Source organism: Ovis aries, chromosome 17 (genome assembly GCF_016772045.2).
Source record: "Ovis aries strain OAR_USU_Benz2616 breed Rambouillet chromosome 17, ARS-UI_Ramb_v3.0, whole genome shotgun sequence".
NCBI classification, from domain to species: domain Eukaryota; kingdom Metazoa; phylum Chordata; class Mammalia; order Artiodactyla; family Bovidae; genus Ovis; species Ovis aries.
In genome coordinates, this window is record NC_056070.1 from 1,319,312 (window position 1) to 1,391,400 (window position 72,089).

Genomic DNA, 72,089 nt, shown 5'->3' on the forward strand with positions numbered 1-72,089 from the left:
GGTCCATGTCCAAAGCTATGGTTGTTCCAGTAGTCATGCGAGGATGTGAGAGTTGGACTATAAAAAAACTGAGCACCAAATAATTGATGCTTTAAAATTTGGTGCTGGAGAAGACTCTTGAAAGTCCCTTGAACTACAAGGAGATCAAACCAGTTAATCCTAAGGGAAATCAATCCTGCATATTCATTGGAAGGACTGATGCTGAAGCTGAAGCTCCAACACTTTGGCCACCTGATATGAAGTGCCAACTTACTGGAAAAGACCCTGATGCTGGGAAAGACTGAGGGCAAGAGAAGAAGGAGTCGACAGAGGGAGAGATGGCTGGATAGCATGCATCTCAATGGGCCTGAGTTTGAGCAAACTTCAGGAGACGGTGAAGGACAGGGAAGCCTGGTGTCCTGCAGTCCATGGGGTCCCAAAGAGTCAGACATGACTTAGCAGCTGAACAACAATATGTTCTAACAGATAATATGTCTCCAGTATTCCTACTGTGCTTCCAAAAGAGTTTCTTAACTGGAGATGGATGGGCTTCATAGAAAAATAACATCTTCTGCAGTTGAAGGTACACTTTACATGTATTTGCAGAAATATATTTTCTTACGAGGACAAATGCCCACCTTTCATCATATTCCTTGAGAAAACAAGTTTAAGTGTTATTGCTCTAAATAATTAGAAAATCCACTACTTAATGAAATAAGTAGTGAAGATAGATACTTCAGGAAGATTTACACTACTTCAGAGTATCCCTTTTCCCATTGAAACAGATGGGGATTTGGGAAAGAGAAAAGAGAAACTAATAGAAGATGTGGAAGGACTTTTAAGATTACAATAGATGATGAGACCACCAAATTTAACCTGTAAGTTCTAGACATTTGGCTTTGTTACTGTGACCAACAAAGTTAAATTTGTGTATTCTTATTTGTTCATTAGAAAGTTAGTTCCATACTTCGTATAGAGGCAGACCTGGGTAAGCAGTAAACACTTAATAAAAGTGCTGTGTGCAACACTCACACTCAAGAATAAGTGAGGTTCTTTACTGCCTGTAAAGAAAGAACTGGAAGGGGGGTGGCTCAGCTGTGGGCTGTAGTTCAGATCAGGGCCATTCCGGTTCTACGATTCTATCGAGTGTACAGGAAGAAGGTCTCAGAGTCATGAGAGCATCAATAGTGTTATGGATGTCAATCTCTAAGACTTCAGTTTCCATATTTGATCATTCCTAATATGAATGAAGATTCAGTCTGAAGATTCACCTTCTAAGGAGACTCTCCTTTCTCATCTCCCTTTTCAAACTTGTCTTTTCTACACTTTACCAAAAAGGAAGAGAGGACACAGTTTTCACTTATTGTTGCCATGGTGCTCTGCCTTGGAATGGGGAAACCTTCATAAAGAAAGAAAGAAACAGAAATATTGCAGTTGATAGTGAGAAAAGGAATGACCAACTATTATGGAGAATTTCTTTAAATTTCATTGTTTCCCAAGTATGTGCTTTCAATACAACTTAAGGAGAAGCTAACTCAATTATACGTTACATCAAATAATTATATTTAATAATTAAGTCATCCTGATATCTTTTTGGCCTGTAACGGAGAAGAAATTTAGAGAATTGAAGAGTTCTACTACAGCATTATTTTCAGCCCTGCTTTTTTTTTTTTTTTTTACTTTACAATACTGTATTGGTTTTGCCATACATTGGCATGAATCCACCACGGGTATACATGAGTTCCCAAACATGAACCCCCCTCCCACCTCCCACCCCATATAATCTCTCTGGATCATCCCCATGCACCAGCCCCAAGCATCCTGTATCCTGCATCAAACATAGACTGGTGATTCGTTTCTTACATGACAGTATACATGTTTCAATACCATTCTCCCAAGTCATCCCACACTCTCCCTCAGAGTCCAAAAGTCTGCTCTATACACCTGTGTCTCTTTTGCTGTCTCGTATACAGGGTCATCATTACCATCTTTCTAAATTCCATATATATGTGTTAGTATACTGTATTGGTGTTTTTCTTTCTGGCTTACTTCACTCTGTATAATCGGCTCCAGTTTCATCCATCTCATTAGAACTGATTCAAATGTATTCTTTTTAATGGCTGAGTAATACTCCATTGTGTATATGTACCACAGCTTTCTTATTCATTCATCTGCTGATGGACATCTAGGTTGTTTCCATATCCTGGCTATTATAAACAGTGCTGCGATGAACTTTGGGGTACATGTGTCTTTTTCTGTTCTGGTTTCCTCGGTGTGTATGCTCAGCAGTGGAATTGCTGGGTCATAAGGCAGTTCTATTTCCAGTTTTTTAAGGAATTTCCACACTGTTCTCCATACTGGCTGTACTAGTTTGCATTCCCACCAACAGTGCAAGAGGGTTCCCTTTTCTCCACACACTCTCCAGTATTTATTGCTTGCAGACTTTTGGATCGCAGCCATTCTGACTGGTGTGAAGTGGTACCTCATTGTGGTCTTGATTTGCATTTCTCTAATAATGAGTGATGTTGAGCATCTTTTCATGTGTTTGTTAGCCATCCGTATGTCTTCTTTGGAGAAATGTCTATTTAGTTCTTTGGCCCTTTTTTTTTTTTTAGTTTTTTATTTTTTAAATTTTAAAATCTTTAATTCTTACATGCTTTCCCAAACATGAACCCCCTCCCACCTCCCTCCCCATAACATCTCTCTGGGTCATCCCCATTCACCAGCCCCAAGCATGCTGTATCCTGCGTCAGACATAGACTGGCGATTTAATTCTTACATGATAGTATACATGTTAGAATGCCATTCTCCCAAATCATCCCACCCTCTCCCACTCCCTCAGAGTCCAAAAGTCCGTTATACACATCTATGTCTTTTTTCCTGTCTTGCATTACAGGGTCGTCATTGCCATCTTCCTAAATTCCATATATATGTGTTAGTATACTGTATTGGTGTTTTTCTTTCTGGCTTACTTCACTCTGTATAATCGGCTCCAGTTTCATCCATCTCATCAGAACTGATTCAAATGAATTCTTTTTTACGGCTGAGTAATACTCCATTGTGTATATGTACCACAGCTTTCTTATCCATTCATCTGCTGATGGACATCTAGGTTGTTTCCATGTCCTGGCTATTATAAACAGTGCTGCGATGAACATTGGGGTACATGTGTCTCTTTCAATTCTGGTTTCCTCGGTGTGTATGCCCAGCAGTGGGATTGCTGGGTCATAAGGCAGTTCTATTTGCAATTTTTTAAGGAATCTCCACACTGTTCTCCATAGTGGCTGTACTAGTTTGCATTCCCACCAACAGTGTAGGAGGGTTCCCTTTTCTCCACACCCTCTGTAGCATTTATTGCTTGCAGATTTTTGGATCGCAGCCATTCTGACTGGTGTGAAGTGGTACCTCTGGCCCATTTTTTGATTGGGTGGTTTATTTTTCTGGAATTGAGCTGCATAAGTTGCTTGTATATTTTTGAGATTAGTTGTTTGTCTGTTGCTTCATTTGCTATTACTTTCTCCCATTCTGAAGGCTGTCTTTTCACCTTGCTTATAGTTTCTTTTGTTGTGCAGAAGCTTTTAATTTTAATTAGATCCCATTTGTTTATTTTTGCTTTTATTTCCAGAATTCTGGGAGGTGGATCATAGAGGATCCTGCTGTGATTTATGTCTGAGAGTGTTTTGCCTATGTTCTCCTCTAGGAGTTTTATAGTTTCTGGTCTTACGTTTAGATCTCTAATCCATTTTGAGTTTATTTTTCTGTGTGATGTTAGAAAGTGATCTAGTTTCACTCTTTTACAAGTGGTTGACCAGTTTTCCCAGCACCACTTGTTAAAGAGATTGTCTTTACTCAATTGTATATTCTTGCCTCCGTTGTCAAAGATAAGGTGTCCATATGTGTGTGGATTTATCTCTGGGCTTTCTATTTTGTTCCAGTGATCTATATGTCTGTCTTTGTGCCAGTACCATACTGTCTTGATGACTGTGGCTTTGTAGTAGAGCCTGAAGTCAGGCAAGTTGATTCCTCCAGTTCCATTCTTCTTTCTCAAGATTGCTTTGGCTATTTGATGTTTTTTGTATTTCCATACAAATCTTGAAATTATTTGTTCTAGTTCTGTGAAAAATATCGCTGGTAGCTTGATAGGGATTGCATTGAATCTGTAGATTACTTTGGGTAGTATACTCATTTTCACTATATTGATTCTTCTGATCCATGAACATGATATATTTCTCCATCTGTTAGTGTCCTCTTTGATTTCTTTCATCAGGGTTTTATAGTTTTCTATATATAGGTCTTTAGTTTCTTTAGGTAGATATATTGCTAAGTATTTTATTCTTTTCATTGCAATGGTGAATGGAATTGTTTCCTTAATTTCTTTTTCTACTTTCTCATTATTAGTGTATAGGAATGCAAGGGATTTCTGTGTGTTGATTTTATATCCTGCAACTTTACTATATTCATTGATTAGCTCTGTAATTTCTGGTGGAGTCTTTAGGGTTTCCTATGTAGAGGATCATGTCATCTGCAAACAGTGAGAGTTTTACTTCTTCTTTTCCAATTTGGATTCCTTTTATTTCTTTTTCTGCTCTGATTGCTGTGGCCAAAACTTCCAGAACTATGTTGAATAGTAACGGTGAAAGTGGGCACCCTTGTCTTGTTCCTGACTTTATGAGAAATGCTTTGAATTTTTCACCATTGAGGATAATGTTTGCTGTGGGTTTGTCATATATAGGTTTTATTATGTTGAGGTATGTTCCTTCTATTCCTGCTTTCTGGAGAGTTTTTTTCATAAATGGATGTTGAATTTAGTCAAAGGCCTTCTCTGCATCTATTGAGATAATCATATGGCTTTTATTTTTCAATTTGTTAATGTGGTGAATCACATTGATTGATTTTTGGATATTGAAGAATCCTTGCATCCCTGGGATAAAGCCCACTTGGTCACGGTGTATGATCTTTTTAATGTGTTGTTGGATTCCTATCTGTTTTTTAAACAAACTTTTTACCCCAGTGTTTCTATTAAATAAAGGAAAAAAAGTAATAAAGTTCAGGCTGGGGTCAGTCCCATTCTAGCTGTAAATAATATTTATCCTTGAACATATAAACTAATCTTAGCAGCCCAATCTATTGTATAAAAAGTTGCATTTCTGAATCATACATGTTTTGCATCAAAAGATGTTGTTTATAAATGATAATTATTTATATGTGTTATTTTGATCAACTGCCAACTACAAATAATAGTAGTGATAATTCAACCCAGAAAAAAAAATCATTTAAAACTTAGAACCTTAAGATAATAGGAAAAAAATAGATCTATAATTTTAATTTTGTATATATTCTAGGACAGAAAAAATGTGATAGAATGAATATAAATAGATTTCAAGCTTAAAACATTATATTTGAATAAAATTCTCTGATGATATCAAATAAAATATGAGTTCAGGAAAAAATGGGATAATGTAAAACCTTTGTGTTTTAAAGAAGAGATTTTCTTGCATTTTTCAAGTGGTTAATAGTTGATGGGTATCAATACTCTTGGTATAAGATTTAATTAAATGAAACAGTATTGTATACAATGTTTATGTTTATAATACATTATTTCTTCCATTCTCTACAGTCAGTGGGTAGTTGGTAAATTGGCAGCAAGTCTCCTAGAGGAGAAAAATACCCTGATTTGTAGCATTTTTTCAAATTCCATAGTGTAAATTCTTCTCACATACAATACAGTTTGATACAATGCAGGCTACAATACACGTGGGTTCAATCCCTGGGTCAAGGAGATTCCCTGTAGAAGGAAATGGCAACCCTCTCCAGTATTCTTGCCTGGAAAATCCCATGGACAGAGGAGCCTGGTGGGCTACAGTCCATAGGGTCGCAAGGACCCAGGTCTCCTGCATTGCAGGCGGATTCTTTACCAGCTGAGCCACAAGGCAAGCCCCAAAATACTGGAGTGGGTAGCCTATCCCTTCTCTAGGGGATCTTCCCCACCCAGAAATCAAATTGGACCCTCCTGTATCATAGGCGGATTCTTTATCAACTGAGCTATAAGGGAAGCTCAAGAGTCAGAAACTCCTTAGAAAATAGCAACAACAACAACAAAAATACCCATAGAACTTTAAAAATAACTAGATTCTAGGGCTCTAACTCACCCTCTAAAGTTAGAATCCCCAGTGATAGAGTCAGCCACCTTTGCTTCAGTAAGCACCATGGGTGACCCTGAGGCAGCCTGTCCAGTACTCTCACTCCACCAGGAAGTACTGGCCAACATTGTTTAGCTGCTAAGTCATGTTCACCTCTTTTGTGACCCCATGGACTCTAGCCCCATCAGGCTCCTCTGTCCATAGAATTTCCCAGGCAAGAATACTGGAGTGGGTTGCCATTTCCTTCTCGGGGGAATCATCCCAATCTAGACCCAGGGATCAAACCTGCGTCTCCTGCATTGGCAGGAGGATTCTTTACAGGGAAGTCTGTGGCTGCCCAATAGGATCAGGATAAGGGGGAAAGGAACTGACATGGAAGTCTTCTCTCAATTTAAATGTACAGCAGTCAGAAAACTTCAATGAAGCGAACTGTATGCTTCTCTTAATAGAGAATTGGGAAAAGTAATGGCCCCTTTATTACTTTCCCCACTGCACACAGCCAGTCACATTCAGTTCAGTTCAGTCGCTCAGTCATGTCCAACTCTTTGCAGTCCAAGGGATTCTCAGGAGTTTTCTCCAACACCTTAGGTAGCTATAAAAATTAAATGAAATCACATACCTGAAAGAGGTGCATAAAAGAACTGTATTTTACGTTATAAAAAGAACAGGGTGTTATTTCAAAATGAGATCAAAGAGGAACAGTAAATGTTCAAGCGTACATGTGTGCTGTGAGTTCCAGGCCTGGCTATCTCTGGGACCATGCTGTGGTCATTAGCTGATTGTCAAGAGCAGAGCTGTTCTAAAGGACTATGAGGTTGAAGGGTTGTTGTTGAATCTGGTTCTATAGTTGGGACCATCTGATTTTCAGTGGGGAGGATGGTTATCTCATCTTCTCTCTTTCCTACTGATTTATTACCAAGCCATTTACCTCTATCAGTTCAGTTCACTTCAGTCGCTCAGTTCAGTGCAGTTCAGTTCAGTTGCTCAGGCATGTCCGACTCTTTGCGACCCCATGAATCGCAGCACGCCAGACCTCCCTGTCCATCACTATCTCCTGGAGTTCACTCAGACTCACGTCCATCGAGTCTGTGATGCCATCCAGACATCTCATTCTGTGTTGTCCCCTTCTCCTCCTGCCCCCAATCCCTCCCAGCATCAGAGTCTTTTCCAATGAGTCAACTCTTCGCATGAGGTGGCCAAAATAATGGAGCTTCAGCTTTAGCATCATTCCTTCCAAAGAAATCCCAGGACTGATCTCCGCCAGAATGGACAGGTTGGATCTCCTTGCAGTCCAAGGGACTCTCAAGAGTCTTCTCCAACACCACACTTCAAAAGCATCACTTCTTTGGCGCTCAGCCTTCTTCACAGTCCAACTCTCACATCCATACGTGACCACAGGAAAACCATAGCCTTGACTAGACGGACCTTAGTCGGCAAAGTAATGTCTCTGTTTTTGAATATACTATCTAGGTTGGTCATAACTTTTTTTCCAAGGAGTAAGCATCTTTTAATTTCATGGCTGCAGTCACCATCTGCAGTGATTTTGGAGCCCCAAAATATAGTCTGACACTGTCTCCCCATCTATTTCCCATGAAGTGATGGGACTGGATGCCATGATCTTCGTTTTCTGAATGTTGAGCTTTAAGCCAACTTTTTCATTCTCCTCTTTCACTTTCATCAAGAGGCTTTTTAGCTCCTATTCACTTTCTGCCATAAGGGTAGTGTCATATGCATATCTGAGGTTATTGATATTTCTCCCAGCATTCTTGATTCCAGCTTGTGTTTCTTCCAGTCCAGTGTTTCTCATGATGTATTCTGCATAGAAGTTAAATAAGCAGGGTGACAATATACAGCCTTGACGTACTCCTTTCCTATTTGGAACCAGTCTGTTTTTCCATGTCCAGTTCTAACTGCTACTTCCTGACCTGCATACAGATTTCTCAAGAGGCAGGTTAGGTGGTCTGGTATTCCCATCTCTTGAAGAATTTTCCACAGTTTATTGTGGTCCACACAGTCAAAGACTTTGGCATAGTCAAGAAAGCAGAGATAAATGTTTTTCTGGAACTCTCTTGCTTTTTCCATGATCCAGCGGATGTTGGCAATTTGATCTCTGGTTCCTCTGCCTTTTCTAAAACCAGCTTGAACATCAAGGAGTTCACGGTTCATGTATTGCTGAAGCCTGGCTTGGAGAATTTTGAGCGTTACTTTACTAGCATGTGAGATGAGTGCAATTGTGTGGTAGTTTGAGCATTCTTTGGCATTGCCTTTCTTTGGGATTGGAATGAAGACTGACCTTTCCCAGTCCTGTGGCCACTCTGAGTTTTCCAAATTTGCTGGCATATTGAGGGCAGCACTTTCACAGCATCATCTTTCAGGATTTGAAACAGCTCAACTGGAATTCCATCACCTCCACTAGCTTTGTTCATAGTGATGCTTTCTAAGGCCCAGTTGATTTCACATTCCAAGATGTCTGGGTCTAGATTAGTGATCACATCATCATGATTATCTGGGTCGTGAAGATCTTTTTTGTACAGTTCTTCAGTGTATTCTTGCCACCTCTTCTTAATATCTTCTGCTTCTGTTAGGTCCATACCATTTCTGTCCTTTATTGAGCCCATCTTTGCATGAAATATTCCCTTGGTATCTCTAATTTTCTTGAAGAGATCTCGTCTTTCCCATTCTCTTCTTTTCCTCTATTTTTTTGCATTTATCACTGAAGAAGGCTTTCTTATCTCTTCTTGCTATTCTTTGAAACTCTGCATTCCTTTCCTCCTTTGCTTTTCACCTCTCTTCTTTTCACAGCTATTTGTAAGGCCTTCCCAGACAGCCATTTTGCTTTTTCGCATTTCTTTTCCATGGGGATGGTCTTGATCCCTGTGTCCTGTACAATGTCATGAACCTCATCCCATAGTTCATCAGGCACTCTATCTATCAGATCTAGACCCTTAAATCTATTTCTCACTTCCACTGTATAATCATAAGGGATTTGATTTAGATCATACCTGAATGGTCTAGCGGTTTTCCCTATTTTCTTCAATTTGAGTCTGAATTTGGTAATAAGGAGTTCATGATCTGAGCCACGGTCAGCTCCTGGTCTTGTTTTTGTTGACTGTATAGAGCTTCTCCATCTTTGGCTGCAAAGAATATAATCAATCTGATTTCGGTGTTGACCATCTGGTGATGTCCATGTGTAGAGTCTTCTCTTGTGTTGTTGGAAGAGGGTGTTTCCTATGACCAGTGCTTTTTCTTGGCAAAACTCTATTAGTCTTTGCCCTGCTTCATTCCCCATCCCAAGGCCAAATTTGCCTGTTACTCCAGGTGTTTCTTGACTTCCTACTTTTGCTTTCCAGTCCCCTATAATATAAAGGACAACTTTTATGGGTGTTAGTTCTAAAAGGTCTTGTAGGTCTTCATAAAACAGTTCAACTTCGGTTTCTTCAGTGTTACTGGTTGGGACATAGACTTGGATAACTGTGATACTGAATGGTTTGCCTTGGAGACGAACAGAGATCATTCTGTCATCTGAGAATGCATCCAAGTACTGCATTTTGGACTCTTTTGTTGACCATGATGGCATTACTTCTGAGGGATTCCTGCCTGCGGCAGTAGATATAATGGTTGCGACCCCATGAATCACAGCATGCCAGGCCTCCCTGTCCATCACCAACTCCCAGAGTTCACTCAAACTCACTTCCATCAAGTTGGTGAATCCATCCAGCCTTCTCATCCTCTGTTGTCCCCTTGTCCTCCTTCCCTCAATCCCTCTCAGCATCAGAGTCTTTTCCAATGAGTCATCTCTTCACATGTGGTGTCCTAAGTACTGGAGTTTCAGCTTTAGCATCAGTCCTTCCAAAGAACACCCAGGACTGATCTCCTTTAGAATGGACTGGTTGGATCTCCGTGCAGTCCAAGGGACTCTCAAGAGTCTTCTCCAACACCACAGTTCAAAAGCATCAATTCTTCAATGCTCAGCTTTCTTTACAGTCCAACACTCACATCCATACATGACCACTGGAAAAACCATAGCCTTGACCAGATGGACCTTTGTTGGCAAAGTAACGTCTCTGCTTTTCAATATGCTGTCTAGTTTGGTCATAACTTTCCTTCCAAGGAGTAAGTGTAAGCAACTGCTTTTTCCAAAACTCGAGTCTTTGAGTCGGGAGTCAGCATTTGTACTAAGATATACATCACATCCTTCCAAGTAAGGTCATAAAGCAGAGTAACACCTTTAAAAGCTCTAACATATTTTTGGGGGTATTCTAAATAGTCTCTCAGATCCTCCGAGATTTTTTTGTATTTCTTGATAAGTAAAAGGCTTATTAACTCTCATAGACTGATTATTTTTCCCGGTGGGTGTTTTATGAAGAGGCAATAGCTTGTGAGGCAACAGTCTTTTTGGCTGTTCTGTGCATATGATCTCAGGGGTAGATTGGATAAACCTGTTTTGTTTGTTTGTTTGTTTTTTAAATCTCTTTGTTTTTTATCTTTCAGTGGGTACTGCGACAACGTAGTATCACATAGGAAGATCAGGTGTGTCTTCTTTAAGCCATGGGTATCAAATCTATCTCAGTTTTCCAGGATACAGTTCAAAGGAGCGCGGCTGAAATTGTTAGCTCCCAGGAGAAAAAAAGTGACCAGCACCATCTTTTTACCAGAGGTGTCCCTCTCTGCTCTAGATGGGGGTGTAGACAGACTTTACAACAAAAGCTTTTCTTTCCTGGTTGGATTTGGTCTGTCCCTTACCGACACAGGCGTCATACTCGTCCCTCTCAGTTCTACCACCAAGACGGGGTAAGGATACACCAGGTGTAGACCTGATGACATCCCAGTCTGATGTCCAGCTCTTCACCATTAAAACCTTGCTTGTCTCTGATGCCACCCGTGGTGCAATCAGAGTAACCTTCCGGAATGTCTCCCAAGCTAAGACCGCTGGGGGAAACATTCGTCATCTGAGTGCCTGTGCATGACCCTGAGTATATTCCTGACCACAGTAAGACTGATACGAACATAAAACTGAGATGTTCCTTCTAACCATCACCACACCAGTATAAGAGTCTCCTCCGGTCCACTAAGAGCCAGCGTTACCAAAGGAAAGAAACCATTGTAGTTCCAATCTGAGTAACCTTTTACCTCAGAGATGCTCTTGGAGCTAGAGCTCTATCTAGCTTCTGAACTTCTGATTCCTAGTGAGGCTAGGTGCTTCCTGACTACCAATCAAAGTTACACAGTAACAGCATAGATCACAAGTCCCTTGAAAGTCTATGATCCAACAGATTAGGTTAGTACTTCTAATTCCCAAGGAGTTATGAAATGGTCAAAGAGACCAAAAAGTTTGACTGAGAAAGGAGAGTTCAGTCCACATTCTTTGCCTATTTCTAGTCGGTCTCCAAAGGAGACATTGGGTGCCTCTTGGCATTGGAAGGTCGGTATAAACTCCTGATAGGTTTCTGCCATAAGCCATAGGAGATCACTGCAGAACCACAGAGCAGGGCTCCTCACTTGCTTTGCGCAGGACATTTCATTCATTCACACAAGCACACTGTAGAGTTAGTAAAGTACAGCAGAACACTTGTTCACTAGGAGAACAAAGAACTAGAGCTCCAAACATCTTTACCTTGTCCTGAAGGATCCTGGGACGAGCCCCCAAGATGAAAGGTTGTTGCTGAATGAAAAGACGCCGGGATTCTTGGACTCCACAGAAGAATTCAATCTGAGGCCAGAGACAAGGCTTGATCACTCAGAGCTTTTGTGTAATAAAGTTTTATTAAAGTACAAAGGAGATAGAGAAAGCTTCTGACATAGGCATCAGAAGTGGGCAGTAAGAGTACCCCCCGCTAGTCTTCAGCTGGATGTTATATAGTCACTAGCAGTCTGTTAATGAAAGAAAGGAATGTCTTAAAACTCAGAATGGCACCAGGCCCCTCATCCATAAGGTGTATTTTAGGATAATCTCGGCACCAGGCAATTCATCCCAGGCTGTAAAATGATTGACTTAAATCTTATGGAAGAGCAGGTTACCATACAAATAGTTTTGTTTACATAGATTAGGGGAACAATATCTGAGTATAACATAATGGCTTGTCAAGTAGGTTCTGAGCCATTAAGGGGAATTGACTTAAAGACAGAGTCTGGGGTAAATGCAAAGTACATTAACATAGCTTAAGACAAACATTTCCATAATAAAAATGTATTGGTTAACTCAAGGTTTGAGAATAGTTAACTTCAGGTGAGACCAGATGTCATTATGGCAACACAGTATTTTAAGAGAAACCTTCTTTTAAATTTGTATAGAGAAGGGGAAAAAATATATATTGCTAGTTTGTTTCCTCCTGCTGCTTAAGAGAGATAAAAATGTCTGACACTTGTAGCCTATTTCCTCCGTTTGGAGACCTCTGGCCTTCCTGCCCGTTACCTTCTCAAGGTCCTTGGGGTTTATTTTCCATGGGTTATGTGCAACTCATTTAAAAGTCTGATCCTGGACTATCCTGGGCTTTACTGGATATCCGTGTTGTTCGCTCACCATTTGGGACCTTAGTTTTGTGCCCTCAGTTATAATCTGTATCAAGTTATAATCTAGTCATGATGATGACTCCATTTCATTTACTATATTGTTGGAAGAGAAACATTAAATTTCAAAGAAAACCCTGCTCTCTCATTCTACCACTTTCTTCACTTATCTCTGATCCCTAGAGTAGGTTTCTAAACATATAGTTCTATTAATTAACCCAAATACAGGATGAAAAACTCTAAATTGTTCCTGAGAGCATGAGAATGGTTCCTCCAAGACTTACGCAGAGTGACCACAGCCTTAGAGAAAGGGAACCTGACAAATGGATGGGGCGTTCCACTCAAATTTCTTTCCTCACTCCCAGGAGGTTCTTGAAATATAAAATGCTCACTCATAATCACCATAGGATGTTATATCATTATTTCAATCAGTTCAGTTCAGTTCAGTCGCTCAGTCATGTCTGACTCTTTGCGACCTCATGAATCACAGCACACCAGGCCTCCCTGTCCATCACCAACTCCCGGAGTTCACTCAGACTCACGTCCATCGAGTCAGTGATGCCATCCAGCCATCTCATCCTCTGTCATCCCCTTTTCCTCCTGCCCCCAATCCCTCCCAGCATCAGAGTCTTTTCCAATGAGTCAACTCTTCTCATGAGGTAGCCTAAGTACTGGAGTTTCAGCTTTAGCATCACTCTTTCCAAAGAAATCCTGGGACTGATGTCCTTTAGAATGGACTGGTTGGATCTCCTTGCAGTCCAAGAGACTCTCAAGAGTCTTCTCCAACACCACACTTCAAAAGCAGCAATTCTTCGGCACTCAGCTTTCTTCACAGTCCAACTCTCATATCCATACATGAACACTGGAAAAACCATAGCCTTGACTAGACGGACCTTAGTCAGCAAAGTAACATCTCTGCTTTTCAGTAAGCTATCTAGGTTGGTCATAACTTTTCTTCCAAGGAGTAAGCATCTTTTAATTTCATGGCTGCAGTCACCATCTGCAGTGATTTTGGAGCCCCCAAAAATAAAGTCTGACACTGTTTCCACTGTTTCCCTATCTATTTCCCATGAAGTGATGGGAGAGTGCACATTAAAACATTTGTGTGAGCAATTACTATTATTTATTTCCTGCTGAGATGTTCCCAGGTGCTTAAGAAGTTGACTTGTTTGCTGTGAGAAAATATAATGTTCATTTTAATGTTTAGTGTCTTTTGTCTTAACTCAGTGTCTCACAGCATAATATAGACATACACAAAAGCACAGCCAATAACATAATACCCATATGTTTGTGGATACAATAAAATATTACAGATTTTATTGAAGATATGATTTCACTTCTCACCCCCTCAGAGGGAGCAACTCTCATGAAGTTGGTTCTTCCTTATGTATGCTTCTATATTTTCACTATATGCATATATTTCTATAAATAATATTATGAAGTGGGAGGGATTGGGGGCAGGAGGAGAAGGGGACAACAGAGGATGAGATGGCTGGATGGCATCACTGACTCAATGGACATGAATCTGAATGAACTCTGTGAGTTGGTGATGGACAGGGAGGCCTGGCATGCTGCGATTCATGGGGTTGCAAAGAGTCGGACATGACTGAGTGACTGAACTGAACTGAATGAATGATTTAAAGCTTTATATGCATGAATTGAGTACACCAATATGAATTTTTTCATGATACTGTTTAAAACATCTGTAAGTAACTGGTTATATGTAGTTTAATGTTATTTTTCTTTTTAGTTTTTTTTTTCTTTTTTTCATATAGGTATGTATATATTTCAATGTATTTATTTTCAATTTTTTCCCAAGTTTTTCACTACTACAAGAGTTTGTAAAATGAATATTTTTGTACACATTTCCTTGTGTACATACATGCAGATTCTTCTAAGTTTCATACCTAGAAATGATATTCCTTGATGCAGTCAACTCTACTGTATCAAAAAGCTCTTTCAATATGTTACTTTGTTACTTTCTAAAAGCCTTACAGTTCCCTTGGCACTCTGACTTTTAATCGATCTAAAATTAATTTTCAGTGTTGTGTGAGGCAAGGACCGTTATTTGTTCAACTCAGAAAATAATTTGTCCTTGAAAAATGTGTTAACTAGTTTGTCTCTTCCCCACTGATTCTACCCTGGGTTTGTAGTATAATGGATTTCCACATTTCTGGATTCTCTGCTCTATCCCATTGGTGGTCCACTTCTGTGCCAGCACCATGTGGTATTGCTTATTCTACTTTTGTATGAATCTTGACAATTGATAGGCAGCTCATTCTTCTTCAAAATCATCTGAGCTATTCTTTGTCTTTTATTCTTCTATATGAATTTTATCACCAATTTTTGAAGTTTTGTGTTTATTGCTACCAGGATTTTTATTAAAATTGTGTTAAATTGTAGAACAATTTTAGGGGAAACAAAACCTTCATGTAAATTTTCTACTTGTGTAGCACTATTTTTATATCCTTCAAAATTATTTTACTACATATTTATAATAAATTTTATATTTATATTATAATATATTTTATGATTTGTGAAGTAGATGTTTGTATGTATTCCTGTGAATCTCAAGGTTATTTTGTTATTGTCATTGTCGTTTCCTCCACCGTCAAAATTTATTTTACTTTTCAGCATCTGATAAACTTTTTCAATCTGATTCTTGTGCCTTAATTTAAACTAGATCAATTTTTTTTTTACTATTCCTGTTTTTGTTTGTTTCTTTTATTTTGGTTCTATCTTTCTGAATTTTCTTTAGACAGAGGCTGAACTTACATTCTTTCTCCATCACCCTTAGTTCTTAGAGTTCTTTGTTTATTTTTCACTATGTTTTAGAAGATTTTCTTGAATTTATCTTCAAGATAATTAATCTAGTCTTGAGAGATGACTATTATAAAATTTAATCAGTGGATGAACTGAATATTTTATTTCTGTAATCATTTATTTATTTTCCAAGAAGCTGTTCTCCTTCTATAACTGATATTTTTATTAGCAGACTATTTTTTCTTTTATAGATTAAGTATTATCTTATAATCCCTGAGGGTACTATTAAGAATATTTAAACATTTTCTCTGTATTCTCTATATATTTTTCCTTCATGGATGGATATTCTGTTTGTTGTTCTTTGCTTTTCCCTTTGATTTTTCTCAGGTATCTGGTATCCCTTATTTGCTGTATTTTTGCATGAAGAATTAGGCTGATTGGGGTAGGTAGAGGGTATGAATTTTCTCAGCTATTTTGAATGTATAACTGGACAAAACATTAGCTCATACAATTATTAAAATAAAAAGGTTCATTCAGTACAGAATCTCATGCACTTCCTTCATGGTTTTAGCTGTTTTGCCTTTTTCCCCTTCTTCAATTGCTGTCAAGACATAGAGTTGGATATTGACTAGACATGTAGAGCTTTGCAACTACCTGAACTTGTATGAAAATTCTACCATGAATTAGCTGTGTGACCCCAAGTTCACTTGATCTCTCTGTTTCTTATTGAAATGGGGAAAGTAGCAGAATCTACCTTGTAAAGTTATGGTGAATATTAAATGATCCAGTACATAGAACAGGGCCTGGCACATAGTAATGTTTTATTAGTGTTAGGAGTTTTTGGTAATTATATCATTATCTCGATGTTAACATAAATTAGACCCTGATAGTCTTTTTATTGAGGTATAATTGACACACAATATATTTGTTTTAGGTATATAATACAATGATTCAGTGTTTGTATACATCATGAAATAATTTCCATAAATAAGCTCAGTTAACATCATCACTGCACATAGTTGCACATTTCTTTTTTCTTGTGATGAGACCCATTATTCCTGAGAAATTAAATGGATTTTTGGAACTAGGGGTTGGAATAGGAGCTTGCTCTGTCCACTTCATGCATCAACCTGGTATTGCAGTACTTCCAGGAATGTTGCACCTCCTTTAGGGGAAAAATACTGTTTTAAAAATAAGACTGAGTATTGACGTTTCTATGGGTAAGCTTGGAGAAGGAAATGGCAACCCACCCAGTATTCTTGCCTGGAGAATCCCATGAATAAAGAAGCCTGGTGGGCTACGGTCCATAGGGTCTCAAAGAGTCGGACACGACTGAGTGACTGAGCGTGTGCGTGTGTGCGCGTGTGCACACACACAGACACACAGACACACACTCCTGAGAAAATTAGCTTCATGTTTTAGAGAGCAGCTCTCAGGGATTCACCTGTATGTAAACAGTGCTGATTTGCTTAGTGGGAGAGGAGGAGGGACAACAGAGAGAAAGCTGTTAGAACACCTTTTCAATTATTTACTTTGAGATATCATTGAAATCTCTAGTAGTTTTTCTGTGTAGATTTTGACCCTTATTTCTTTATATCTGTTATTTTTCTGTTCCACCAATTTGCTCTTAACTTTTCAGAAATTTTTCAAATTTTCCAATTTATTTTACCCTTTCTCATTTCTTAATTGGAGAAGGAGATGGCAACCCATTCCAATACTCTTGCCTGGAAAATTCCATGGACAGAGGAGCCTGGTAGGCTACAGTCCATGCGGTTGCAAAGAGTTGGACATGACTGAGCCATTTCACTTTCACTTTTTCTTTTTCATTTCTTAATGAAGGTGTAGAGTTATCCTTTATGAAATGTTTTTATGTCATCTCAAGAATTACCTTGCAGGAAGGGAGTGAGAAAAGTGTTTGTTCCATAACCTTAACCCAAATGCTGTTCTTCGGATTTTGCAAGAAAAATTGTGTGACCTTGGCTAGAGCATGTTTAATGAATCGATGGAAGGGATGAAGATTTTAAAATGTTCACAGGTGAGTAGTGGATGCAGAAGTCACAGGGCAAGTATAGATGATTGCCTACACAGTGGTAACATTTCAAAATTAGATTATCATTTGCTATTTGACATGTGGCATGCATACCTGTACAATAGATGCAACAGAAATATTACACAATATTTCAGAGGAGTTGATAACATAAAGGGCAGCATGTGCTTCTTAATGCTGGAAGTATAGATCTTGAGCACAGAGTATAGATCTCAAGAGGCCAGAGGCTCTTGTTCCAACAGCTGTACAAGCACAGGTTTGTTAAATCACTTTGAGTCAATTAGTTTAGTTTTTCCAGAGTATTATTTCCTGTCCCCTACCCATCTCATAATTGCTCTGTGAGGATTCGTAAGCAAAGCACTTAAGGCTTTTTAGCTTATATGTGTATGCCTATATACACATATGAGCTAAAAGGCTATACATTGATAGGTCTCTAATTGCTCAGTTACCCTTTGAGAATACATTCTCTAAGTCAAGGTTTCTGAGACATCCATGGCCTACCTACATTAAAATTACTTTATTTCATTATTTAAAAGATTCTTAGTAGCAGCCCAAGCCTGCTGAACCAGAATTTCTTTTTTTAAAAATTGTATTTATTTATTTTTTAAAACTTTTATTTTTACTTTATTTTATTTTACAATACTGTGTTGGTTTTGCCATACATTGACATGAATCTGCCACGAGAGGGTGGGATGAACCAGAATTTTTATGGATAAGCCTGATAATCAGCATTGTTCCAGTCCTTTTATGAGTCTTTCCCAGGCCAAAGTTAGCAACTAAAGATATGGTTAATGTAAAATAAGTTACAGCTATTTTTATGTGCAAAGACAACCGCAGTTTAAAATATTTATAATTTTTAAATCAGCATCATCTTAATTGATACTTTATAATTTTTAAATCAACATCATCTTAATTGATGTTCTTAAGTGATAGTAAACTTTTAAGGAAAAAATTGAATTGGAAGCATGCATTTTGGATGAAAATAAAAAATCTGCAAGACTGTCATACCTTCCTCTCATCATCATTTTGGACTGTATTGCTACTACCTCAAATACAGTTTCTGAGGTAAAATTGGATAGTTATAGGAGTCATACATGAGTCCTCTTTTCCCTTTGGATCCACTCTGCAGGAGGTCGGGTAAGAAGGAAGTGAAGTCTCCAGGTCCTTCCATCTGTCACTGTAGACAAATGATAGGAAAGAGGGAAACTACTCCAGCCAAACAAAACTTGTAAAAGAGGCCCAGCCTTAGAAATCTCTGTGGTGATGGCCAACTGTTCTTATTCATTGTAAGAAGCCTGGAGACTGGGACTCTGCAGACACGCAGAGGAAATCCTGTTTACCGTCCTGGGGTCATTCCCTGGAGCCAGGTCTCTAAGAGCTTTCCACTGCAGTCTACACCCAGAGTCGACTTGGGTACTTGCTTCCCTGAGTGGTGGTCAGAGCCACAGAAGTCCCTCTGCCTGGCTGGCTCCCTCACTGGCTGCCAGGAGGCTCTACATAGTTGGAAGCAGTAAATTGAGTATCCATATCCTTTGCTAAATATTTTCTCTGTCATATTCATTATAATTTTGGTTCTAACACAATTGATTCCATGATAGCAAACAACTGCAAAAAGCTCTCTCTCTCTCTCTCTCTCTCTCTCTCTCTCTCTTTTTTTAACTGAAAAGGAAGTTTCTTTAAAATAATTATATTTAATTTGTTGTTTTTATACCTTTTGAAATCCCTCATAGGAACAGTTTTACTTAATTTTCCTTTCTGTTTCTGTAATCAAGAGGATTAATACCATCTTGAAAGAAAAACCTTAGTCTAGCCTTGTCTCTTTAGCTCTCTGTCAAAATCTTTTCAAATATGCTAATGAGGCCATTGGTATTTTTTAAATCACTATTTAATTCTGAACCAAAGGTAAACTCTACCATATATGAAAGTACTGGAGCTGCTGAAAGTGTCAGTGAGCCAGTGTACAAACAAAAGTTAAGAGTAATTCTTAGCCATCTGGGAGCATCTACATTTAGCCTTTTCCTGAGAACACATCATTGGAACCTCTAAATACTTAAATGTTTATTAAGTGTCAACTCTGATTTTAATATTTAGGACTACTCTTATCTAATCAGAGACTTTATTTCAACATTTTCCCCAGGAATTATTTAGAAGTACTAATGAAGAAAGCAGATATTTTAATTCAAAGTAAAGCAGAGAGTTGAAGAGACTTAATATTTCAAAAGAACTTCCCCAGTGGCTCAGTGGGTAAAGAATCCACCTGCAATGCACGAGACACAGGAGACTCAAAGTGGATCCTTAGCTTAGGAAGATCCACTGGAGGAAGAAATGGGGACCCACTCCAATGTTCTTGCCTGGAAAATCCATGGACAGAGGAGCCTGGTGTTCTACAGTTCAAAGGGTCACAAAGAGTTGGATGACTGAAAGATTAAGCACACACAATAATTCAAAAAGAGTTGGTTATTTCAATGCTGAATACTAGCTTGTAACAATTAGCAAAATTTAATATCTGAATAAATCAATCACATCTTTATTCTCATTTTCAGTAAAGGCAATAGACCTTAATGAGTATAAATAGATTAATTTTTTTTCCCCAGCCTTCACTCCTCTCCAAACATTCATTAATGGTCTAGGTTTTATCTTTTTTCAGATAATGGACAACTAATAGGGGGAAAAGGTACAAAATCAAATTATCAGGATGCTTGCTGAATCATAAAAATTTTTCATCTATTTTTGTTACAAATTGCATTATGTATTTGATAATAATACTATTAGCATTTTAATTCTATATGTTAAAGAATCTGCCTGCCAATGCAGGAGACACAGGAAATGTGGGTTCAATCCCTGGGTTGGAAATATTCCCTGGAGGAGGAAATGGCACTCACTCCAGTATTCTTGCCTGGAAAATTCCACGGGAAGAGGATTCTGGTGGGCTACATTCCATACTGCTGCTGCTAAGTCACTTCAGTCGTGTCTGACTCTATGCAACCCCATAGATGGCAGTCCACCAGACTCCCCCATCCCTGGGTTTCTCCAGGCAAGAATACTGGAGTGGGTTGCCATTTCCTTCTCCAACGCATTAAAGTGAAAAGTGAAAGTGAAGTTGCTCAGTTGTGTCCGACTCCTAGCGACCCCATGGACTGCAGCCTACCAGGCTCCTCCGTCCATGGGATTTTCCAGGCAAGAGTACTGGAATGGGGTGCCATTGCCTTCTCTGGCTACAGTCCATGGGGGTCACACAAAATTGGACACGACTGAGCACACACAAATGAAATGTGAGCTCCTTCAGTGCACAAACCAAATTATATTTCTTCACTCTCTTCATACAGACTTGCTTTTTGCCCAACCTGGGGAGAAGAACTCATGTCCAGAGACCAACTCTAAAGATTCTGCTCTGCCATGACAGTTTTTAAAGGGAAAAAAGGAAGTGGAGGGAAGAATCTCAGTGAATCATTGAGGCAGGAGGTAAGATTCTGCATATTTCTCCATCACTGACTTGTTCTTCAGATATTATCTTGCCTACACGACCTGTCTGCAGGATTGCTAAGAGGGCTGTTTGGAGAGAAAGCTAGTCATTTTTTTAACAGTTTAATTCTGCATTCTTCTTCTCATATGGAAACAGAATGAACAGGTTAGACAATGGTGTGCATTTAGAGAGCATGTCAGGAATTAATTTCAGTTACTTTGTGATCCCATTGTTACAATTAGGTCCTTTTAAATTTAGAGGGGAGCAGAAATGGGGCAAAAGAGCTGCTTTTATAGGTGCTGCAGAAGAGGGTGGATGGAGCCTTTGAGGAACAAGAATTTCAAAGTGAGTTTTCTTCTCAACACAGAGTTCATGGTTAGTTCCTGGAGATTAAAGGAGTCTTACCTTTGAATGACTTGGCATGCTAAATTAGAAAAAGTAGAGGATTAATATTAATAAATCTAAAAATCTACAGAACCCATCTGGGGGTTGGGAGCCAAGATGCTTGAGAGAAACGATGCACAGATAACAGGTGTTTCCTTGAATAACAAAATATTTTTTTATTAGGAAAATTTTTCATGAAAGTCTAGAGTTTTAACTTCTCTTAGACTTCAATAGATTTGTCAACCATCGATAGTAAATTCTTTGGAGCTGGTATGAGGTTACTTTCTTGTTTCAACCTCCGTTCTCCAGTCTAATATGCTAACCTGTAGTGTTTTATTTTCTTTAGATACTTAGGTTTGTAACCCCTCCCCTACTATAGACACTTAAAATTTAAAGTTAACCAGAACAAGTTGGGTATTCTTGGCATTTAACAACATTTGCAAAGAGTTTTTGGTGAATTAAACTTGTTCTTTGTTGCTACATGCACCAGGAACCTCAGGCCTATCTTGAGATCCCAACCAACACCCACCCCCAACAGAAATTCAAATATCACTCAGGAGCATCCGGTAAATAATCACCTTGACAATGAGTCCCAACACTTTGTGAAAATATTGGGGTTCAACTTCTAATCATTTGTAGCTTCAAAGATATGATCCATAGTGTCAATGATATCATGAGGGTTATTGGTGAAGTGTGATGAGGTGGAGATGATGTCTTTTACTGCCCTGATCCACAGCAAGACTGTTGGCTTTATATCCCATATTCAAGTAATTTTTTAAAAATCAGAAAAATCATTTTATGCATTATTTATTGTGGATTTAACATTTTAACATAGTTTTTGAGTGATACTAAAGATTCACAAAATATAGTTATTTATAATTATGTGGAGGCTAGACTTTGAAGACTGATAGGAGCCATAAAGGCCATATACACTCATATCACCATGTAGTACTGTTGTCCCATTTTTCTTTTTATGAATGTGCTTTATGATATATATCTTCACAACCAAGATAATCACGATGGTATGATCACTCATCTAGAGCCAGACATCCCGGAATGTGAAGTCAAGTGGGCCTTAGAAAGCATCACTATGAACAAAGCTAGTGGAGGTGATGGAATTCCAGTTGAGCTCTTTCAAATCCTGAAAGATGATGCTGTCAAAGTGCTGCACTCAATATGTCAGCAAATTTGGAAAACTCAGCAGTAGCCACAGGATTGGAAAAGTCAGTTTTCATTCCAATCTCAAAGAAAGGCAATGCCAAAGCATGCTCAAACTACCACATAATTGCACTCATCTCACACGCTAGTAGAGTAATGCTCAAAATTCTCCAAGCCAGGTTTCAGCAATATGTGAACCGTGAACTTGCAAATGTTCCAGCTAGTTTTAGAAAAGGCAGAGGAACCAGAGATCAAATTGCCAACATCTGCTGGATCACTGAAAAAGCAAGAGAGTTCCAGAAAAACATCTATTTCTGCTTTATTGACTATGCCACAGCCTTTGACTGTGTGGATCACAGTAAACTGTGGAAAATTCTGAAAGACATGGGAATACCAGATGACCTGACCTGCCTCTTGCGAAACCTATTTGCAGGTCAGGAAGCAACAGTTAGAACTGGACATGGAACAACAGACTGGTTCCAAATAGGAAAAGGAGTAAAACAAGGCTGTATATTGTCACCCTGCCTATTTATATTCTATGAAGAGTACATCATGAGAAATGCTGGACTGGAAGAAGCACAAGTTGGAATCAAGATTGCCAGGAGAAATATCAATAACCTCAGATATACATATGACACCACCCTTGTGGCAGAAAGTGAAGAGGAACTAAAAAGCCTCTTGATGAGAGTGAAAGAGGAGAGTGAAAAAGTTGGCTTAAAGCTCAACATTCAGAAAACGAAGATCATGGCATCTGGTCCCCTCAGTTCACGGCAAATGGATGGGGGAACAGTGGAAATAGTGTCAGACTTTATTTTTTGGGGCTCCAAAATCACTGCAGATGGTGACTGCAGCCATGAAATTAAAAGACACTTAATCCTTGGAAGGAAAGTTATGACCAACCTAGATAGCATTTTCAAAAGCAGAGACAATACTTTGCCGACTAAGGTCCATCTAGTCAAGGCTATGGTTTTTCCAGTGGCCATGTATGGATGTGAGAGTTGGACTGTGAAGAAAGCTGAGTGCCAAAGAATTGATGCTTTTGAACTGCGGTGTTGGAGAAGACTGTTGAGAGTCCCTTGGACTGCAAGGAGATCCAACCAGTCCATTCTAAAGGAGATCAGCCCTGGGTGTTCTTTGGAAGGAGTGATGCTAAAGCTGAAGCTCCATTACTTTGGCTACCACATGTGAAGAGTTGACCCATTGGAAAAGACTCTGATGCTGGAAGGGATTGGGGATGGGAGGAGAAGGGGATGACAGAGGATGAGATGCCTGGATGGCATCACCGACTCGATGCACATGAGTTTGAGTGAACTCCGGGAGTTGGTGTTGGCCAGGAGGCCTGGCATGCTGCAGTTCATGGGATTGCAAAGAGTCAGACACAACTGAGCAACTAAACTGAACTGATTGTATAATAGTATAGTTGTCTCAAAATAGGAAAAAGTCATGGGCTGACTCTGATAATGACTAACAATTTAAATAGGTCTTCAGTTTACCTCAGGTGTAGATTTTAAATATTTTTCCAGATTTGGGAACTATTTCCAGTAATAAATCATAAACCATGTTGGCAGAAACATTCTCTAGACTTTCTTTAATTTTGGCTATTACTAGTATATTTATTTCCATCCTGCACAGGCTTTTTTCTCTAAGGTTAGTACAATTTTTATGCAGAGTCATGATAACTCAGTGATATGTGTAAACTAAGAAGCTGGCTTATCTTCCAAATGCTAAGAAAAGTGCTTCATGCCAAACTAGTTAATAAGTGTTTCAGAGGATAACTCATTTTATTTTTTCATTAAGGTACACTGCCAAAGTTTAAATATCAGTACCTTTATAATCAGGAATCATGACTTTGAGTCTCAAAGCATAAGATCTAAAATTAATAATAAGCTACATGTTTACTGGTGGGTGGAAGATCTATTGATAAAGGGAAGAAAAATTTAATGTTCAACACACAGACCCACTTTTCCATTAGCAAAAGGGTTATTACATAAACTTATTTTCACTGTGTAGGTATTTGGATGGCAATTATTTGAGGGGGAAAAGTAAAGTAGGTCAAACAAAGCAGAAGAGACCGAACAAGCATCAGAGCAGAAATACCTCAAAGGTTTTGTAAACAACTGATTCTAAGAAGTCCCTGACTAACTTGAACTGCAAGGAGATTGAACCAGTCCATTCTAAAGGAGATCAGTCCTGGGTGTTCATTGGAAGGACTGATGTTGAAGCTGAAACTCCAATACTTTGGCCACCTGATGCGAAGAGCTGACTCATTTGAAAAGACCCTGATGCTGGGAAAGATTAAGGGCAGGAGGAGAAGGGGATGACAGAGGATGAGATGGTTGGATGGCGTCACCAACTCAGTGGACAGGGGTTTGGGTAAACTCTGGGAGTTGATGATGGACAAGGAGGCCTGGTGTGCTGAGGTTCATGGGGTCACAAAGAGTCAGACATGACTGATAGACTGAACTGACTGAAACAACTGATTCTAAGAAGTCACTGACTAACAAGCTGAGCAAGGCCAGAAGGCCTAAGTCCTTGAGGAGCAGTATCCACCATGGGGCCCTGGGAACGGGGACTTCAAGGGCAAGTGACAGAATCAAAGCATCTCCAAACAGTATTGAAAGTGGGACAAATGATTTGCAATGGTTCATTTTCCCAGCCCCACTCTCTCAAAAGTGCTGGTTGATCAGCTGTGTCTGATTATTTGCAACTCTGTGGGCTGACTGGACTCTGTTCATAGAATTCTCTAAACAAGAATACTGGAGTGAGTTGACATTTCTTTCTCCATGGGATCTTCCCTCTCAGGTTAGTGTCAGTTCTGATTTGGCAGCGAGACTACAGGTGAAGCTAAGGAAAACCAACTGAGCAGTAATGGGAGAAAATCATATTCTTGGAGGCATTTTTCTAAAAATTCAAAGGAGGAAATACACACTTAGTGTCATTTGTAATTCCTCCCTTAAGTCATGCTTATTTCCAGTCTAGGAAGTAACTTATTTCTGTACTTTGTGATCAATAGCCAAGAATCTTATAAAGAAAATAATCAGAGATCAAATGGAGAATGGAAAAATGTTGTGGGGCCAGAAAACCTTAATCATGCCCACTAAACCATTCCCAGTGTTCCACCCCATTCCCAAAGTGTAACCTTCCATGATCCCAGATCCCATGGGACTGTGGCTCCACATGAAAGCATGTCTTTGGGAAGAATGAATTTCCTTTCTTTCACACAACTCTGGTTATAATCCAATCCTTTCTCTTGCTCTCCTCATTCCCTTTAGATTTTTAGCTTTTTCTGCTATCTCGATCAAACATAAATTAAGCTTAGCATCTTCGTTTTTAAAGGGTCAGCATTGATCCTTCACAAGAATATTACTAAGAATGATGCTGCTCTCCTCCATTCACTCAATTCTGACCTGTCATCTCATATTCCCCTGAGATACTAGTAGAAATTGAATGTGCTGTTTTTTAACAGTGTCTAATCCAAATATAGAGCTAATTCCAAAGATTATCTCTTATGCGTTAATTACTGTTGTATAGCAAAGTGATTCAGTTAAATATACACATGTTCTTTTTCATATTCTATTCAATTATGGTTTACCGCAGGTTATTGAACATAGCTCCCTGTGCTATACAGTAGGAACTTGTTCTTTATCCATTCTATACACATCAGTTTGCATCTGCTAATCCAAAATGCCGAATCCAACCCTGTCCAATCTCACTTCCCCTTGGCAACCACCCGTCTATGTCTATGTCCATGATACTGTTTCTGTTTCATATATAGATATATTTAGTTATCTTTTAGATTCCACATATGAGATATCATATGGTATTTGTCTTTTTCTGATTTCCTTCACTTAGTATGAGACTTTCTAGTTGCATCCATGTTACTGTAAATGGTATTGATTTGTTCTTTTCTATGACTGAGTAGTATTCCATTTTATATATGGTTTTGATATCATATTCATGTGCAGGTGATTTCCTACCTATATTTATGTTTGCCTTTACTGGCCAGCTTCTCCATTGATAATTTTCTTGTTTCTAGTAGCGGCAATTTTTTACTGCTTAGAGAAATTCCTTTGCCAAATCTGGTCTGATGGTGCTGAGTTTTCTTAGCTTTTACTTGTCTGTAAAGCTTTTGATTTCTCTATCAAATATGAATAAGAGTCTCACTGAGTAGAGTATTCTTGATTGTAGGTTGCTCCCTTTCATCACTTTAAATATACCCTGCCCTCTGACTTGCAAAGTTTCTACTGAGAAATCAGCTTATAGTCTAATGGCAGTTCCCTTACATATTTGTTGCTTTTGCTTTGCTGTTTTTAACATTTTTTGTCTTTAATTTTTGTCAATTTGATTACTATATGCCTTTGTGTGTTTTTCCTTGGTTTTATCCTGCCTAGGACTCTGTGCTTCCTGGTCTTAAGAGACTATTTCCTTTGCCATGCTAGAAAGTTTTCAGCTATCATCTCTTCAGATAGAATTTTTTAGGTTCTTTCTCTCTCTCTTTCTCTCTTTCTTCTGGGACACCTATTCTGTGAATGGTGGTGCATTTAATGTTTTCTCAGATACCTCTTAGATTGTCTTCTTTCATTTTTATTCTTTTTTCTTTATTTTGTTCCATGGCAGTGCTTTCCACCATTCTGTCTTTCAGGTCACTTCTCTGTTCTTCCTGTTACTCTGTTACTGATTCCTTCTAGCGTATTTTTCACTTCAATTATTGCATTGCTCATCTCTCTTTATTTGTTCATTAGTTCTTCTAGGGCTTTGTTAAACATTTCTTGTATCTTCTCAATTTATGCTTTCATTCTTTTTTTCCAAGATATTAAGTCATTTCACTGTCATTGTTTTGAATTCTTTCTGATAGATTGCCAATCTCCACTTCATTTAGTTGTTCCTCTGGAGTTTTATGTTGTTCCTTCATCTGGGACATATTCCTCTGCCATCTCATGTTGTCTAACTTACCGTGATTTCAGTGCTGTTCCATATGCTGCAAGATTCTAGTTCTGGCTTCTGATTTCTTCCCTCGAGTGGGTGAGGCTGTCTAAGAGGCTTGTATATGCTTCTTGAAGTCAAGGAGTGGCTCCTGTCTAATATGTATAGCTGATTCTTTTCCCTCTGGTGGACAGGACCATGCTCAGGAACACTTTAAGCAGCCTGTCTGCTGATGAGTTGGTCTGTGTTCCCACTCTTTTGGCTATTTGGCCTGAGGTATCCCAGCTTCGAAGCCTATAGGTTTTTGGTTGCAGTTAGGTCTCAGTGGGAAATAGTATCCTCCATGAAGACTCATATCAATCATCTGAGGTGCCACTGCAAATGTCCTTGTCTCTGAAGTGAGGCATAGCCACTCCTTGCCTCTGCAGGAGATCCTCTAATACTAGCAGGTAGATTCTGGTCCAGTCTCTTATTAGGTCACTGCTTTTTTCTCTGGGTCTTGGTGTGCATTAGATCTTGTGTAAACTCTCCAAGAGTGGAGTGTTTTTTTTTTTTTTTGTTTCCCACAGTCTTGTAGAATTCCTGTGACAAACTCCTCTGGTTTTCAAAGAAATGTTCCTAGGGTCTTCTGTTACAGTTGCCAGGCCCTTAAGCTGGGATGCCTGATGTGGGGCTTATGACTTTCACATCTGTGAAAGAACTGTGATATAACTGTTTTTCAGTTTGTGGTTCACCCACCTGGCAGGTATGTGACTGGATTTTATCAAAATTGCATCCCTCCTACCACCTCATTGTAGTTTCATCTTTGTCTTTGGGTGTAGGGTAGCTTTTTGGTAGTTTCCAGTGGGGTTTTGTTTGTTTGTTTGTTTGGTTGATTGTTGTTCAGCAGTTAATTGTGACTTTGGTGTTTTTGAAAGAAGAGGTGAGCTTATGTCCATCTACTCTGCCATCTTTCCAGCAAGTCCTTTACATTCTCTCTCTGATATTTCATTATTGATATAAAGGAATGCAATCAGTTTCTGTATGTTGATCTTGTATCCTGCTATTTTACTGAATATCAGTTCCATTAGTTTTTGTGTGGAGTCTTTAGGGTTTTCTATACATAGTATCATATCATCTTCATGTAATGACAACTTTATCTATTTCCTTCCAATTTGGATAATTTTTATTTATTTTTTTTTTGTCTGACTGCTATAAGTAGGATTTCTAACACTATGTTGAAGAGAAATGGTGAGAATGGGCATCCTTGTCTTGTTCCAGATTTTAGCAGGAAAGATTTCAACTTTTCTCCATTCAGTATTATATTGCAATGCATTTACCATAAATAGCTTTCACTATTTTGAGATCTATGCCCTGTATATCACTTTGGTAAGAGTTTTTATTATGAATGTATGCTGAATTTTTCAAATGCATTTTCTGCATCTATTGAGATGTCTTTTCTTTTGTTTATGTGGTGTAACATTTTGATTGGTTTGTGTATGTTGTACTGCTTTTGTGAACTTGGAATGAATCCCACTTTGTCATGGTGTATGATCTTTTTCATGTGCTGTTAGATTTAGTTTATTAATATTTGGCTGAGAATTTTTGCATCTATATTCATACTGGCCTGCAGTTTTCTTTTTTAGTGTTGTCTTTTGTCTAGTTTTGGTATCTGGATCATGGTAGCTTCACAGAATGTCCTTGGGAGTGTTTCTTCCTCTTCAGTTTTTTGGAAGAGCTATTTTTTTTTCTTCTTGATTCAGTTTTGGTGAATTCTATGTTTCTGTCCATTTCTTCTAGGCTGTCAAATATGTTGATATATATTTGTTCATAGAATTTCCTTATAGCCTTTTTATGTCTGTGGTGTCAATTGTTATGTCTCCTTTTTCATTTCTTATTTTGTTTATTTGTGTTCTTTTTAGTGAGCCTGGTCAGATGGTTGTCAAACTTGTTTATTCTCTAAGTGAAGTAGCTCTTGATTTTATTGAGTTTTTCTACTGTTTCTTAAAACTCTATTTTCTTTGTTATTTCCTTCCTTCTTCTGACTTTAGGTTTTGTTTGTTCTGCTTTTTCTATTTCATTTTAAAAGGCAGATAATAATTTTTATTTGAGATTTATTTTCTTTTGTTTCTTGAGGAAGGTCCATTTACTAAAACTTCCTGCTAATAATTGGTTTTGCTACATCTCATTTTTTTTTTTTGAAATTCTGTTTTCATTGTCATTTGTCTCAACTTATTTTTAATTTCTTCTTTGATTTCATTGTTTACCATTGGTTTTTCAGTAGCATGTTGTTTAGTCTCCATGTAATCTCCCCCCCACCCCTTATTTCTTTTTCTAGTTTCTAGTTTCATGCCTCATTAGTCTGAAAAAATGCTTGAGATAATATCGATACTCTTCAATTTGTTGAGACTTGTTTTGTGTCCTAGTATGTAATTAATCCTGGACAATGCTGCATGTATACTTGAAAAGGTAATGTATTTTTTTTTTGAGGGGGGGGGGGATGTAATATCCTTAAAATATAAATAAAATTTAATTCTTCTTTTGCATCATTTAGCATCTCTGTTGCTTTGTTGATTCTTTGGAAGATCTACCCATTGATGTTAGTGGGATATTAAACTTTCCTATTATTGTTTCCTGCCAATTTCACCCTTTGTGTCTGTTAGTATTTGTTATATATATTTGGGAGCTCCTATGTTAGGTGCATACATGTTGACAAGTGTAAAATCTTCTCATATTGATCTTTGCAACAGTATATAAATAAAGGTGTCCTTCACCTTTATTTATGGCCTTTGTTTTAAAGTATGCTTTCTAATATAAGCATTGCAGCATCCACTTTCTTGTCACTTTTGCTTGCATAGAGTATATTTTTCCATTCCTTTACTTTCAATCCTTTGCCCCGAAGTGGTTCTCTTTCAGGCAGGATAAGTTAGGTTCCTGTTTTTCTTTTGATTTTTAATCTAATTTTCCACCCTATGTCTTTTGGTTGGAGTATTTTGTTCAACAATATTTAAGATAATTATTGATAAAGATGTAGTTACTATTATGTTAAACCTTGGTTTCCAATTCAATTTTATATTTCTTCTTTTCTTTTTCTTATTTTCCTTTTGTGGCTTGATGAACATTTTTTGTATATACTTATATTCTCGTCTTTTGGATTTATAAATAAATTCTATTTTTTAATTTGTAGGGACCTTGTTTTTTGAGTACATTAAAGCCTTCTTATATTTACTATCATTTAAACTGTTAGTCTTATAGGCTCAAACAGATTCTAAGGGAAAATTTACATATTGTCTTACTTTCCTACCCCACATTTTATGATTTTTATGTCCAGTTTTACATCTTCATCTTCATCCCAGTGGTTTTAATTATGATCATTATTAAATTTACAATTTTTTTTTAAATCTGTGTACTATGTGATTTATTTTCCAAATGTAATTTTTTTCTCTTCTATGGATTTTTTCTTCTTTTCTATTTAGAGAAGAGTTTTCAATCATTTTTGTGGTTGTTGTAATTCACTTGCTAGGTCATGTATGACTGCCACCTCATGGACTGCAGCACCAAGGTTCCTTGTCCTTCACTATCTCTCAGAGTTTAGCCAACTCATTCCATTGAGTTGGTGATGCCATCCAACCACCTTATACTCTGTTGTTCCCTTCCCCTCTTGCGTTCAATCTTTTCCAGCATCAAGGTCTTTTCCAATGAGTTGGCTCTTGCATCACATGGCCAAAGTACTGGAATTTCAGCTTCTGCATCAGTCCTTTCAATGAATATTCAAGATTGATTTCTTTGAGAATTGAATGGTTTGATCTCCTGGCTGTCCAAAGGACTGTCAAAACTCTTGTCTGAAACACAATTCAAAAGCATCTATTTTTTGGTGGTCAGCTGTCTTTATCATCCAGCTCTCACATACATATATGACTACTAGAAAAACTACAGCTTTGACTATACAGACAGTTATTGGCAAAGTGATATCTCTGCTTTCAATACTTTGTCTAGGTTTGTCATTGCTTCCTTCCAAAGAGCAAGTATCTCTTAATTTCATGACTACAGTGACCATCTGCAGTGATTTTGGAGCATAAGAAAATAAAACCTGCCACTGTTTCCACTTTTCCCTCATCTTTTTGACATGAAGTAATGGGCTCAGATGCCATGATTTTAGTTTGCTGACTCTTGACTTTTAAATCAGCTTCTTAACTCTCCTCTTCCACCTGCTTTAAAAAGCTCTTTAGTTCCTCTTTACTTTCTGCCATTAGAGTGGTATCATCTGGTTATCTGAGGTTGTTGATATTCTTGCCATGAATCTAGATTCCAGTTTGTGATTTATCCAGCCAAGAATTTCACATTTAATATTCTGTATATAAATTAAATAAGCAGAGTACAATATACAGCCTTGATGTACTTTTTTTCACATTTTTGAGCCAGTACATTGTTCCAGAGATCAACTTGTGAACATCTATTGGATCATAGAAAAAAAAAAAAGAGAGTTTCAGAAAAACATCTATCTCTGCTTTATTGACTATGCCAAAGCCTTTGACTGTGTGGATCACAAGAAACTGAGAAAATTCCTAAAGAGATGGGAATACCAGACCACTTTACCTGCCTCCTGAGAAATCTGTAAACAACAGTTAGAACTGAACATGGAACAATGGACTGGTTCCAAATTGGGAAAGGAGTATGTCAAGGCTGTCTATTGTCACCCTGATTATCTAACTTATATGCAGAGTACATCATGAGAAATGCTGGGCTGGAAGAAGCACAAGCTAGAATCAAGATTGCCAGGAGAAATATCAATAACCTCAGATATGCAGATGACACCACCTTAATGGCAGAAAGCAAAAAAAAAAAAAAAAAAACTAAAGAGCCTCTTGATAAAAGTGAAGGAAGGGAATGAAACACCTGGCTTAAAATTCAACATTTGAAAAATGAAGATCATGGCATCCGATCCCATCACTTCAGGGCAAATAGATGGGGAAACAATGGAAACAGTGACAAACTTTATTTTCTTGGCCTCCAAAATCACTGAAAATGGTCAGTGCAGCCATGAAATTAAAAGATGCTTGCTCCTTGGAAGAAAAACCATGGCAAACCTAGATAGCTTATTAAAAAGCAGAGACATTACTTTGCTGACAAAGGTCCATCTAATCAATGCTATGGTTTTTTCCAGTAGTCATGTATGGATGTGAGAGTTGGATCATAAAGAAAGCTGAGAGCCAATGAATTGTGGTGTTACAGAAGACTCTTGGGAGTCCCTTGGACTGCAAAGAAATCAGATCATTCAATCCTAAAGGAAATAAGTGCTGAATATTCATTGGAAGGATTAATGCTGAAGCTGAAGCTCCAGTACTTTGGCCACCTGATGTGAAAAACTAAATCCTTGGAAAAAACTCTGATGTTGGGAAAGATTGAAGGGAGGAGGAGAAGGGGCTGACAAAGGATGAGATGGTTGGATGGCATCACCAACTCCCTGGACATGAGTTTGAGCAAACTCTGGATGTTGGTGATGGACAGGGAAGCCTGAAGTGCTGTAGTCCATGGGGTAAAAAAGAGTCAGACACGACTGAGAGACTGAACTGAAATTAACTGATTGTTCCATTTCTGGTTCTACCTCTTGCTTCTTGTCCTGCATACAGGTTTCTCAGGAGACAGTTAAGGTGTTCTGGTATTCCTGTCTCTTTAAGAATTTCCCACAATTTATTGTGACCCCACATAGTCAATTGCTTTAGCATACTCAATGAAGTAGAAGTAGACGTTTGCCTGAAATGTCCTTGTTTCCTCTATTATCCAAAGGATGTTGGCAATTTGATCTCTTGTTCCTCTGCCATTTCTAAATCAAGCTTAAACGTCTGGAAGTTTTTGATTCATATACTATTAAAGTCTAGCTTAAAGGATTTTGAGCGTTAACTTGCTAGTATGTGAAATCAGTATAATTGTGCAGTAGTTTTAGTGCTCTTTGACATTGCCTGTCTGAGATTGGAATGAAAACTGAGGTTTTCCAATCCTGCAGCCGCTGCTGAGTTTTCCTAATTTGCTGACATATTGCCTGCAGCACTTTAACAGCATCATCTTTTAGGCTTGAAATGCCTCAGCTGGAATTCCATCCCCTCCACTACATTTGTTCATAGTAATGCTTCCTAATACCTTTCTATTTTATACTCCAGGATGTCCGGCTCTATGTTAGTGACCACACCATCATGATTATCCAAGTCATTAAGACCTTTTTTGTAAAGTTCTTCTATGTATTCTTGCCATCTCTTCTTTATCTCTTCTGCTTCTCTTATGTCCTTGCCATTTCTCTCCTTAATTCTGCCCATCTTTGCATAAAATTTTCCCTTAATATCTCCAATATTCTTGAAGAATTTTCTCTTACATTGTTAGAAGAGGGTGTTTGCTTTGGCCAGAGCATTGTTTTCACAAAGCTCTGTTAATTTCCCTTGCTTCATTTTGTACTCAAAGGCCAAAGTTACCTATTACTCCACGTATCTCTTAGCTTTCTACTTTTGTATTGCAGTCCCCTATGATGGAAAGGACCTCCTTTTTTGGCTAATTCTAGAAAGTCTTGTAGGTCTTCATAGAACTATTTGACTTCAGCTTCTTTGGCATTAGTGTTTGGGACATAGACTTGGATTACTGTTATGTAGAATGGTTTGTCTAAAAAAAACTGACATCATTTCTTTGTTTTTAAGATTGCACCAAAATACTGCATTTGGACTCTTTTGGTGATTATGAGGGGGTACTCCTTTCCTTCTAAGGGATTCTTGCCCACAGTAGTAGATATAATAGTCAGCTGAATTAAATTTACCCATTCTCATCCATATTAGTTTAATAGTTCCAAAGATGTCAATGTTCACACTTGCCATCTCCTACTTGAAGGTCTCAGTTCAGTTCAGTCACTCAGTCATGTCCATCTCTTTGCAACCCCATAATCACAGCACCCCAGGCTTCCCTGTCCACCACCAACTCCTGGAGTCTACTCAAAGTCATGTCCCTAGAGTCAGTGATGCCATCCAGCCATCTCATCCTCTGTCATCCCCTTCTCCTCCCGCCCCCAATCCCTCCCAGCATCAGGGTCTTTTCCAATGAGTCAACTCTTCGCACGAGGTGGCCAAAGTATTGGAGTTTCAGCTTTAGCATCAGTCCTTCCAAAGAACACCCAGGACTGATCTCCTTTAGGATGGACTGGTTGGACCTCCTTGCAGTCCAAGGGACTCTCAAGAGTCTTCTCCAACACTACAGTTCAAAAGCATCAATTCTTCAACACCCAGCTTTCAACACCATCCAAATCTCACATTCATACATGACCACTGGAAAAACCAGAGCCTTGACTAGATGGAACCTTGTTGGCAAAGTAATGACTCTGCTTTTTAATATGCTGTCTAGGTTGATCATAACTTTCCTTCCAAGGAGTAAGCGTCTTTTAGTGTCATGGCTGCAGTCACCATCTGCAGTGATTTTAGAGCCCAAAATATAAAGTCTGACACTGTTTCCACTGTTTCCCCATCTATTTCCCATGATCTAATGGGACAAGATGCCATGATCTTAGTTGTCTGAATGTTGAGCTTTAAGCCAACTTTTTCACTCTCCTCTTTCACTTTCATCAAGAGGCTGTTTAGTTCCTCTTCAGTTTCTGCCATAAGGATTGTGTCATCTGCATATCTAAGGTTCTTGATATTTCTCCAGGCAATCTTGATTCCAGCTTGTGTTTCTTCCAGCCCAGCGTTTCTCATGATGTATTCTGCATATAAGTTAAATAAGCAGGATGACAATATACAGCTTTGACGTACTCCTTTTCCTGTTTGGAACCAGTCTGTTGTTCCATGTCCAGTTCTAGCTGTTACTTTCTGATCTGCATATAGGTTTCTCAAGAGGAAGGTCAGGTGCTCTGGTAAACCCATCTCTTTCAGAATTTTCCGCAGCTTATTGTGATCTACACAGTCAAAGGCTTTGGCATTATCAATAAAGCAGAAGTAGATGTTTTTCTGGAACTCTCTTGCCTTTTCCATGATCCAGTGGATGTTGGTAATTTGATGTCTGGTTCCTCTCCTTTTCTAAAATTAACTTGAACATCAGGAAGTTCATGGTTCATGTATTGTTGAAGCCTGGCTTGGAGAATTTTGAGCATTATTTTACTAGCATGTGAGATGAATGCAATTGTGCAGTAGCTTGAGCATTCTTTGGCATTGCCTTTCTTTGAGATTGGAATGAAAACTGACCTTTTCCAGTCCTGTGGCCACTGCTGAGTTTCCAAATTTGCTGGCATATTGAGTGCAACATTTTCACAGCATCATCTTTCAGGATTTGAAATAGCTCAACTGGAATTCCATCACCTCCACTAGCTTTCTTCGTAGTGATGCTTTCAAAGGCCCATTTGACTTCACATTCCAGGATATTTGGCTCTAGGTGAGTGATCACACCATCGTTATTATCTGGGTCATGAAGATCTTTTTTGTACAGTACTTCTGTGTATTCTTGCCACCTCTTCTTAATATCTTCTGCTTCTGTTAGGTCCATACCATTTCTGTCCTTTATCAAGCCCATCTTTGCATGAAATGTTCCCTTGGTATCTCTAATTTTCTTGAAGAGATCTCTAGTCTTTTTCATTCTGTTGTTTTTCTCTATTTCTTTGCATTGATCACTGAGGAAGACTTTCTTATCTCTCCTTGCTATTCTTTGGAACTCTGCATTCAAGTGGGAGTATATTTCCTTTTCTCCTTTGCTTTTCACTTTACTTCATTTCAGAGCTATTTGTAAGCCCTCGTCAGACAGCCATTTTGCTTTTTTTTGCATGTGTTTTCCATTGGGATGGTCTTCTATTTCTCACTTCCACTGTATATCATAAGGGATATTATTTAGGTCATACCTGAATCATCTAGTGGTTTTCCTTACTTTCTTCAATTTAAGTCTAAATTTGGCAATAAGGAATTCATGATCTGATCCACATTCTCAGTCTTGTTTTTGCTGACTGTATAGAGCTTCTCCATCTTTGGCTTCAAAGAATATTATCAATCTGATTTCAGTGTTGACCATCTGCTGACATCCATGTGTCGAGTCTTCTCTTGTGTTGTTGTAAGAGGTTGTTTGCTATAACCAGTGCTTTCTATTGGCAAAACTCTATTAGCCTTTGCCCTGCTTCATTCTGAACTCCAAGGCCAAATTTGCCTGCCACTCCAGGTGTTTCTTTACTTCCTACTTTGGCATTCCAGTCCCATATAATGAAAAGGACATCTTTTGGGGGTGTTAGTTCTAAAAGATCCTGTAGGTCTTCATAGAACCATTCAATTTCAGCTTCTTCAGCATTACTGGTTGGAGCATAGGCTTGAATTACCGTGATATTGAATGGTTTGCCTTGGAAACAAACAGAGATTATTCTGTTGTTTTTGAGATTGCATCCAAGTACTGCATTTTGGACTCTTTTGTTGACCCTGATGGCTACTCCATTTCTTCTAAGGGATTCCTGCCCACAGTAGTAGATAGAATGGTCATCTGAGTTAAATTTACCCATTCCAGTCCATCTTAGTTCGCTGATTCCTAGAAGATCGACATCCGCTCTTGCTATTTCCTGTTTGACCAGTTCCTATGAAATATTGCTCTTTACAGCATCGAACCTTGCTCCTATCACCAGTCACATCCACAACTGGGTATTGTTTTTGCTTTGGCTCCATCCTTTTTTTCTTTCTGGAGCTATTTCTCCACTGATCTCCAGTAGCATATTGGGCACCTACTGACCCTGAGAGTTCCTCTTTCAGTATCCTATCATTTTGCCTTTTCATACTGTTCATGGGATTCTCAAGCCAAGGATACTGAAGTGGTTTGCCATTCTCTTCTCCAGTGGACCACATTCTGTCAGACCTCTCCTCCATGACCTGTCCATCTTGAGTGGCCTCACATGGTATAACTTAGTTTCATTGAGTTAGACAGGCTGTGGTCAGTGTGATCTGATTGGCTAATTTCTATATTACCTTGATTCATGGACTTAACATTCCAGGTTCCTATGCAATATTATTTGTTACAGCATATGACTTTACTTTTGCCACCAGACACATCCACAAGTTGACATCATTTCTGCTTTGGTCCAGCCCTTCATGCTTTCTAGAGCCATTTCTCTGCTTTTCCACAATAACATATTGGACACCTACTGACTTGGGAGCTCATCTTTCAATTTCATATCTGTTTATCTTTTCATACTGTTTACAGGGTTCTTGAGGTAAGAATACTGAAGTGGTTTTCCGTTCACTTCTCCAATTTTCTTTTAGGATGAGTTTATTTTTTCTGTATTCTTTTAGTTTTTATTTTCTGAGAAATTCTTTACTTCTGTCTCTATTCTAAATGATAATCTTACTGGTTAGAGTATCCTAAGTTGCAATTTTTCCCTTTCAGGACTTTGAATATATCTTGTCATTCCCTTCTGGGTTACATCTTTTCTTTAGAGATATGAACTGATAGTGTTACCTGGGGTTTCCTTGTAATTAACTCTGTTTTTCCCTTCTTTTCTTTAGAATCCTCTCTTCATTTTAACTTTAATAATTTTTTTTTTTATAGTATGTCTTGATGCAAGTGCATTTAGGCTCAATTTATTTGGGACCCTCTCTGCTTCCTGTTCCTGAATATCTATTTCCTTCTTTAGGTTTGGTAAATTTTCAACCATTATTTCTTCAAATACATTTTTTATCTCCTTTTCTCTTTTTTCACCTTCCAAAATCCCTCTTATATGTAGGTTGGCATGTTTTTATTGCATTTGTTACAATACTGCTTCTGTTTTATGTTTTAGTTTTTTGACCATGAGTCCTATGGGATCTTAGCTCCCCGACCTCACCCTCCTCATTGAAGCCTCACCCACTGCATTTGAAGGCCAAGTCCTGACCACTGGGCCACCAGGAAAGTCTCTGGTGTGCTTTATATTATTCCATGTATCTCTTATATTGCTTTCATTTTTTTCATTTGAGTTTCTCTCTGCTGTCACGGTTGGGTGATTTACATTCTATCTTCCAGATCACATATTTGTCCTGTATTATTCATTCTGCTATTCATTGCCTTTAGCCAAATTTCATCTCTGCAAGTAAGTTTTCTAATTTTTATTAGTTCCTCTTTATAGCTTACAGTTCATTTTTCTTTTAGTATTCTGAATTTCTGTTAATTGACTTAATTTCTTCAGTATTTTCATTATCTCTGTATTGAAACCAGTGTCAATTAGACGGAAGAGGTCTGCTTCATTTTATTTTCTTCCAGGAGAATGCATTTAGTTTTTTTTTAACTGGGAGCAATTTCTCTGACTCTTCATTTCACTTGTATTTCTCTTACTCTAAGAATATAGGAAAAACAATTATCTACTGTCATCTTAGAGAGTTATTTATATGGGGGGTCTTCCCTGTGTGACTTTTGTGGGTTTAATATGTTCAATGCAAGAGTTATTTTTAGTAAGGATGCTTGTTACCTTTTTCCTTAGCATGTGCTGGTTGTTATCTTCTTTATAGGAGGTGTGCAGATATGGTGGCTACTGCCTGGTCTTGGAGTTCTTGGCAGTGATAAGCAGCTCAACTTTGCCTCCAGAGTATGCAGTGGGAGTGGAAGAAGCTTGCAATCTTTCCTGTAGTTTTGGTGGGTGACAGTGGGTGCCTGAGACCACTTCTGATATCAGGGAGGAAGGTAGCAGGTGATAGCAACCACACCTGGGATCCAAGAGTGAGGTGGCACTGGCCTGTGATCTCCCCTAGAGCGCATGCATGCAGTGTCCTCCCCTCTGCGAGAAGACACACAAGGAGAAAGGCTACAGTCTATGCCCTGTCCCTCCCTTCAAACAATGGTGACTAGAATCTAAGGCAGCCCAGGCTTCTTCCACATACACCTCCAGCCACAGTTGCACTGAATTCCAGCATCCCCACCCCACCCCCACCCAAATCTATCTCCACACAGCGAACCCTCCTTTCCTTGTTTCTAATCTCTGAAACTCAGGTTCCAGCATCCAGTTCCTGGCAGCACCAGTGGATGCTTGTGTCAGGCTGGACTGTGCATGTTGGCAGCACTGATCATCTGTGCAGTTTTTCCTCTTCTCTGGCTGTTGTGAACCGGCTGCTGCATTCTCCTCTGAGGTTCTGAAGCTCCATTTCTTTACCAGCCAATTCCTCACTGGTGAGAGGGCTTCCCAGGGTGCAGGAACATTTCTTCTTTCATAGCTCCTGCCCAGCGGTGCAAGTCCCATCCCAAGTACTTGCTCATTTTTTTTTTCTTTTATCCTATAATTATTTGATGATTTTCTTGCCTTTTCAGCAGTCTGAGGTCTTCTGCCAGAGTTCAGTAGATGTTCTGTGAGAATTCTTCCACATATAGATGTATTTCTGTTGTAGGTGTTGAAGAGGGTGAGCCTCACACCTTACTACTTTGCCACCTTGATCGCTCTCATCAATATAAAGTTATTAATTAAATATCTTAAATTATTATTTTTTGTGTGTTCTAAGTTTTCCAAATCCATTATGTGTTTTATACTTACAGCATCTTTCTATTTGGACCACCTATATTCCAAGTGTTTAATGATCCCTTATGCCTGGAAGTTAATGTGTTGAACTGAGCAGCTGTGGCCTTAAACAGAGGGCCTGGGAGGAAGAGTTTCTCTTCCTCAGATTTGTTGGGATTCCTCTGAGCCACATAGGTATTTGAAACAAAACAATTATATAAATCTTATACAATTTTTCTTTATGACTTAAAATATGCACTAAAGATAACTCTGAGACACTTTTTGAAACATTGATTGTGATTCTGATTTTAATTTGCTTTTTACCAAGTGGGCCTCTACCCTATTCATCACCCACCCTTCCCCACTCCCACCCCTACATTTATCGAGAGAACTTTCCACAAATTGTAAAGGGGTTTGTGTTTTTTTTTGGCTTTTTTTTTTTTTTTAACCATTTTTTTGGTGCTAAGGTTTGCCCTAGATAACTCATTAGGTTTTCCTCAACTTGACCTACAAACAGAGAAATGAGAAAATATACACTGTATTCTTTCCTTTTCACTGAATCTTGCTACTACATTGCTGTGTTCATACTGATTTTCCTTTTAAACAGCAGCTAATCTTTTAAGTGGTAGATGAACTGTATCTATTTTCACTTAGAGGGAAAAAAAAAAGTTTGCTGAGGCTGTGTAACATGTGGACCAATTTCCCATGAAGATGTTGGTGGCTGGCTGGCTGCTCAGGTTTTAATCACTCCAGTAACATGTAAATTAAGGTGTTAGTTTACTTTGGTTATTTGTTTATTCTTTTCTTTAAAAAATTTATTTTACTTTATTTTACTTTACAATACTGTATTGGTTTGCTGTACATTGACATGAATCCACCACAGGTGTCATCTTGTTTAGGAAAAACTATTAATTAATTATCTGTACAGTTCTCTATATAATTTTCTTCCTGAGAAGGAAATGGCAACCCACTCCAGTACTCTTGCTTGGAAAATCCCATGGACGGAGGAGCCTGGTAAGCTACAGTCCATGGGGTCGCAAAGAGCCAAACATGACTGAGCGACTTCACTTATACAAATTTAATGTAAATAAATATATATTTTAAAATACTTATTGATGACTATCATTTAATCTGCAGTATTTCGGAAAAATTGCGTTCTTTTCCCAACATATTTTTCTGAATTCTAGGTCTTGAATGGGGTGCCTTCGTTCTGAGCTTTCTGGCTACTGATAGACAAGAGCAAACAGAAAGCTGTTATGTGTGCAAATGCCCTATCTTTACAACTGAGGAGAATGAGTATCAACAGAATTAAAATTCTTGTCTTTAAACAGGAAATGTTTCATTTCAGAGAAGTCTCCCAATGAACCCCCAGGATCCCTCCTGGGTGGAAAAGGCCTGAAGCTTTCTGTGGTGGGTGGAGGCATCCTGAGTCAGAGGGTTTAGAGGAAGCGTCCTATTGGCTCAGAGAAGATGAGTATCCTCTTCTCTGGTCATGAGAAGGCACCTTACAGTACGCTTGGAAAAAGTTGAATATTTTTAAGGACGCTCTCCTTTCCCCCATTAGTGCAATTTCTGCAGAGAATGATAGTATCTGCAGACTATGATAGTATCAGTTCAGTTCAGTTCAGGGGCTCAGTCATGTTCAACTCTTTGTGACCCCATGAATTGCAGAACACCAGACCTCCCTGTCCATCACCAACTCCCGGAGTTCACTCAAACTCACATCCATTGAGTCGGTGATGCCATCCAGCCATCTCATCCTGTGTCGTTCCCTTTTCCTTCTGCCCCCAATCCCTCCTAGCATCAGAGTCTTTTCCAATGAGTCGAATCAACTCTTCGCATGAGGTGGCCAAAGTATTGGAGTTTCAGCTTCAGCATCAGTCCTTCCAATGAACACCCAAGACTGATCTCCTTTAGAATGGACTGGTTGGATCTCCTAGCACTCCAAGGGACTCTCAAGAGTCTTCTCCAACACCACAGTTCAAAAGCATCAATTCTTCAGTGCTCAGCTTTCTTCACAGTCCAACTCTCACATCCATACATGACCACTGGAAAACCAGAGCCTTGACTAGATGGAGCTTTGTTGGCAAAGTAATGTCTCTGCTTTTCAATATGCTATCTAGTTTGGTCATAACTTTTCTTCCAAGGAGTAAGCGTCTTTTAATTTCATGGCTGCAATCTCCATCTGCAGTGATTTTGGAGCCCAGAAAAATAAAGTCTGACACTGTTTCCACTGTTTCCCCATCTATTTGCCATGATCTGATGGGACCAGATGCCATGGTCTTCGTTTTCTGAATGTTGAGCTTTAAACCGCTTTTTCACTCTCCTCTTTCACTCTCAAGAGGCTTTTTCGTTCCTCTTCAGTTTCTGCCATAAGGGTGGTTCATCTGCATATCAGAGGTTCTTGATATTTCTCCCGGCAATCTTGATTCCAACTTGTGCTTCTTCCAGCCCAGCATTTCTCATGATTTATTCTGTATATAAATTAAATAAGCAGGATGATGATATACAGCTTTGACGTACTCCTTTTCCTGTTTGGAACCAGTCTGTTGTTCCATGTCCAGTTCTAACTGTTACTTCCTGACCTGCATATAGGTTTCTCAAGAGGCAGGTCAGGTGCTCTGGTATTCTCATCTCTTTCAGAATTTTCCACAGTTTATTGTGATCCATACAGTCAAAGGCTTTGGCATAGTCAATAAAGCAGAAATAGATGTTTTTTCTGGAACGCTCTTGCTTTTTTGATGATCCAGCGGATGTTGGCAATTTGATCTCTGGTTCCTCTCCTTTTCTAAAACTAGCTGGAACATCTGGAATTTCATGGTTCACGTATTGCTGAAGCCTGGCTTGGAGAATTTTGAGTATTACTTTACTAGCATGTGAAATGAGTGCAATTGTGCAGTAGTTTGAGCATTCTTTGGCATTGCCTTTCTTTGGGATTGGAATGAAAACTGACTTTTTCCAGTCCTGTGGCCACTGCTGAGTTTTCCAAATTTGCTGGCATATTGAGTGCAGCACTTTCACAGCATCATCTTTCGAGATTTGAAAGAGCTCAACTGGAATTCCATCACCTCCACTAGCTTTGTTCGTAGTGATGCTTTCTAAGACCCACCTGACTTCACATTCCAGGATATTTGGCTCTAGGTGAGTGATCATACCATCGTGATTATCTTGATCATGAAGATCTTTTTATACAGTTCTTCTGTGTGTTCTTGCCACCTCTTCTTAATTTCTTCTGCTTCTGTTAGGTCCATACAATTTCTGTCCTTTATTGAGCCCATCTTTGCATGAAATGTTTCCTTGGTATCTCTAATTTTCTTGAAGAGATCTCTAGTCTTTCCCATTCTCTTCTTTTCCTCTATTTCTTTGCATTGATCACTGAAGAACACTTTCTTACCTCTTCTTGCTATTCTTTGGAACTCTGCATTCAGATGCTTATATCTTTCCTTTTCTCCTTTGCTTTTCACTTCTCTTCTTTTCACAGCTATTTGTAAGGCCTCCCCAGACAGCCATTTTGCTTTTTATTTTCCATGAGGATGGTCTTGATCCCTGTCTCCAGTACAATGTCACGAACCTCATTCCGTAGTTCATTAGGCACTCTATCTATCAGATCTAGTATATAATATATAGAGAAGTCTATTATAGTCTTCTTTTCCTCTGGCCCTAGCCCTGCACCTATGATATCCCCAAATATTTCTTTTTTTAATTGGTAAGCTGTATTGCTGATTTTGCTCATTGTGCCAACTGCATCACTGTTCACACTGTTCACTGAACTCATGGTAGGCAAGGCACGAGCTAAGAGCCTGAATATTCCCTTGGCAAGTAACACTTAACCTTGGATTAACATCTTGCAACAGCAGTAGCTATGACAACAATAAACCCTATGCCTCACTCACTAGAAGAGCCACTCTTCTCATGTGTAATGCCATTATCGTCCATGGCCAAATCCAGTCCACAGTCCGTCCTTGTGAGATTGCAGGAAGGCCTCCACAGGGGCAACTCCATCCCTGTGGAGTTTCTCCTTGAGAACCCACAAAAATCCCCTACAGGCACCAGGCCCACCCTTTTAAAGGGGGAATTTCTGTAGCATTCACAACCCATCAATGTGATTTCAAATGTTTTCTAAGTATGCAAGAGAATCAAAGGGTAGTATCACATCATAGGACAGCCATCATACACTGCTACTAAATCTACATCACAGGACAGGCCTTTACAGAGTACCTTCACACAGATCAGCCCTTATTTGCATCCATGTAACCCAGATGGGACCCTGGCAAGTTTGGGCTCCCTTTGGGGTAATCTTCAAACTTTCAAAATGGTGTCTTGCATGCCATCCTTCTACTTCTCTCAGTAAGGACCCACAAAAACCCCACAGGTGCTGGGCCCACCCCTGTGTCCCAGAATTGCAAAAGCCAAGCTAGCAAGGGTCCCCCTTGCATTTGCTGAAACTGCTTACCCAAGTCAATCAACTCCATCTGAGTATATGGTTGCTATGTCATGAACTCAGTCATGTTGAGTCCTTTGAGGATGTCCCTCCTGGCCCAAAGGTTGCTCATGCTTCACTTTCTGCTGCACAATGGACCTTGCTGCCAAGAAGGGACCCACAGTGTTATAATGTTCATCATCACTGTCACTTACTGTCTTGCTGTCAGAGAATCTGGGTTCTTCAGGGCCACAGGGCTCTTGCTCTAACGTCATTACACATTGCTCTAGTTCTTCCAAGCATCTCTTCACATTGCACCCCAGTGTAGCATCTCATAGAGCACTAACCTATATTCACCTTCAGGGCAGTCAGGAAAATCTGCCCCATGGTGCCAGTGGCAGTCTATGCCAATCTGTTCATCAAATGGGAACTCACCATATGAAATGCCTTTTCAATGCTATCGGTGACCTGTCCATCACCTCCCAGTCTTCTGCCAGAGCCTGCGTGGAGAGGATGGCAGCCACGTGGTATCACATGCTATATAGTAGCCACTGGCTTCCTTTATTCAGTGGATCCTCAGACTCCTCTACCGGTTGGATATCCTGCCAACTATGCCAATTGTATTTCTTCTCATTCTGTTTGTGACAGCAGTGATGCCACCACTTTTTTCAAGTGGAGCTGATACAGGCGCACTGCACACAATAACCCAGGATCAAGAAACTACCTTGTGATGTACATGCACAGTACTATAAATAATATCAGCTGTTACATAGTCATTATTTACAAAATGTGATGGCAAGAGAGCCTGAAAATGCCACCTTGGCTAATTTGCTGTCTGCCTACATAAGCAAAATATCCAAATTATGTAAATTTCCATTGTGTGTACCACGAGAATAATGTTGAAAGATACATTTCCAGTTAATACAGGGTGGGGAATTCACTGGCCCACCTAAAGAGTTATTAGCTGAACAATTGTAAAATTATTGCAATATTTTTTAAAAAGTTTGGAAACAAGCTCCCTTGCTTCCACTGCTCCAGTCCCTCCCCCATCATTCACCCTCCCAGATGCATTCATTTAAGAATGAAGAACAGGCCCAGCAGGAGGTCTGTACTAGCCATTTCTTCTAAATGGGCAGGTCTGGCCAGCAGTACCTGGACCAACATATTCTGAGTATACTCCTCAAGTGTGTATGGGGCCGGGGTGGGGGGAGGGGTTGGGGGGGTGGGAGAAAACCTTGGAAAGACATATGATGTGAAGTATCTTATGATATATTTATTAATGTTTTTAAGATTTTGTTGTTTTCATAAGATTCAAGAGTACATTGTGAAAGAAAATAACTGAAAATAGGACTATCTGTGAAAATAAATTCAATTCTAAGTTACTATGTGCTTTCTAAAAGTTCATATTTTCCTGTGTTGTTACAAGGTTTTCTATATGAATCTGGCATTGCATTAGTAGTATGTTTCAAACAGTATGAGAAAAACAAATTATCAGATTTTATCAGAGGTGGGGAATATTTACAAATCCTTAATTAAATTTGCAGTTGTTTGTTACATGGAGACAAAAACATGAAATGCCTGAGAAAAATATTTGAGACAAGGAGAAAAAAATGAAAACTGTTAGTTATGGGCACTTTTGATGCATTTTGTACAGATGTGACTTCCTATACTACACTGTATTATTAATGATCTTGAAGTTTAAATCTTAACTTCTATTTTGTGTTTGGGAGGATGAAGAATGGACAAATTAGGAACAAGCTTAATAAGTCAACAAAAGAAGGAAGATACTCGAAGAATACTTAGAACCTGATTATGTAGTTTTGAGCTCTCTTTGAAGTATTGATAAAACTAAATGAATATAATTTTAAATCCTATTTTACACCATTGGTAAGAACTTATTTTATTGCAGAGTATTTCTTTTATAGAATGAAGCTTCAATATGTAACAGAGCACTGAATTTTTTTAGGCAGCTAAGACGATAAAAAGAACATATGAGGTTATTTTTAGAGGATTGGGTGATGGAGTTCTTGTGAAGGTTTTATTAGCAACTGTCAGCTGAACGTGACAAATAATTTTGGCTAAACATAGTAGGAAACTAGCATGTTTTATCACAGGCAAAATGCTTTCAATAAAAGTATCAGAGTACAAACAAATATGTACATCCAGAACTGTTTTGCCTTGGGACAGGTCCAACCTTATTACTATTAGTATTATGAATTTCAATCCTTCAAAATGAGCTTATAAAAGCACAAAAGATAAATTTAAAAAGTAGGGCACTTACTAAAGGTATGAAACTTTGTGGGGTCCTTATCATGTTGATTAAATGTGTTAGAAAAATCAGGCTCTTTTTGTAGGCATGATTTCTTAGACTCAGTCTGTGTTTTACCAAATGTTTTCTCCATTTGCTACATTTTTTTTTCTCCAAATCTTGTTCTTTCTCTCTCTCTTCAAAATCTTTCTTAGATGTTTTATTAAAAAATTATTTCTATTAAAAATCAGTGTTAATCATGCAATAGATTCTTAAAGATAACAAAAATTGTTGGAAGTCTAAATATATTCCACCATTAACAGTGACCCAGAGGGATGGTATGGGGAGGGAGATGGGAGGGATGTTCAGGATGGGGAACACGTGTACACCTGTGGTGGATTCATGTTGATGTATGGCAAAACCAATACAATATTGTAAATTAATTAGCCTCCAATTAAAATAAATACATTTATATTAAAAAAAAGAAAGATGGTAACAATAACCCTGTATGCGAGACAGCAAAAGAGACACAGATGTATAGAAGAGTATTTTGGACTCTGTGGGAGAGGGAGAGGGTGGGATGATTTGGGAGAATGACATTGAAACATGTATAATATCATATATGGAATGAATCGCCAGTCCAGGTTCGACGCATGATGCTGGATGCTTGGGGCTGGTGCACTGGGACGACCCAGAGGGATGGTATGGGGAGGGAGGAGGGGGGGGTGGTGGTTCAGGATGGGGAACACGTATGTACCTGTGGTGGATTCATGTTGATGTATGGTAAAACCAATACAATATTGTAAAGTAATTAATCGCCAATTAAAATAAATACATTTATATAAGAAAAACAGTGGAACTTTATTTTCTTTTTAACTATCTATTTTTTACCATATTTAGAGAGCATAATTTGAGAAAGATATTTTGGAAGTAATTACAAAACAAATTTCCATATCAAGGATGAAGATGTATGCTAGTAAATGCATTCTTCTTATTTCAAAACTACTGTGCAATGAGCCATAAAATAATTAAAATTTCACCTTTAAGAGTTGCAGTGGAAGGAGGTACCTTAATTATTAGAATTGGAAAAGATTTTAGAAATCATCTAGTCTATGCTCCTCATTTTATAAATGTGGAAACTGAAGCACAGAGAGGATCAATGACTACTGTAACAGCATGAAGCTGGTTGATGGCAAAACTAAAATATTTACCAAGGATTCCTGGCCCCAACTCCACCATATTACACCATGTTGCTTCTTTTATATCAGCAAGAATGTAAGTATCATTATGGAACAACATATGTGCATACAAAATCACTCCCCCTGTGTACATCCATCCTTACAAAAGAGTATTTCTTAGAACATAGCAATTAATAATGTGTAGATTTTTCAGATAATTTTTCTTTAGGTAGTCTCCATCTCTTTAGAAAAACATAAATATTTTGATGAAAACTTTTGACTTTGGGAGAAAAATCACCTGATGACTAATCCCAAATAAATATTTAAAGGAAAATAAGCTTTTGATAATGAGTAAAGCAAAGATTATATAAACTCTCTGAAGAATAGATTGCAACTTTGATCACACTCAGACTTGTCAGAGGAAATAGTAGCTTCTTTGCACCCTTACAGGCTGGTTCTTTTTCTACTGGTATAACATATCTTCATGTTAAATACTGATTTGGATGTGAAGGACCATCTTAAAGCCAATCAAGTATAACCTTGTGCTTTTCTACTGCAGACAGATAAACTCTTTCATCTCTTCTAGCTTTCCCATCAAACCCTTCTGAAAATTCCTCATGTTATTACTCTGCAAAACTCAAATCTTGTATATTAGACATATGACAGTAACATATACTTTATTTTCCAGATGGAGAAAGTCTTTGTCATAAATATATATATAACAGAGAAAGAGAATATATATGCTAGCAGTAATTTGGAAATGATTCAAAGGAAAAACAAAGCTCTTTTCACCCTGAGTAAATCCAAGTGAATCATAACATTTTCATTGGTGTTTGGATCAAAATATATAATTTACCTTCAGTTAATTGAAGTCACATAGAAGTGTAAGGTAACTTTACTATTTGAAAGTTCGTAAAATATTTTATATTGTTATGTATTCAGTTCAGTTCAGTTCAGTCTCTCAGTCGTGTCTGACTCTTTGTGACCCCATGGACCGCAGCATGCCAGGCCTCCCTGTCCATCACCAATTCCCATAATTTACTAGACTCATGTTCATTGAGTTGTTGATGCCACCCAACCATCTCAACCTCTGTCATCCCCTTCTCCTCCTGCCTTCAATCTTTCCCAGCAAAAGAGTCTTTCCAAATGAGTCATTTCTTTGCATCAGGTGGCCAAAGTATTGGAGTTTCAGCTTCATCACAAGTCCTTCCAATGAATATTCAAGCTTGATTTCATTTAGGATTGACTGGTTGGATCTCCTTGCAGTCCAAGGGACTCAAGAGTCTTCTCCAACACCACAGTTCAAAAGCATCAATTCTTCAGTGCTCAGCTCTCTTTATAGTCCAACTCTCACATCCATACATGACAATTGGAAAAACCATAGCCTTGACTAAACTGATCTTTGTTGGCAAAGTAATGTCTCTGCTTTTTAATATGCTGTCTATGTTGGTCATGACTTTTCTTCCAAGGAGAAAGCATGTTTTAATATGCCGTCACCATCTGCAGTGATTTTGAAGCCTCCAAATGTAAAGTCTCTCACTTGTTATGTGTTGCCTAAGCTTATATTTCTATGTAGAACTAAAATGGTCACGTTGTATTTTTTAATCTAGTTACATATTCAGAAAAACATTTCTCTCCAAATATCAATAGCCAAGTATGTTAATTTCAGTATCTTAAACTTGAAAATATATTAAGGCATTTAGTGGCTCTATTTAACTCTCTAGGTGAGTGATCCATCATCTGTTGGATTATAGAAAAAACAGGAGAATTCCAGAAAAACATCTACTTCTTCTTTATTGACTATACCAAAGCCTTTGTGTGGATCACAGCAAACTGTGGAAAATACTTCAACAGATGGGAATACCAGACCGCCTAACCTGCCTCCTGAGAAATCTGTATGCTGGTCAAGAAGCAAGAGTTAAAACTGGACATAGAACAACAGACTGGTTCCAAATGGGGAAAGGAGTATGTCAAGGCTGTTATTGTCACCCTGCTTATTTGACTTGTATGCAGAATACATCATGCAAAATGCCAGGCTGGATGAAGCCCAAGCTGTAATCAAGATTGCCAGGAGAAATACCAATAACCACAGATATGCAGATGACATAGCCTTTATGGCAGAAAGCAAAGAAGAAGTGAAGAACATTTTGATAAAAGTGAAAGAGGAAAGTGAAAAAGCTGGCTTAAACTCAATATTCAGAAAATGAAGATCATGGCATCTGGTCCCATCACTTCATGGCAAATAGATGGGGAAACAATGGCAGACTTTATTTACTTGGGCTCCAAAACCAGTTTAGATGGTGACTGCCATCATGAAATTAAAAGACGTTTGCTCCCTGGAAGAAAAGCTATAACCAACCTAGAGAGCATATTAAAAGCAGACATTACTTTGCCAACAAAGGTTCATCTAGTCAAAGTCATGTATGGATAAGAGACTGGGATTATAAAGAAAACTGAGCACTGAGGAATTCATGCCTTTGAACTGTGGTGTTGGAGAAGACTCTTGAGAGCCCCTTGGGCTGACTGCAAGGAGATCCAACCAGTCAGTCTTAAAGGATTCAATCCTGAATATTCATTGGAAGTACTGATGCTGAAGCTGAAGCTCCAATACTTTGGCCACCTTGTGAAGAACTGACTCATTAGAAAAGACTCTGATGCTGGAAAAGACTGAATCAGGAGGAGAAGGGAATAACAGAGAATTAGATGGTTGTATGGCATCACTCACTCTATGGACATGAGTTTGAGCAAACCCTGAGAGTTGGTGATGGTCAGGGGGGCCTGGCATGCTGCAATCCATGGGGTCACAAAGAGTCGAACATGGCTAAGAAACTGAACTGAATTCATTTAACTCTCATGTCAAGCTAACATATGTTTAAAGTGTTTTTATATTTTAGGTCACAACTTTGACTTCTTAAAATCTAAAAAGAATAGCATTTAAAAATCCAATAGAAAGATTTCTGGGAAATAATTTCAGATAAAGATAAAATATTCTAAGAAGATAAAATATTCTAAGCCATTCAGATATACAGGAAAGGATATTTCAGTGCTTGGATTAAGAGTTGATTTAAAAATACAAATTTTAATATATAAAAACTATTTTGGAATGTTATTCAGTTTGATTATATAATAACATTGCTTTCAAAGCAAAACCAATTAATTGTTTCATTATTTACTGTGCAAAAATATTAAAACAGTATAAACAAAATATTTAATGAAATAAAATATATAAGTGTTGGCTGATTTGTTTCTTCCAGTCTTTTAGCTATTTCAGATGGCTTACAGTTTAATAATTTAGCTTAAAAGTAACAATTAAACTCTTTCTGTATGTATCCAGTTTCTTTCTGACCAGTCACTTCTTGTGTTCGCTTAGATACCAGTTAACAAGACAAACCAGTGGAGAAACTGTGAGTCTCCACACTGCAAAAGGAAAAATACTCTAGAACATCTGCTTTGGGTAAAGCAACTTAATTGCAAAGCTCACTGTACTATTTTCAAAATTTGTTTAAGAGAAGAATAAGAAGCAAAAGAGGGCAGTGCGAACTCCTGACAATGTCCTTCCTTATGAAATTTTATCATCAGCAATGAAGGCGCCAAGGAAATTCTATCCTCTTTTTTTTTTTTTCCTTTGTATCAGTTTCCTCTTCTGAAAAAGGAAGTCTACAGTGCACTGGCTTTTGAAATTATACGCATGTACATACATATATAGATATAGACATAGATTTCCTGGCTGTCCAGTGGTTAGGACTCCATGCTCTCACTGCTGGGGGCCTGGATTCAATCCCTTAGTTGGGGAACAAAGATCTTGTAATGTAATAGAGAAAAACAAGCATCCTCAAATCTGCTCTCCTCTGAATTTAAAAAAAAAAAAAAAAAAAAAGAAGGGCTTCCCTGGTTAAGACTCTATAACTCTGAGGCCCACTCACTCCCACTGCATGGGGCACAGGTTTAATCTCTGGTGTGCCAACAGAGTGCTGCCACAACCAGGATTTTTTGGAAGAGTCTGCTTGGTTAAAAAAAAAAAAAAAACTTGAAAATATTTCAACCAAGATGCAGCTTTAAAGGAAAGTTCAGTTGCAGAACGTGTTTCTATGCTTTCCTTTAAAAAGGTTAACCTGGTGGCATTATAAGTGTCCCACATATGCATTGCTATATTTATCTAAATGACAATTAGAAAATGAAAGGAGGCCTGTTAATTTCATTAACAGTTAGTTAATGAAAGGAGGAGAAAGAAAAGTATCAACTCCATTTGGGCTCTTAATTTGACCTATTTCTCCTATTCTGCATGAGTGTCTGATTCTATGAGTCTGACTCTGTGCAACTCCATGGACTATAGTCCGCCAGGTCTCCTCTGTCCATGGGATTTGTCAGGCAAGTATATGGAGTGGATTGCTGTTTCCTACTCTAGGGATCTTTCTGACTGAGGGATTGAACCTGCTCTCCTGCATCTCCTGTGCTGGCAGGCAGATTCTTTACCACTAGCACCACCTTGAAATCCAACTCAGCCCATGTGCTCAGTTGTTTTGACTCTTTGCAACCCCATGGACTGTAGCTGGCCAGGGTCCTCTGTCCATGGGATTTCTCAGGCAAGATTACTGAAGTGGGTTGCCATTTCCTACTCCAGGGGATCTTCCCAACCCTGAGATTGAACTGCATCTCTTGCATCTCCTGCATTGGCTGGTGGATTCTTTACCACTGTGTCACCTGCGAAGCCAATAAAATTTTAATTAATATACTTGTCTGTTTCTTGTTTTCCATGTATTTCTACCATAGGGGATATATATATATGTATGTATATATATATATATATATATACACACATACATACACATATATACATATACCTAATGTATTTACATATTAGATATAATATATACATGTATATTAACATAGATACATAGATATATACATAATAAGCATACATTCCAGTTTCAGGTATATTTACATATATTCTCTGAATTACAGTGGTGGTGGTTTAGTCACCCGGTTGTGTGTGACTCTTGCAACCCCCTGGACTATAGCCCACTAAGCTCCTCTGTCCTTGGGATTCTTCTTGCCTGTTCAGGCAAGAATAATGGAGTGGGTTGCCATTTCCTTCTCCATCTCTGAATTATAGAAGCTGCCAATTTGACTTTTTCAAGCCTATATCAATTTACAGAATGACCAAGCATCATCATTATGAATGTCTAGGCTCAGGATCAGTGGTTCAGCTATATGTCTCTAAGGCCAACAATGAAAAGCCTTCCAAATAAGGCTTATGTTGAGCCATGGCTGATTGAGGAAGTAACACAGAATAGATTGTGATTTATGAAGAAATGGTAATTTATGTTAAAAATGTACACGTGAAATCAACTGTTTTACATCAGTTTAGATACTCAGCATTACTAAATCTTTGAGAGAATAATGTTTACTGTGTGGCTAGCTCATGAACATATTTATTTAGCGATGGTGTTTGAAATACTAAATATTATGAACTGAGGGCACTGGCCATACTCACTGGGGCAGGCAGATAGGAACATGCAGTGGTGTCATAGCCTCCAGCAAGTCCCCAGAGCTGCCCGGGTTGACCCTTCTCTTTCTCTATGCCCTCCTCCTTTCCTTTAAGATCCAGATATGAAACAAGAACAATGTTTTAAGTCAGAGATGAAGAAGCAAGGGAAATTTTATGATACCATCTTGAGCAAAATTAAAACAGTAGACTATATGACAAGTCAAGCACATTCAAAACATGGATTAACAGTGAGTCACACGTAGAGGATATTTCTCAACATGTATTCGAAGACTCAGCTAAAGAGTTTTGAAGTCCATCTGAAGGGTTAAAAGGGGTTAAAATGTATCCAGACATTCAAGTTGCTTCTTTTGTTCTTATATGTCTGAAAGTCCTTGGACTTTTTTTATATACTTTTTTTGTATAACTGAAGGTTACTTACTTAAACTGCTTTAAAAAAATTATTTAGTTTTGGCTGACCTGGATCTTCTAAAGTTGCTGCACAAGGCTTTCTCTAGTTGTGGTGAGGGTCTACTCTTTGTTGTGGTGCGTGGGCTTCTCGTTGAGGTGGCTTCTCTCGTTTTAGAGCACAGGTTATAGGAATGCAGGCTTCAGTAGTTGTGGCATATGGGCTCAGTAGCTGTGGTGCATGGGTTTCGTTGTTCTGCAGCATGTGGGATCTTTCCAAACTAGGGACTGAACCTGTGTCTTCTGCATTGACAGGAGGACTCTTAATCACTAGACCACCAGGCAACTCTGAAAATGCATTTTTGATAGTTGCTAACATTTGGTGAGAATAAAATTAGCAAGATGCTAAAGTTTGTTGCACACTTTAAATTCATAATCTTAATAGAATTCCAGTGACTCAGTAATATTTAAAGCTCTTCCTGTACACTAGAGTTATTAAGTGGTGAAAGTTACGATTTGAAAATATCTCTCACACTAGTAGAATGCCGTATAGTTCATTTAGCTGAATGGTGGAATCACAGAACAAAGTTTCAAATACCTCAAAGTCTGGAACAAGAGATTAAATTTAAGAAGAGGACATTTACTTAAGAGTAAAAATTGCATGATGTTAGACATAATTTTTAAATGCCATCTGTAAAATTTAGAATTAGATAGTTTTTGCTTTATACATACTCATGAGAAACAACATCAAACTTTAGGAGGAACACTGATGAAGTTGAGTTTATGAAGGCAAGGGTGAAAGGTCTGAGAAACATGTAGTGTTAAAAAAAGTAGTAATGTGCAGCTTAGTGGAGAAAGGCATTTAGGTTAAATGAAATAGTTGTCAGAGGAAGTCTGCATTCTGTAGAGTTCTGTGACTTCGTTGTTAGACAGTTACATAAAAGAGTCTTCTGCATCTCAGTTTCATAGTCTGAAAGAGGATATAATAATGATCTTTGTTCCAGGTACAATGAGGAAACTAATTAGCATCTGAAATTTCTGAAAAATGCAGTGGGTGCTGGGATGTACTTCCTAGATCCCTCTTTTGAACAAAGAACCAATTTTCTTAGCTGCTGGGGATACTGCTAACAGTTTCCATCTTTTGTGAGGTTGTAAAAATGGTACATCTGGGAATCGGCACTTGTAGGCCTAGGAGACACAAGGAAGTTGCACCAGCAGGTAGCCTAGAAATCTGGGAACCTAATGTCAACTACAACTGGTGTCCCAGGCCTCTCCCTCCACTCACTTCTATAGGCATGTGAGGGAGACCCTCTTAAGAGCAAAGGAAGTGAGGCAGCAGGCATGTGACCATGAGATCTAGTGACTGTATCCTATCCTATACCCCCAGAAGTTATCAGGCTGAGAGAGTAATCAGACTTGTTAAAGACATAGCAGGTTGGTATCCCTCTAACCTAATCATTTTGAATGCAGTATACATACTAAATCAATGATTGTTATATGGTGGTGTGTCCTCTGTGAACAGAATTCAGGCCTAGTCCAAGAAACTAACGTCTTTCACCTGATACTGCCTCTACCTTGTCTCTTTGCATCTACTCCTAGGTGCTACATATTCCACTACATAAAGAGCTAGAGTGAATTTTTAATAACAGAAGTCAATCATGTTATTTCTCTGCTGAAATGTCTTCAGAGATTTCCCATTGTCCCCATGGTCCCAAGCTATACAGACCTCATCTCCTTCTACAATCCCCGATGCTGCCCCCTGTGGCCAACCATAGTGGCTTCACTCTCGCTTGAGCACGTCAAACTCTTCCTCATATCAGCTTGCTTTACCCTGTTGTCCCTTATGCTTGGAATGTACTTTCTCTTGATCTTCATATGACTGGGAGTTTCACTTCCTTTACGGCCCTGTATGGATGCCATTTTTTCTGTGAGGTCTTTCTGGACAACTCTATTGAAAATACCCCGACTCCATCCATCACAACCTAATTAGTTTGCTTTAATTATTTTAATGTACATGAAACATTGTAAATAAACATTATATGTGTAACAATTTAACATGAGATTTACTTAAATGCTAATTTGCTATTTAGATATTAATTGCTATTTAGGTATTATTATCAGAATCTACTCCATATAAGATCCATGTGGATAAGTGCTTTTCCTCTCTCACCTATCTTTACATCTCTAACACCTAGAACATGACTTGGCATGTGTTAATTGCTCAGTAATTATTTGAAATGTTAATGAATGGTGCAACATGTATTAAATAATAACCAACTGATGGCTTCAGTGAATCTGTTGCCTTCTTTTGCAGAGGATTTTGTTTCTTTTTCTAAGAATATCAAAATAGGAACAATTGTTAAAACTACTGTGAATGAAAGGTCATTATATTCATCCTATTTTTTTTTAAAAGTGCTTTTTATATGGGTAAGTTATACAATCTTTTGCTTTGAATAAAACTTCTGCTGTCAAACTGACTTTGGTAAGAGTGTTTGATATGCCTGACCCAGATTTTAATTATGAACTTCCAGACGAGTCATTATTTCATTGGGAACATTTATCCTGCCCGTTTCCACCACTTCCTCTGGGGAGTTTAATCTAAATTCTGATAATACCAAAAAGGGCAGAACTTGTTTTGTTCTTATTATTAGTTAGCTTAAATGAGTTCCTTTAAAGGTTTTCTTTTATTTGAAACACAGTAATTCTGACTTTTAAAATTAAAGTAAGCTGTCAATACATAATTCAGTATTGATATCACAGTTCTTTTTCAATGGTACAAAGCACTGCTATTAACAGTGAAGTTCATGAGCATCCAAGCCTAACTATATGTGACTATAGACACTGTCCTGCCTATTTCTTTCTTTTTTGATATTCTTATGTTTTTCATATTCTTATGTTTTTTGTTTATTTTCCTATTTCAAATCAGAAAAGTAAAAGAATAGCCAATTAAAAGAATAAAGAAAGTCCATGAGACTTACAGGATAAAACAAATTGATATATGCATCATGGGACTTCTAGTAAAAGAAGTGAGAAAAGGGCAATAAAACTGACTTAAACAAATAATGTTGCAACCTTCTCAATTCTGGGGAGGGAAAAGGACATCCAGATTCATGAAGCCCATAAGATACAAACAGGAAGAAACTTAAGAACTTTAAAAAGTCTATACTGAGACACATTATAATCAAACTGTCAAAAGTCAAAGACAAAGAGAGAATTTTGAGAGCTGCAGGGGTAAAATAACTCATCAGTTACAACAGGAGTCTTTACCACATAAGACTATCAGAAGATTTCTTAACAATAACCTATCTGGCAGGACAGAAGGGAGAGGGATGATATATTAAAAGTGAGGAAAGAAAATAAAAGCCAATCAAAAATAATGTACTCAGCCAAACTCTCCTTCAAAATGATGACAAGATACATTCCCAGACAAACAAAAGCTGAGAAAATATGTAACCACTAGATCTTGTTTGCAATAATGCCATAGGGAATCTTTCAAGCTGAAATGAAAGAATACTAAAACAGAATTATTAAGAATGTTTGTTAATGTATTCATATTATAAATTTGTTAATGGATTCACAATACAAAAATATAAATTTTGTTATCAATAACATGAAGTATATGGGGAAAGAAATAAAAGTAAAGAGTTTGTATTTGTGATTGCCGCTAAAGTTTTATCAGTTTAAAATAGACTATTATAACTATACTACCTTTTATGTAATCCTCATGGTATGTGAGGTATCCTTGATGTGTCAGATGGTAAAGAATCTGTCTGCAATGTAGGAGACCTGGTTCAGTCCCTGGGTCAGGAAAACCCTTTGGAGAAGGAAATAGAAACCCACACCAGTATTCATGCCTGGAGAATTCCATGGACAAGGAGCCTGGTGGGCTATAGTCCATGGGATCACAAAGAGTCAGGCATGATTGAGCAACTAACACACTTTCATGATATATATGTGCTCAATCACTCAGTTGTGCCTGATTCTTTTCAACCCCAGGGACTGCCAGTCTCCTCTGTCCATAGAATTTTCCAGGCAAGAACACTGGAATTGGTTGCCATTTCTCCTCTAGGTTATCTTCCCCACCCAAGGATTGAATCTGTGTCTCTTGCATCTCTTGCATTGGCAGGTAGATTCTGTACTTTTGAGGCACCTGAGAAGCCCCTTAATACTCATGGTAGCCACCATATAAATGATACAAAGAACATTGCCAGAAAAAACTTAACAAAGCACATAGGAAGACAAACGAGGAAAAGAGGAGCAAAAGAACTACAATACGGACAGAGAACAATTAAAAATATGGCAATAGTAAATCTTTTCCAATCAATACTTACTTTAAACATAAATGAACCAAACTATTCAATCAAAAGTCATAGGGTCATTCACTTCATTTTGCAGCAGAAATTAATACAATATTGTAAAGCAATTATACTTCAATAATTTAAAAAGCATTAAGAAACAATGTGGATAGATGAATAATAAGATAAGACCACATTATATGCTGTCTATAAGAGATTCACTTTAAAGTTAAGGACATATATGCATTGAAAGTGGATGGACAGAAAAATATTTTCCATGTAAATGGTAACCAAAAGATTGTGGGATTGGCTATATTTATAAAAAACAAAATAGACTTTAAGTCTAACATTGTCACATGAGACAATAAAGAATATTACATAATGATAAAATATATAAAATATATATATATATCTTCCAGTTCATCAGAAAGATATAACAATTATAAATGTATGTATGCTTTGATGTATGTACCCAACATCAAAGCACACAAATATACAAAGTAAATATTAACAAAACTGACAAAACTGAAAGAAATAGCAATACAATAATAGCAGGTTACTTCAATACCCCAATTTAAACAATGGATAGAATACCCAGACAGAAAAATCAATATGGAAACACCATATCTGAACAACACTATAAACCAATTGGCCTAACAGACAAATACAGAACATTCCACTCAACAGCAACAGAGTACATGTTTTCCCCAAGTACAAATAGGATATTTTCCAGAATAGACACATGTCAGGCCACAAAACAACCATTATCAAATCTAAAGTTGAAATCATACCTAATTTTTTTTTTTCTGATTGCAATGGTATGAAACTATAAGTCAATAACAGAAGGAAAATTGGAAAACTAATAAATATGTGGAAGCTAAGCAACATACTCTAAACAACCAATGGATCTAAGAAGAAATCAAAAGGAAAATCAGAAAATGTCTTGAGAGAAATGAAAATAAAATCATAATAAATAAAAACTTATGGGATTTGGGAAAAGCAGTGCTAAGAGGGAAATTTATAGCAATAAATGATTACATTAAAAAAAAAATAGGAACTTCCCTGGTGATTCAGCAGTTAAGAATCCAATTTTCAATGCAGGGGATGAAGGTTTGATCCCTGGTCAGGGAAATGCAATCACACAGGCTAACAAAGAAGCTCATGCACCGCAATTACAGAGCCCAAGGTGTGGATCCCACATGCACTGTAACTAATGAGCCCACATGCTCTGGGGCCTGCACAGCATGACTAGAGAGAAGCTTGTGCACCGCAATAAAAGGTCTTGTGGCACTGCAAGGAAGACCCCGTGTGCAGCAACTAAGACCCAAAACAGTAACAAATAAGTAAATGTTTTTTAAAAGAAAATGTATCTCAAATTAACAACCTAAACTCATACCTCAAGGAACTAGAAAAGAGCAAAATAAGCTCAAAGTTAGCATAAATAAATAAATAATAAAGATAAGAGTAGAAATAAAACAGAGACTAAGAAAACAATAGGAAAAGACAATATAACTAAGACTGTTTTTTGAAAAGATTGAACAATGGACAAACTTTCAGTTAGACTAAGAAAAACAAAAAGGAGATTCAAATTAATAAAATCAGAAATGAAATAGGAGACAGAAAAACCGAGGCACAGAAATTTTAAAATGATGTTAAGAAACCACATGATTAATTAGAACCCCAAATTGAATTACCTAGAAGAAATGGGTAAATTCCTAAATACATCCAACTTATCAAGACTGAATCATGAAGAAATAAAAACTCTGAAAAGAGTAAGGAGATGAAGTTAGGAATCCCAACAAAAGAAAGTTCAAGACCAGATGGCTTCACTAGTGACTAAGGGTTTAAAGAAGAATTTATGTCACTCCAACTCTGCTGCTGTTAAATTTCTTCAGTCGTGTCCAATTCTTTGTGACCCCATAGACTGTAGCCTGTGTCAAGTACAAATTGGCACTTACCAAGAGCATTGCCAACGACAGAGCAACAATGGCATTTGCCATCTGCCTCTAATGGAGATTGAACCCTGTGCTGCTATAGCTGTTGAGCTTCAACTACCCCTGAGGGAGCTCAGGGTGGAGTGAGACACTCTGTGTTCCAGCAGATCTGGTGGGACAAGTCTTTAGATAGTTGGATGTTGTTAGGAACAGATTTTATGATCTCAAACCTTGCATCTCCTTATATTCAGAGAAGCACTAAATCCCTTCATGGTGACATCAGATCTTCATGACTAACAAGAAACCTTTCATAAAAAGAGTGTTTAATAGTACTGAACTTCCCCGTCACCAAAACCTTATATATTGATCTTCCCCCTCGTCACTTTGGAGCAGTCTCTCAGAGATATCTGAGATGCTGTCTCCCAGGCTGCAGGCCCCATTTTGCCCCAAATAAAACTTAATTCTCAGCTCTCAAGTTATGCAAATTTTCAGTCTTCATCTGCCGTGCTCCTCTGTCCATGGATTCCTCAGGCAGGAATATCAGAGTGCGTTGCCATTTCCTCCTCCAGGGGATCTTCCCAAGCCAGGAGTCAAACCTGCATCTCCTGCATTGCAGGCAGTCATTACTGCTGAGTCACCAGGGAAGCCTGTCAATCCTACTCAAACTCCTCCAAATAATTGAAGAGGAGGGGACAGGTTAAGCTCATTGTATGAGGCCAGCATTGCCCTGATGCAAATTCCAGACAGAGACATTATAGGAAAAATATTATAGGCCAGTATATCCCTGATGAATGTAGATGGCAAAGTTCTCAAAACAAAAATTAGTAAACTGAACTCTACAGCACATATACCATGATCAAACAGGATAAATTCCTGGAATGTAAGGACAGTTTAACATTAAAATTCAATATATGTACTACACCAAAAGACAGAATGGTGGGGAAAAAATCATATGATCATCTCGATAGATGCAGAAAAAGCATTGACAAAATTTGGCATACTTTTGAGAGAAATATCTCAACAAATTATGTATAGAAAAAATGTACCACAACATAATAAAGGACATATACTTTAAGCCCATAGTTGACATCATACTCAATAATTAGAAGCTGAAAACTTTTTCATTAAGATTAGGGATAAGGTTAAGGATACCCTCTCTTGCCACTTCTATTCAGTATAGTACTGTGAAACCAAGCCAAAATAGTAAAAATAAGTAAAAGGCATCCAAGTCTAAAGGAAAGTGCAAATGATCTGTATGCACATGACATGATCCTATGTGTAGATAACCCTAAAGTAGTTTTTTATGGAGACAAAAAGCCAACTGTTAGAATTAACAAGCAAATTCATAAATTTTATAGACTATAAATAATCAATGTACAGAAACCAGTTGTATTTCCATACAGCAACAGTGAATCATGCAAAAAGGAAAATTTTTAAGAAACCAATCTTATTTACAATAGCACCAAAAGGAAAAATTTTTAGGAACAAAGCTAATCAAAGAAGTGAAAGACTTGGACACTGAAAACTGCAAAACGTTGATGAAAGAAATTAAATAAGACACAGGCAAATGTAAAGACACGCCCTGTTCATGGGTTGGAAGACATAATATTATTAAAATGCCCACATGACTAAAGCCATCTATAGACTTAGAGCAATTTTCATCAGCTTCCAAATGTCATTAAAACAGAAATAGAGAAAAAATTCCTAAAACTTATACAGAATCGCAAAAACAACCTTGAGAAAGAACAAAGTTAGAGATGTCCCACTTCCTAACTGCAAAATGGATTACAAAGCTACACTATTTAGAACAGTATAGCGCTGGCATAAAGGCATACATAATAGATCAATAGAACAGAGAGCCCAGAAATCAATCCCCACACATACAGTCAACTGATTTTTGACAAGGGTGCCAAGAATACACAATGGAGAAGGGATAATCTCTTCAACAACTGGTGTTACAAAAACTGGATATTCCCATTGCAAAGCAATAACTTGGATTTTTATTTTATACCATACATAAAAATCAGCTGAAAATGGATTAAACACTTATATTTAACATCTAAAACTATAAATTGCCTAAAAGAAAACAGGTGAAAACTTTGACATTGACCTCAACAATGACTTCTTGTATATGACACCAAACGCACAGAAAATAAAAGACAAAATAGAAAAGTGGGACCACATCAAACTGAACGGCTTATGTCACAACAAAGGAAGCAATCAACAGAGTGAAAAGGTGGAAGCAGCATGGCAGAAAATATTTTTGTATCAAGTATCTGATACAGGATTAGTTTTTAAGTATATAAGGAACTAGTACAATTCAGTAAAAAAAAAAAAAAAAAACCTGTTCGATGCATGATACCGGATGCTTGGGGCTGGTGCACGGAGACGACCCAGAGGGATGGTAGGGGGAGGGGGAGGAGGGAAAGGGGTTCAGGATGGGGAACACATGTATACCTGTGGCAGATTCATGTTGATGCATGGCAAAACCAATACAATATTGTAAAGTAATTAACCTCCAATTAAAATAAACAAATTTGTAAAAAAAAAAAAAATAACCTGATTACAAAATGGGCAATGGACCTGAACATATTTCTTTTTTTAAGAAAACATACAAATGGTCAAAAAATGCTCAACATCACTAATTTTTAGGGAAATACAAATAAAAACAATGAGTTATTACACACCTGTTAGGATGGCTATTATGAAAATAAAAGATAACAAGAGTTGGCAAAGATATAGAGAAATTGGAACCCTTGTGCACTCTTCCTGGAAATGTCTGATGAAATAGTACAACAGTTGTGGAAATAGTATGGACATTCCTCAAAAAATTAAAATTAGAATTACCATGTGATCTGGAAATTCCACGTCTGTTATATCTAAAGAATTGAAATAAGGATATTGAATAGATGTCTGCATGTCCACGTTTATAGCAGCATTATTTACAAAAAACCAAGATATGGAAATGACCCAGTTGTCTATTCACATATGAATAGGCAAAGAAAATAGTATATATATACAAATGAAAGAATATTGTTCAACCTTTAAAAAGAAGAAATTTCTGCTGTTTGTGACAGGATGAATGGACCTGGAGGACATTAACCTAAGTGAAAAAACCTGCTTAGAGAATGATAATTCATGACTTCATATGTATAAGTTTTCTAAAGTAGTCAGATTCATAGTAGTAGAGCAATTGCCAAGACTGCAAGTGGAAGAAATGAGTTGTTCAATGGGCATAAACTTTCAGTTATACTAAGTGAAAAAATTCTAGTGATCTGCTTTGCAACATAACACCAAGAGCTAACAATACAGTATTGTGCCCTAAAAAAAAAAAAAAGTGTTGAGAGTAAAACTCAAATTAAGTGTTTTTACCACCAAAACCAAACACGGGGTCAGATAAAACTTTGGGAAATGTTGGATATGTCTATTATCCTCATTGTGGTGATGCATGGGTGTTTGCCTATGTCCAAACTCATAAAATTGAACACATTGAATATGAACAATCCTCTGTATCTCAATCATATTTCAATAAAAATGTTAAAAAAAGAAATTCTATCTAAAATAATGAAATGTTTAACAGTGGAAATGTATACAAAAGTAGTTGTGATATTTCTTTAAATTTAATGCTGACCACAATACTTTGTAATTTTCCTTTCAAAAACTGGATTTTCCCAGCATGACACTCAGTACTGGCATCAGTAACAGACACTTGAAAACACTCATGCCAAGGAGTTAACAGGAAATATCTTGGCAAATTCAGAGTCAAAAGGAAAGCAGAGAATTGTCAGAACACATATCGTGTTTCTCAGAATTATCTGTGTCATGTTGGAAGTTTTTATACGGAAGTGTGTGTTGACACTAATGATTAAGGCCAGGATTCCTACAATTGACAGGAAAATGACCTATAAATAATGACTTGTGATGGACTTGTCATACAGTCATTAAGTGAAATATTCTAGTACCAGTTTCCTCCCTTTGGTATCCCAGTTTCCGGCTTCTGTGAAGTACTTTTCCTTTGTAAAGATCACTCATTTTATCTGAGACCATCAAGTTTTCTTTGGGCTTTATCAAATGATAATTTCATTCTCTCTTTTAGTAGATAACAATGTCAAATGGAGTTTCTTGAGCCTTTTTGGAACACATTTTGCTTGCACAGAAATTTTCTCTGGAGAGCTTCTTATTTCTCTGTTTATAAAAAGCAAAATAAATTCTTGAAATGTTGAAAGTTTATTTTTTTTAAGTTTAAGATAAAAGCTAATTGTTATGCATTATTAAGCAATCAGTTTGCCAATTATTTCATATAACACAAATATTTTTCTAATAAATTCAGTGTAACTTCTTAGAAAATGGTATTCAGTAATTATTTCACTGTTAAAATTCCATCATTTTACCATGTATCTTGCACTGTGTGTTTGTGTGTTAATGAAATATAAATTTCTGGAAAAATCATTTTATTACATAAACACTAGGTCAGAGTTTCTCCAACTGAGGACTGCAACTGTCAAGGGTCATAGGGCAGTAACATTAGGGAGATGAAGGAAGATGTCATTCTCTTTGAGTCCCTAGGAAGTGCAACAGACTTCTCCTCTCCTTTGTCATTGCTCCTTTTCATCCCAAAAGACACTTTTGTGGACCAGTGGCCTCCTCTTTTTTCTTCCTTCTTTCCTTCCTCCTTCACCCTTTTCTTCCTTCCCTGTTTTCATGTTTATGTTTGGGGGATTAAGTGGAAAACTAAGTGGTAAGCACTATCTTCTAAGTCCACAAGCAAGATGCTATGTATTTAGACATGGGGAAAAAATGAGGAATTTGAAATCATCTCACTATGACCACATTATGTTAATTCAGTATATGATGTGATAAAAAGTGATGTGTAATTAAGCCTGAGAAATGCTTACAGAAATTACTCTAACACCAGAGAATTAATAGCCTGTAAATTCTACATTCAATAATTTGTTCATTCTAAATGATAATGTTGAGATAATTCCCTTTTAAAAAACACAAAATGAACAGTTTTAAGACTCCTTTTTGAAAAGGAAAAGTGAAAGTCATTCATTCGTGTCTGACTCTTTATGATCCCATGGAATTCTCCAGGCCAGAATGCTGGAGTGAGTAGTCTTTCCCTTCTTCAGGGGATCTTCCCAACCCAGGGATTGAACCCAGGTCTCCCACATTGCAGGAGGATTCTTTACCAGCTGAGCCACAAGGGAAGCTCCCTCTGTAAATAACCTCATATTAAGTGATATCTAACAAAGAAACAACATACTGGTTTCGAGTCAGTATTTAGAAGTTCAGACATTAAAATCACCTTAGAAACATTTCATAATCAGTGAAATTTGTGAGAGTGAATTTGAGAGAGTTTAAGGCAAATAAGACTTGACTATGTTTGCATGGCCAAAACTAAAACTAATCTCTAAATGAGTGAGGTTCTGATGCAACATGTATGTCCCATAAGACAATATGAATGATGAGATTAGGGTTGATATTTCCCTGGCATTGGCCATTTCTGTTCTCTTTCTGCCATCTCTCTACATTCTCTTTGTACTACTTGTATATCGATGGATATTGCTGGGTGATTTAGCTTAGAGGCTGGAAAATATGAAAAGAGGAATAAGTCATAGCCCATGATTTTAAAAAATACAGTTATGATGAAGAGACAACATGAGTGAACAAGAAAAAGAAGGCAAAACACCAGATGGTGAAGTCCAGTCCCTTCCAGCTGAGTCCCAATTGGTGTCTCTCTCTCCTATATCTTTATGTCTTGAACCATTATCATCGAGGTTGCATAAAAAACATATAGAACACCTCTTTGAACTATACTCTTTCACTACTTAAAATTATCAATACATATCTCTTCAGAAAGAGTCTAGAAGCACTTAGTCAGGTAAGCAGCACTAAACTAAAGTATGAGACTTCCCTTTGCCCATCCTCCAAATTTGTTTTCCAGCTTTATGTCTCACTGTTCAGCTATATTCAGCTAAACTACATGGCCCACTACTGCCTGAACATGATTATTTTTAAAAATTTGCCTCATGCTCCTCATTATGAAATGTTATGCTGGATGACTTCTCTTTATCTCTGTCTATAAAAATTTTGCCATGAACCACAATGTAGGTTGAATGGTGCCCTTTTTATAAAGCTTTATTGTTAAGTCGGGAGTGATCTTATGGTGCCCAGAACATCCTTAGAATTATAGGTACATATTTTGAAGCACTTGGCATATTTCTCTCTTAACTAGATTTCTTTTATTTCTCCTAAGAACTAGAAATATCGACCACTCATTCACTCATATTATTTGGAAAAATACCTAGTATAGGTTTCATCATAGAAAACTTGGAAACTAATTTTAAAAATATTAGTTAGGAAGTTAATACTTATCTGGTCAAACTTCTTATTCAATAAATTCAGTAAAAAAAAAAAGCAAGAGGATAGTCGGTTTCCTTTTTGAGCAGTTATAATCAAAGAAAATATGTAGATAAATAGCATTAGGTAAGCAAAAATTTTTCAGAATGAAAAAATGAAACATGAGCCATACAAAAATTTTTTTTACAGTTGGTTTTCATATCTCTTTTTAAAATTAATCTATTCTTTTATTGAAGGATAATTGCTTTACAGAATTTTACTGTTTTCTGTCAAACCTCAACATGAATCATCCATAGGCATACATGTATTTTTAGTTGGATATAATTTTTAAAAAAAAATTACTCTGCAAAGGAGCAAATGAAATGTCAAGGTACAGCCTGGGAGGTGGTCCTAAGATGGTGGAGAAATAGGACAGAGAGACCACATTCTCACCCATAAATTCATTGAAATATCATTTGAACACTGAGCAAATTCCACAAAACAACTTCTGAACACTGGTGGAGGACACCAGACACCCAGAAAGGCAGCCTGTTGCCTTCAAAAGGAGGTTGTCTTTGAAAATATAAAAGATAAAAAGAGAGACAAAAGAATTAGGGATGGAGATCCACCCTGGGGAGGGAGTCGTGAAAGAGGAGAAGTTTCCAAACACCAGGAAACCCTCTCACCGGCGGGTCTGTGGGGAGTTTTGGAATCTCAGAGGGCAACATAACTGGGAGCAAAAAATAAATAAAACCCACAGATTACACGCCTAACCACAACTCCCAGCTAAAAAGTAACCCAGATGCTTGCTTATGCCACCAGCAAGTGGGGGCTGATCAGGGAGGCATGGGCTGCATTGCTCAGGGTAAGGACCAGGCCTGAATGCCCTGAGGACAATCTGAGGGAGCTAACTTGAGTTAGCAACCCAAACCGTGGGATAGCCAGAGGGGAAAAAAAAAAAAAAGGAAGAGAGAGAGACAGAGAACTTTCCTTCGAAAAGCACTAACCTAAGGCACTGCCAGGCCCGTTCACAGAACAAAGGACTGAACAATACCAGAGGAGAGCTAGCCAGCTGTGGACCGGCCCATCCCCCGCTGGAGACAGGGAGGCAGATGGGCGATAGCCAAAGCCAGTGAGAGGCATCCTCTACCAAACTGCAAGCAGGCTCCCAGTTGCTAACCAAGTCTTCCTGGGATCCTGGATGGTTGACATCTGCCAGGAGAGTTGCAGTCAGAGATCGGCTCCCCAGAGGAGACATATGGCACACCTGAGATGGTGCTTCCGCTGCATATCCAGAAAACGGAGTGGCTGGGACCAGGGAGGTGATAAGATGCACTGCATCTAAGGAGAGCATGCTCACCAAACACCTGGTCGCCTAACCGGATCGGACCTGCAAAAGGCACAAAGAGCAGGCCCAACCAACTGTGCCTTTGTGGAGTACCCAAGAACATGAACCTGAGTGGCTTAGATCTGGGAAGTGCATGCAACCCAGGGCCCACTGTAGACAGTTCTCCTGCAGAGCAACCTGGAGCTTGAGCAGTGTAGACTGGGAAAGCACATATGCTGTGAGTGGGGACAAACCCAGTGTGGCACAGACACTGTGAGCACTCCCTACACATACCAGTGATATTTGTTTAAAGTGTTCTTCCCCACAGGACAACTGAACAACTGAGCCTAAATAAGTGACCACCTCCACCCCTTTTTGTCAGGGCAGAAATTAGACACTGAAGAGACTTGCAAACAGAAGAAGCCAAAATAAACAGAGGGAACTGCTTGGGAAGTGACAGGTGCAAAAGATTTAAAACCTGTAGTTAGTTCTTTGGAAGGGGCCTATAGACCTCGAGAAGTATAAGCTGGAACAAGGAACTATCTGAAACAACTGACCCACACTGCATGCAACAGCTCCAGAGAAATTCCTAGATATATTTTACTATCATCATTTTTAAGCTCCTTATTACTCCATTAATTTTCATTTTTGTAACCTACTATTACCTTGTGAAAAAAAAAAACTTCATTTTTAAAGCAAATTTCATATATAGCTTTCATATTTTTGTGATTTTTTTTATTATTGTATTTTTGAGAGTCTAACCTCTACTCCAGATTTTTAATATTGAATTTTGGTATTTGTTGTCAATTTTGTACCTTTAAGAATCCAATCTTCAGTACCAATTTTTACTTAGGAGTGTGATTACTGGCTTGATTGCCCTCTCCCCCTTTTGACTTTCCTTTTTCTCCCTCAGGTCACCTCTATCTCCTCCCTCCCCCTTTTCTTCTCTACCCAATTGTGTGAATCTCTTTGGGTATTTTGGGCTGTGGGAAACACTTAGGGAACTGATTACTAGCTAGATCTGTCTCTCTCTGTTTTACTTCCCCTCTTCTCCTCCTGGTCACCCCTATCTTCTTCCTCTGTCTTCTCTTCTCCATGTAACTCTGTGAACCTCTCTGGGTGTTCCAGGCTGTGGAGAGTACATAGGGAATTGATTACTGGCTAGATTGATCTCTCCCCTTTTGATTCCCCCTCTTCTCCTCTTCATCACCTCTATTTCCTGCCTCCCTCTTCTCTTCTCTATGTAACTCTGTGAACCTCTCTGGGTGTCCCTCACTGTGGAGAGTCTTTTCTCATTAACCTAGAGGTTTTATCATCAGTGCCGTATGGATGGAGAAGTCTTGAGGCTACTGTAAGAATAAGACTGAAAACCAGAGACAGGAGGCTTAAATACAAAACTTGAGAACACCGGAACACTTCTGACTCTAGAGAACATTAATTAACAAGAGCTCATCCAAAAGCCTACATACCTACACTGAAACCAAGCTCCACCCAAGAGCCAACAAGTTCCAGAGCAAGACATACCATGTTAATTCTCCAGCAGTGTTGGAACGTAGTCCTGAACATTAATACACAGGCTGCCCAAAGTCACACCGAACCCATAGACACCTCAAAACTCACTACTGGACACTTCATTGCACTACAGAGAGAAGAGATCCAACTCCACCCACCAGAATATTGACACAAGCTTCCCTAACCAGGAAACCTTGACAAGCCAAACTTGTAACCCAACCCACAGGGAGGAACCTCCACAATAAAGAGGAACCACAAACTTCCAGCATACAGTAAAGTCATCCCAAACATGGCAACCAAAACAAAATGAAAAGACAGAAATATTCATCAGGTAAAGGAATATGATAAATGCCCACCAAGCCAAACAAAAGAGGAGGAGATAGGGAGTCTATCTGAAAAATAATTCAGAATAATGATAGTAAAAATGATCCAAAATCTTGAAAACAAAATGGAGTTACAGATAAATAATCTGGAGACAAGAATTGAGATGATGCAAGAAATGTTTGACAAAGACCTAGAAGAAATTGAAAAATGAGTGAATCAATAATGAATAATGCAATAACTGAGATTAAAAACTCTGGAGGGAACCAACAGTAGAATAACTGAGGCAGAAAATAGGATAAGCGAGGTGGATGATAGAATGGAGGAAATAAATGAAGCAGAGAGGAAGAAAGAAAAATAGAATTAAAAGAAATGAGGACAACTTCAGAGACCTGTGGGACAATGTCAAACGCCCTAACATTCGAATTATAGGAGTCCCAGAAGAAGACGACAAAAAGAACGACTGTGAAAAAATACTTGAGGAGATAATAGTTGAAAACTTCCCTAAAATGGGGAAGGAAATAGCCACCCAAGTCCAAGAAACCCAGAGAGTCCCAAACAAGATAAACCCCAGGCAAAATACACCAAGATACATTTTAATCAAATTAATGTAGATCAAACACAAAGAAAAAAATATTAAAAGCAGCAAGGAAAAAACAACAAATAACACACAAGAGGATTCCCATAAAGATAACAGCTGATCTTTCAGCTGAAACTCTTCAGGCCAGAAGAGAATGGCAAGACATATTTAAGTGAAGAAAGAGAAAAAGCTACAGCCCTGATTATTGTATCCAGCAAGGATCTCGTTCAAATATGAAGGAGTATTCAAAAGCTTTACAGACAAGCAAAAGCTGAGAGAATTCAGCACCACCAAATCAACACTTCAACAAATGCTAAAAGATCTTCTCTAGACAGGAAACACAGAAAAGGTGTATAAACTCGAACCCAAAACAACAAAGTAAATGGCAAGGGGATCATACTTATCAATAATCACCTAGAATGTAAATGGGTTGAATGACCCAACCAAAAGACAAAGACTGACTGAATGGATATGAAAACAAGACCCCTATATATGTTGTCTATAAGAGACCCACCTCAAAACAAGAGACACAAACAGACTGAAAGTGAAGGGCTGGAAAAGATATTTCATGCAAATGGAAACCAAAAGAAGGCAGGAGTAGCAATACTCATATCAGATAAAATAGACTCTGAAATAAAGGCTGTGAAAAGAGACAAAGGACACTACATAATGATCAAAGGGTCAATACAAGAAGAAGATATAACAATTATAAATATATATGCACTCAACATAGGAGCACCACAATATGTAAGGCAAATGCTAACAAGTATGAAAGGGGAAATTAACAGTAACGCAATAATAGTGGGAGACTTTAATACCCCATTCACACCTATGGATAGATCAACTAAATAGGAAATTAGCAAGGAAACACAAACTTTAAATGATACAATGGACCAGTTAGACCTAATTGGTATCTATAGGACATTTTACCCAAAACAATGAATTTCACCTTTTTCTCAAGTGCACATGGAACCTTCTCCAGGATAGATCATATCGTAGGCCATAAATCTAGCCTTGGTAAATTAAAAAAAAAAAAAAAAGTTGAAATCATTCCAAGCATCTTTTCTGATCACAGTGCTGTGATTAGATGTCAACAGGAAAAAAGCTATTAAAAATACAAACAATTGGAGGCTAAACTGCAAGCTTCTGAATAACCAACAAATCACAGAAGAAATCAAAATATGCATAGAAATGAATGAAAATGAAAACACAACAACCCAAAACCATTGGAACTCAGTAAAAGCAGTGCTAAGGGGAAGGTTCATAACAATACAAGCTTACCTCAAGAAACAAGAGAAAAGTCAAATAAATAACCTAACTCTACACCTAAAGCAACTAAAAAAGAAGAAATGAAAAACCCCAGGGTTGGTAGAAGGAAAGAAATCATAAAAATTAGGGCAGAAATAAATGAAAAAGAAACAAAGGAGACCATAGCAAAAATCAACAAAGCTAAAAGCTGGTTCTTTGGGAAGAGAAATAAAATAGACAAACCATTAGCCAGACTCACCAAGAAACAAAAGGAGAAGAATCAAATCAACAAAATTAGAAAAAAAAAAAATGGAGAAATCACAACAGACAACACAGAAATACAAAGGATCATGAGACTACTATCAGCAACTATATGCCAATAAAATGGACAACTTGGAAGAAAAGGACAAATTCTTAGAAGAGTATAAATTTCCAAAACTGAACCAGGAAGAAATAAAAATCTTAACAGACCCATCGCAAACACAGAAATCTAAACTGTAATCAGAAATCTTCTAGCAAACCAAAGCCCAGGACCAGATGGCTTCACAGATAAACTACCAAAAATTTAGAGAAGAGCTAACACCTATCCTACTCAAACTCTTCCAGAAAATTGCATAGGAAGGTAAACTTCCAAACTCATTCTATGAGGCCACCATCCCCCCAAACCAGACAAAGATGTCACAGGAAAAAAAAAAAAAGAAAACTACAGGCCAATATCACTGATGAACATAGATGCAAAAATCCTTAACAAAATCCTAGCAAGCAGAATCCAACAATGTATGATTAAAAAGATCATACATCATACCAAGTAGGCTTATTCCCAGGGATGTAAGGATTCTTTAATATTCACAAATCAATGAATGTGATACACCACATTAACAAATTGAAAGATAAAAACCATATGATTATCTCAATAGATTCAGAGAAAGCCTTTGACAAAATTCAACATCCATTTATGATAAAAACCCTCTAGAAAGCAGGCAGAAAAGGAACATATCTCAACATA

General features: G+C 37.9%; 1 pseudogene; it reads left to right on the forward strand.

Annotated features, from left to right (window-relative positions):
- The first annotated feature begins 16,414 nt into the window (after positions 1–16,414).
- On the forward strand, positions 16,415–16,556 carry LOC114108899 (U2 spliceosomal RNA; annotated as a pseudogene).
- The last annotated feature ends 55,533 nt before the right edge of the window (positions 16,557–72,089 follow it).